At 36.7% G+C, this 72089-nt stretch overlaps 1 protein-coding gene and 1 non-coding gene across 2 annotated transcripts; one reads left to right on the forward strand and one right to left on the reverse strand.

The window, feature by feature from the left end:
* Positions 1-52597: 52597 nt before the first annotated feature.
* Positions 52598-52704, reverse strand: LOC145103531 (small nucleolar RNA R71). The gene has a single exon (XR_013706617.1). It is a non-coding gene; the product is annotated as a small nucleolar RNA R71 (small nucleolar RNA).
* A 1117-nt stretch (positions 52705-53821) lies between these two features.
* On the forward strand, positions 53822-56144 carry LOC145099621 (uncharacterized). The gene is made up of 2 exons (XM_079037163.1): positions 53822-54469; positions 56031-56144. Exons 1-2 carry the CDS (start codon positions 53822-53824, stop codon positions 56142-56144), a joined length of 762 nt encoding a protein of 253 aa, XP_078893289.1.
* The last annotated feature ends 15945 nt before the right edge of the window (positions 56145-72089 follow it).

Genomic DNA, 72089 nt, shown 5'->3' on the forward strand with positions numbered 1-72089 from the left:
TCCATCCTCTAAGAACACATAAGGTGAGTTCATACCCCTATCTTTCAGGTTTTTCTTAAGTTTTAAGGCGGGGGCGGGGGGGGGGGGGGGGGAGGGAATACAATATAAAACACCAAGAACACAACTAAATACATTTGATAGCCTTCATCAGAAAAGTTGAACTCCATTCACGAACTGTTTGGGTCAACTTAAAAATTTTAGTTTTCGAAACTGTACTAGGTTCAAATAGTTCATGTTCATACCTTTAAAATTACCATTTACACATCTCCATACGATTTTTCTACAATTTATGGTGATTTTTGCAAAATTGCCTATCATTTCAAGAACAAATTCGGACCAGTCTGTGATTAAGGACCTTTTTACACAAGTTGGAGGTCACTAAAAATCATAATAAAAATTATGAACAAACTAGACACATTTTCAAAACTCCCTGACTTTACGGATTTTGATTTGACCTTTGATAATTTTTCTATAAATTTTCTAATAACACCAATAGAAAATGTTAACAACAAAAAAATGCTATCAATTTCATTCCACCTTGTAACTTGTTGAGCAAGGTGTATATCTTTATGTGATCATATATTATTACATTATATGTCATTTTGTCTTGGTAATTAGACATACATCAGTAAACAAATGGATTTTTGCTACATTAGGCATGCTAAATGATAGATTGTTTTAAACAATGTTTACATCCATTATACACAAACAGTTAGTAAACTATGACAAATATAGTTTATGAACACTACTACTACCCTTGTTGTAATAAACTATAATAGCTATAGTTTATGATACATTTACAGAACGAACTCATTACTAAAGGGTACATTTATAAAAAAAGGGGTTTTCATTACATTACACGTAAATTCGTTAATGACTTCTGTGAGACATTCGCTTCACTTTACAAAGAAGTCTTGTATTGTAACCAGAGTCTCCTGGAAGGAGAGTGTGATAGTTGTATATAGATCTATGTTAGGTCTGACAAATCCACACCTTAGCTACATGCAACAGCTAGATCGGTAGGTCTGGGGTGACAAATGTCATAACATTTCCGACGCTTGAAGAACGTCGTTTCCGGCCAACTAGGTCATAGCATGGTCATAATAACTCACATTAAGTATTAACAAACATAGAATTTACAGGGATTTCATTGAAATCAAATGAGTTTATGTCGATTTAAGCTTGCATTGTTTTACTATAAGTATGACAAATTACTTGTACATTTCGGTCTTTAGGTTTTAATACTACATTTACATATTAAGGAAAATATTGGATTTTCTGGAATGAACACTACTTTTATAGGAAAAGATTTTCATAACTACATACAAAAGTTTATGAACTCACCAACCTCTGTGTTGACACTTTTTCAAAACTACTTGTATTCTCAGGAAATCCATAAACAGGTAACCAAGTGATTTTGAGGATAGGACGTAAGGCGTCAAACATTTCATTTTTGTCAACATAATGTAATTGATTTGGAAACATGTGAAATCATACTATGGTGTAACTTTTTCAATTATATTTATGTTGGTTGTGTTTACTTTGATCACTATTGTAATTGTTTTTATGATACTACACATGAAGTCCTCCACCCCCGGACGTTTCCGCCATCCTTGGTTTGGGGGTATGACAGATTGGTATCAGAGCCAGGTTTCTAGTGAATAAAGTATATCAAACCACATAAGATATACAAACTATAAACACATTTGGGACTAAAAGTCTCTGAATTAAAACATTTTATTTCAATTGCTTATACTTTTAGAAACTAAATAGTTTTCTTGTTTAAAGTATACATACATGCTCGCATAGTGTCATAACTAGGGAGAACATAAAGTAAAAGAAGATGAGTTGAACACTACGAGTATGCCTTGGTATGTGTAATTAGTTCTAGGAAGAATATAGCCTGATCATCTATATCCGTCCGAGAAGTGACTTGCACATACTGGGGGATAGTCGTGATGGGCAACAAATCTAACGACCTAACTTTACTCTACAAAGAATGCTCTAAAAACCAAATCTAAACACTTAAAGTACTATAGGAGTGTTTTATGTTGCTATAGCGCAATATCATTATTATTATCCGTACATGCTTCTTACACCCCTATTCTAATGCAGACGATATGGCCGGATTCCATCTACCTAGAGACCCTTACTTCGCTAATGAGGGAAACGCTGGATGGCACGAGGCAGAACCCAAGGAAATGATCGAGGAGGATCCTGAGGAGATTGACGAAGAAGAAGAACCCGAGGAGGAAGACGAAATGGAGGAAGAAGAAGAAGAAATTGAAGAGGAAGAAGAAGAAGAGGAAACAGAGGAGGAAGTCTTCAACCCTCCTTACATCACCAGGGTGCCTGCGAACCGTTTCGGCCACAACGGGCCTGAGCCCCGTTGGGCAACAGTGATCGAGAGGTGGAGCCGACAACAACGCCAATGATCACCATATGGCGACCAACATGGTTACTACGACCTCAGCTACAGGGGACCGGGTGACAGAGCCCTCCCCGTCATGGTCCAACATATCATGAATTTGGGGAACCAGATTAGGGAAATGACAGATCAAGTTCAGAATCTCAACGTTGTTACGGAAGCCAGCGATGCACGCACCAGGGAGTTTGAAAGGGACTTCTATCCAGTGGACCAACTTATCGAGGACCTTGCTACCGCTCGAGCAGAGGTAAGGGAGTACCAGGTGAGGAATACAGCTCTCGAGGAGAGAGTGATCGTGGCCGAACGTCAGATTGCAGAGCTTCAGGGAGCCTCGACCTCATCTCAGGGCCACCATGGACCAGATGCCACCCGCCGCGAGTAGTGTTTGCACTGCTCATGTTTTGTTATAAAACTAGGATTCCAAGTATGTGTTGGTGCTACTCTTTTTTGGGAATAGGTTGACCCCACAATTAATTGATTACACTAGTCAAAGGGATTTTTAGCTGCCAAAAATTATCTTTTACATTGATGTAATGTGGACCCCTATAAGGTCAAATTTTCCCCAAAACAATATGTACTAAAAGTTTAGAAATGAATTTGGCTTGCATTTTTTTTCATTGGATGTTTGGCAATAGATCTCACTACTTACTATTACAAACAACTTACAACTAATAACTCGAAGATTCTTAAGGTGTAACCCGAAGTCATGGAGAAGCAGTCAACGACCCCACGGTGGTTACCGGTATGTTCCTCCTCAATAACTGTTATGCATGCGTACTTTTCGATTGTGGGGCAGAAAGGAGTTTCGCGAGCCACCAATTCAAAATTTTACTTAAACAAAATCCCCAGTCATTAAAAGATTTATACGTCTTAGAAATGGAAATCATAAAGTTTGAGCGCACTAATGATATTTACATAGGGTGTACCCTCACTCTAGACAACCATTGGTTCTAAATCGATCTAATGTCGGTCACAATAAAATGTTTCGACATCATCATTGGTATGGATTGGTTAAGTTCAATTCGTGCCAACATTTTATGTTACGAAAGGGCCGTCTGCCTTCATTTTCCAAATGGCGAAACCTTTCTCGTCTACGGCGATAAACCCGGTACAAATCTACAAATCATTTCTTGCGTCAAGGCTCAAAATTAACACCGAAAGGAATACCACACCTTCTTAGCCCACGTCGTAGATAAGAAACAAGGGGTGAAGGATATCAATGACATTCCAGATGTGTGCAACTTCCCCGGCGTATTCCCAGAAGATCTGCCTGGTGTACCACTCGCATGACAAGTCGAATTCCGAATCGACTTGGTTCCCGGTGCTACCCCCGTAGCCAAAGCTGCATATCGCCTCACACTAGAAGAAATGCAAGAGTTGTTTAGTCAGTTGAATGAACTATTAGGCAAGGGGTTCATCAGACCGAGCTTTTCACCCAGGGGATCACCAGTCCTATTTGTGAAAAAGAAAGATGGATCCTTTCGCATGTGCATCGACTATCAAGAATTAAACAAACTTACTGTCAAGAATCGATATCCACTACCCCGAATCGACGACCTCTTTGACCAACTTTAGGGAGCAAGCTACTTTTCAAAAATCGACTTGAGGTCGGGTTACCATCAACTGCGAGTTCAAGAGGATGATATTCCCAAGACAACTTTGAGAACGCGCTACGGCCATTACGAATTTGTGGTGATGTCCTTTGGGCTAACAAACGCACCTGCGATATTCATTGATCTCATGAACCGAGTGTGTCGACCCTTCTTAGAAAAATCCGTGATCGTATTCATTGACAATATCTTGGTCTATTCGCGAAGCAAGGAAGAGCACAGCCAACATCTACGACTAGTATTTGAGACTCTAAGAACTGAGAAGCTTTATGCAAAATTTTCAAAGTGCAAATTTTGGCTCCGAGAAGTGGGATTCCTTGGCCACATGGTTGACAAGAAAGGGATACATGTGGATCCCTCAAAAATCAAATCGATTGAAAATTGGTCAGCACCTACAACGCCGACAGAAATCCGACAATTTTTAGGGCTCGCTGGATACTACCGAAGATTCATCCAAAACTTCTCCAAGATCGCTAAACCACTCACCACCTTGACTCAAAAAGGTGTGATGTTTAAGTGGGGAGATAAACAAGAAGTCACCTTCCAAACGTTAAAACAATCTCTATGCTGTTCGCCAGTCTTGTGTCTTCCAGAAGGAACCGATGACTTCGTGGTATATTGCGATGCTTCAAATCAAGGTCTCGGATGTGTACTCATGCAGAGAGAGAAGGTCATCGTTTATGCGTCAAGGAAACTTAAGACGCACAAGGTTAATTATACTACCCACGACCTTGAACTTGGAGCAGTAGTGTTCGCCGTAAAGATTTGAAGGCACTACCTCTACGACACAAAGTGCAGTATCTTCACCGATCACAAAAGGCTTCAGCATATCCTCAATCAAAAAGTGCTCAACATGTGGCAAAGAAGATGGGTAGAGATGCTGAACGACTACGAGTGTGAAATTTTCTATCATCCGGGCAAGGCAAATGTTGTAGTCGATACCCTAAGCAGAAAGGATTATTTGGGTCGCCGTGTGAAGTCATTAACGATGACGATCCATTCACACCTGTTCACACAAATCAAGGAAGCTCAAATTGAAGCCTTGAAACCAGAAAACGTGACAGGTGAGGCATTAAGAGGGATGGATAAAAACCTTGAAGTCAAGGAAGATGGAGCTCGTTACCTCATGAACCGGATCTGGAAACCGAAGTTTGGTGGGTTCCGAGACGTTGTCATGAACGAAGCACACAAGACTCGATATTCCATCCATCCAGGTTCGGCTAAGATGTATATAGACCTCAAGAAGTTATACTGGTGGCCGAACATGAAAGCTGAGATTGCTACTTATATGGGTAAGTGTCTGACTTATGCCAAGATCAAGGTGAAATACCAGAAACCCTCAGGACTACTACAATAGTCTGATATACCGGAATGGAAGTAGGAACAAATAAGCATGGACTTCATAACCAAGCTGCCTAAGACATCAGGCGGACTTGATACCATATGGGTAGTCGTCGACAGACTGACCAAGTCAGCACACTTTCTACCAATGAAAGAGACCGACAAGATGAAGAAACTGAGAAAGCTATACATCAAGGAAATCATGAGATTGCATGGAGTACCGAGGTCCATTATCTCAGATCGGGATAGTCGATTTACCTCGTGATTCTGGCAATCACTTCAGAAATCCTTGGGAACTAGTCAGGACATAAGTACAACTTATCACCCACAAACCGATGGACAAAACGGGTGAACATACAAACGCTAGAAGACATGTTGAGAGCCTGTGTGATAGATTTTGGTAAAGCATGGGATACCCATTTACCACTTATTGAATTCTCCTACAATAACAGCTATCACACTAGCGTCAAAGTCGCTCCATTTGAAGCTCTTTATGGTCGCAAGTGTCAATCACCCCTTTGTTGGGCAGAAGTGGGGGACACATAGCTAGCAAGGGGGCAAGTACCTAATAGCACCCTCACTGGTCCTGAGATCATAAGGGATACCACAAAAAAGATTGTTCAAATTCGGGAAAGACTGAAAGCATCCCGAGATCGGCAAAAGAGTTACACGGATAAGCGACACAAACCAATGGAATTCCATGTCGGTGATCGAGTACTACTAAAATTTTCCCCTTTGAAAGGAATGATACGTTTCGGTAAACGTGGGAAACTAAACCCAAGGTACATCGGACCGTTCGAAATCCCTGCAAGGATTGGCCCAGTGGCGTACAAACTCTGATTACCACAAGAACTAAATCAAGTACATCCTACCTTCCATGTATCAAACTTGAAAAAGTGTCTATCCGACGGGACCCTCGTAATACTACTTGAGGAAATCGAAGTTAATGAGAATCTCCACTTCGTGGAAGAACTGGTTGAGATCATGAATCGTGAGATCAAAAGAACAAAGTGAAGTCGTATTCTCATTGTGAAGGTTCGTTGGAATGCAAAACGAGAACCCGAGTTCACCTGGGAACGTGAGGACCAAATGAAACAAAAATACCCACATCTCTTCCCGAACTCGTGAAGTCCCGGCCAAAATGAAAATTTCGGGACGAAATTCCTTCTAAGGGGAGGATGATGTGACAACCGTCAAATTCTGGACAAGTCAAAGTCAAACAAAGTCAACAAGTCAAATCGGTCAACTCATTTAACCCTTTTATACTAGGGTTTACGCTATGTAATTACAATACAACTTTCTATTCTAACGAGAAATCATCAATTGAAAAGTTTGTATATCTAGATTTCCTTAACCTAAAACTGTGGTAAGTAATGAACCAAACCGATAAAACAATGTTGCATACTCATCGGGAGTGTGTAAGATCCTTAAACAGGGTTTAACGGGGCTTACGGATCTTGCGTTGTGAAGCCAAACACTAAAAAATGTCACAAATGAAGCCTCTCCTAAATCTCTCCAAGTATGTGCAATCTCTCCCAAATCTCTCTCTGTATGAGAAATCTCTCCAAGTATGTTAAATCTCTCCCAAATCTCTCCAAGTATGTGAAATCTCTCCCAAATCTCTCTCTGTACGAAAAATCTCTCTAAGTATGTCAAATCTCTCCTAAATCTCTCAAAGTATGTCAAATCTCTCTCAAAACCTCTTTTGGTTTTTCATAATCATTTGGGGCGTCCTGACACTTGACTTGGTGAAAAACCATTCGAAACGGGGTGATACCTTGGAAAATAGCCTTTTAGGGCTGAAGCCTCTCTATAGGGACCAAACCCTCCTTGAGCCGAGGTCCCAAGAAGCAAGACCGGAGTCCCCTTGAGTAGCTGCAACCATTTAGCCGTAGCCACCGAACCGAAGCCACCGAACCGCAGCCATCGAACCTGAAGCACCGCATCCGAACTTCGCCTTCGGTCCCCCCTGACGAGCCTCCTATGGTACCTCCTCGGACCGTAGTCCCCTCCCCCTCGAACCCAATTCAGCAATCAAGCCACTCCTGTTCTAAGGCTGCTGAGACCGGACCCTCGCCCTGACTTTAGATTTTTCGTTTTTCTACCCAGTTTTCGACCACGACTCCGTTTTAAGTCCGTTTTTAATTATTTTAACGATGGATTTTCACCCAAACTTATATTTTGACATATAAGGTTCCATATATTCATAAATTCAGCATATTTTTAAGGAGATCCTTATTTCAGAATAAGATCTACTAAGTAAGATCTTGTGGTGGAGTATTGACTTTGCCATAGTATTTGACACAAGCAACCACCCCATGCCCACTCTATGACCAAACCACACCCCTCCCCACCATACCTAGTCACTTCCTTGTACTTTTCCATCAATATCCAGCCATTCCCACGTCCTAAGAGTTGGACAACCCACCATCTCTCCTCACACTTCCTTCAGTCTTTCATTTTTCCTCCAAGGATCACACTCTAAATTCTCTCACCATTCTCTCTCAATTTCGAGACTTCCAAGGCTGATCATCAAGCTTTCTTCCACTCTTGGTAAGTATAATTCATTATTCTTATGATTATTACACATCCTTCTACTCAAAATCATAGGAATCGTAAACAAACATCGTCACATTCATGTTAGGTTCTCGATTCATAAAGGCATCTTCTATGTGTTGTTGAGTTAAACACTTCTCTTCTCCAACATCCATCCTCTAAGAACATATACGGTGACTTCATACAACTATCTTTCAGCTTTTTCTTAAGTTTTAAGGGGGGGGGGGGGGGGAGGGGGAATACAAGATAAAACACCAAGAACACAACTAAATACATTTGACAGCCTTCATTAGAAAAGCTTAACTCCATTCACGGACTATTTTTGGCAACTTAAAAATTTTAGTTTTAGAAATTGTCTTAGGTGCAAATAGTTCATGTTCATAACTTTAAAATGACTATTTGCACATCTCCATACTATTTTTCTACAATTTATGGTGATATTTTCAAAACTGCCTATCATTTCAAGAACAAATCCGGACCAGTCTTTAATTAAGGACCTTTTTACACAAGTTGGAGGTCACTAAAAATCATAGTAAAATTTATGAACAAACTAGACACATTTTTAAAACTCCTAGAATTTACGGATTTTGATTTGGACCTTTGATAATTTTTCTATAAATTTTCTAAGAACAGCAATAGAAAATGTTAACAACAGAAAAATGCTATCAATTTCATTCGACCTTGTAACTTGTTGAGCAAGGTGTATATCATTATGTGATCATATATTATTACATTATATGTCATTTTGTCTTGGTAATTAGACATACATCAGTAAACAAATGGATTTTTGCTACATTAGGCATGCTAAATGATAGATTGTTTTAAACAATGTTTACATCCATTATACACAAACAGTTAGTAAACTATGACAAATATAGTTTATGAACACTACTACTACCCTTGTTGTAATAAACTATAATAGCTATAGTTTATGATACATTTACAGAATGAACTCATTACTAAAGGGTACATTTATAAAAAAAGGGGTTTTCATTACATTACACGTAAATTCGTTAATGACTTCTGTGAGACATTCGCTTCACTTTACAAAGAAGTCTTGTATTGTAACCAGAGTCTCCTGGAAGGAGAGTGTGATAGTTGTATATAGATCTATATTGGGTCTGAAAAACTCACACCTTAGCTACATGCAACAGCTAGACCTGCAGGTCTGGGGTGACAAATGTCATAACATTTCTGACGCCTGAAGAACGTCGTTTCAGGCCAACTAGGTCATAGCATGGTTATAATAACTCACATTAAGTATTAACAAACATAGAATTTATGGGGATTTCATTGAAATCAAACGAGTTTATGACGATTTAAACTTTCCTTGGTTTACTATAAGTATGACAAATTACTTGTACATTTCGGTCTTTGGGTTTTAAGATTACATTTACACATTAAGGAAAATATTGGATTTTCTGGAATGAGCACTTCTTTTACAGGAAAAGATTTTCGTAACTACATACAAAAGTTTATGAACTCACCAACCTTTGTGTTCACACTTTTTCAAAACTACTTGTATTCTCAGGAAATCCATAAACAGGTAACCAAGTGCTTTTGAGGATGGGACGTAAGGCGTCAAACATTTCATTTTTGTCAACATAATGTAATTGATTTGGAAACATGTAAAATCATACTATGGTGTAACTTTTTCAATTATATTTACGTTGGTTGTGTTTACTTTGATCACTATTGTAATTGTTGTTATGATACTATACATGAAATCCTCCACCCCCGGACGTTTCCGCCATCCTTGGTTTGGGGGTGTGACAGTATTTCTCATAAGTCCAAGTTGGTATGCCCTACTAACGACTTTGAGAATGCAAAGATTTCTATCTACTTAAAATCTACTTGGTGGAAGTGTTTCCTCACCATCATTTTCATGAATCGGAGAGAAACCTTATGACCCTTAGATTTTGTGGTTTATGTGTTCTTATCCACATGAATTTATCAAAACCATAATCACAAGACTAGGTTAATAACAAATACTCATATGGATCGAACTTGTGCAATCTTAACTTCTCGCCACCTGGCAGCACAGGGGCCTGCCATTGCTTCCAAATTGTTATGCAACCAATTGAGAACTCTAAGAACTCATATGCAAAGCCAACTTTAACTGGAATGGGCACAGAAATAGAAATATGTCAACACGATAGGTTATAAACCTCAAGTCATGTGCTAGTGAAGAACTTCAGGTTTTTATTCTTGATTAGTTCTTGAGACTTTCAAGACCTTTAAGACTCGCACTGTCCTCTTGACATATAAGACTCCCTTGTCAAACATTCAAGAGATAGTGCAAATTCTTTATCTAGACTAACACTTCACACAATTGGCCTAAGTTGGTCTATGTTTTATCCAAAACATCACAACTTACCAAATTCAAATGTACAAAAGTTGAAAACCTTTTACTCTTACATTTGACTAGTGTTAATAAACCTTCCTTAAAATGTATCACTCAAATTACAATCTTGGAGTATGAATCTATGAATTGTTTTTGGAACGAACTACGAATCATCTTCTTGATTTAACCACTTCAACAATTCATAACTCCTCTTCTTGGCTATTAGAATGCACTTAGAGGATGAATTGTGATAAAGTCTCTTAATCATTAAGATGATCATATATCATGATACTAAAGTACTCTCCCATCTTTTCAGATTTGAGAGAATTTTATCTTTCTTCCATAATTTAATTCTTCTTATTCGCTCTGCCATACATTGGAACTTTTTCCAATGTCTCAGAATTATACTTAAACTTGTAAGTATAACCATATTTACTGAGCTTTATTAAATTATAACGAATAGCTTATATCGATCTTTTGTGGTGGACTTGACCAGTGCACAAGAATGTGTACTCGATCCCTTAGTCCTTTACTTGACTCACACATCCATGTGAACAAGTAGTTAGTCTTAATTTTCCAATGCTTGAAAGTTCTCATTCATCATGCTATTCAACTTGCATGATTCCAAGTTTCTATCCAACTAACACTTGGGTGATGAGAGTCTTTCCTTTTTTGGTAAATTTAGACACTACTACAAATGAAAGAATCAAATTCATATTTCCAATAGTGCTATCAATGGAATCATATAAGCAACAAAGTTTTTTTTTTCACAAATGCCATTGTAAGGATATTTTAAAATAAATAAAATAAAATTTTTTCCTTTTATTTTAAAAATTTTGCGGAAAAACTATCCTTACAGTGCAAAGCACATGAAAACTTTGTTGTTATCTATTCCTAAGCAATATATCATAACTCCTAAGAAGTAGATCAAGAATCTGTTCTTCAAACTATGCAATAGAAATCCATCTAGGCGATCAGATTCAACATATTCTTTCTTTAAGTTTCTTCACTTTTCTTTTATTCTTAAAACATCAACATGTGACCCGGTCACATCATGTATCAAGAATCTCAGAATAGAAACTTAACATGCTTAGATAGTGGACTTTACCTGAAGTAGAGTCAAACTTATTGACTTTATCATCCTTATGTAAAAATTGGCAGCTTTGCAATTACTGTCCCTTCCTTTGGCAAGAGAAACATATGGACTCTTTGGGAATGGTACATGAGACTATCGTAGACTTAACCTTTCTCTTTACCATTTGGTCAACGTAGTTGACTATGGTCAATCCCTTTCCTTAGGAAGAGAAGGCTTTTTCTAGATATCCAATGTTACCATTGTCAATGTCCATGGTAGTTTCGGGAAGTCAATCTTCTAATTAAATTTGCTTTACTAGCCCTCCAAATCATTGATGATTCAGTAGCACCAAGCAAATAGATAAGATCATTAAGGATCTTGTCGTAGTCTATTTCATAGGAGTCCCAAAGGAACTCACTATGTGACTTAGAAAGTGATTGGACATCAGACTTTGACACCTAACTCTCCCGGCTTGTAAATATGTGACTCCATCTCCAAGATGTGTGCATACATAGACCTTGCTTGCCAATAGGGTTAGAGTGACCTTGAACTTGTGGGATAGGGATAATAATTGTTGGAGGTGGAGGAACTGAAGTTCCAAGAGATTTGGGAGGATCATAGATGTCTGAACTAGACATCTTTTGGGAGATATTCAAGATTGTTGATCTAAAGTCCTTAATATAACACCCAATATGAGATATTAAGTCTAGGACCCTACAAACTATTTTATAACTTAGAATAGGGATGCCGTAATCCAAGCTATAAAATATTTAAAGGTAGGTGAATGACGATTCACCAATTTCCACCAAGATAAACGAAACGTATTATTAGGTTTTAATTGGTTTTTGAAACTCCTAGATTCTTTTGAGGTTCATTGAACTGTTCAATGGCATGTTTCAATCTTGAGTGTGCCCTTCAGGTTTTGTGACTGGGATGCCGAGGATCACAAAACAAGGTGTGAAGTAACCATGCTAATATACTTGGTACCCTTAATATTTACCCCTTAATCGATGTGTCGGTTAACCACACACGCTCCACCGATACTATGATAAATATTAAGTTACCCTTTGCCTACCTTGTTAAGTCCAGGTTAGTGTGCCGGTTAACCACACACGCTCCATTAACGACTTAAACAACGTGCAAAGTGTAATTTCATGGATTACCACCTAATTCACATTTTCCTAAGTAACTAATAATGGGTATTCATAAGAGTTTAGTTACTTAGTATTTATCATTAATACTTTTAATGAAGGGAGAATTCTAGTCCTAGTCCTACCTGTTCGGCTAACGACCGTCCACCAGTCAAGGAACCTTATACCCCCCTTATAGACCGGACACCCATTAAAATGCGGTTTTATAGGCAGTAACCTTATACCCCCCTTATAGACCGGCTTCGTGAATGAGGCCTACTAATGGTAAGACTGACTTTACTCTTATACATACATACATACATATATATATATATATATATATATATATATATATATATATATATATATATATATATATATATATATATATTATCTTATAATATTATAAAGTATAAGGGTTGAATTTTAACTTTTAAAATTCTAAGGGCTAACTTGGAATTAAAGTATTCATAAGTGAAAACTTTTCAAATTCCAAAACTTGAGGGCAAGTTTTGAAACTATTCAAAACTAATTAATTCCATAACTTATGAGTTTAAAGTAGTTTTAATTAAAAACTCTTCAAGTTCCATAACTTGAGGACAAGTTATGGAAGACTTTAAACTATTAAAGAATGTAACTTTTCTTCTTTTGTAACATATGGAACTAATTAAGGTTATACATTTTAATTAGTTAATGAAGTGACTCTTGAACCTCCATAACTTGAGGACAAGTTATGGAGTCATAAAACCATTCAATGAAGACAAGACTCTTCATTTTGTAACCTTTGCCAACTTTTATGAGTTTTAAGAAACTTTAATGTGACTTTTCATGTAACTTGAGGACAAGTTACAAAAACACATTTTAGAATAATCTCTTTGATTAAAATGGATTGAAAACTTTCAAAATCAATTAATTTTTCTATTAATTTAAGCAACTCATATGAACATGATATTTCAAATCAAACACTTTTTCATGAAATTAGCCTAACCATTAAACTAATACAAATCATGAATCTATTGACAAATATCTTTGAAATTGGATTAGCATGAACATTACCACATCAAAAACAAGTTTATTAGTCCAAAAACATCTTAGGGTAATGCTCCTAGTCCAATTCCTGCCAGAACAGTCGAATATATGCTGTCAGGGGGTCCAACTCGTCGAGTGCATGAACAAACTTGGAGAGTTGGATGCATTTTGACTTGGACTCGGCGAGTCCATCAGTGGATTCAGGGAGTCTGCTGTGGTGACAGCACCAAAATTCAATTTTTAAGCCAATTTTGCAAGTATAACAAGAAAACAAGCCTAGGCTCTGATACCACTGTTGGGTTTTGATTATTTTAACACTCCTAAGTGTACATGCAACCCTAAATACCTTGGATCTATGTTTTTTTTTCTATTATACATGCAATTATGAACTTTCCAAGGTATTACCCTATCTAGCATACAATAATTGATACTTGGATAATCAAATGGATTGGATACATACTTTTGCTTGATGTAGCCTGTCTTCATGAAGCTTGATTGCCTAGTGCCCCAAGTTTGACACCTCAAATGGTTCACACAACATCATGAACACTTGGAATAACCTTGAGAATCATGGATACTTTGGTTCTCTCTAGTAAAATCGGCTAGCCCTCTTAGTGTACCTACACTAGTGCCAATTTCACCAACCAAGGAACTCTTTATATAGTGTGGTGATTAGGGTTAAACCCTAATACCTATGACCTTTCATTTCTTATGATCCATGGGTTAAACACTCCATGGATTATCCATGAAAGCTTAGCCCAACTTGAATGAACTTGGCCCATCACACATATATATCTAAGAGTCCATATTTAAATAGCTCCTTTTGATCACTTAGTTAATTATAAATTAATTCTTGATCAATACTATTTAAATAATATGATTATATATTATTATATTAGAACTTACAATATATTAATATAAATCACTAGTATCCTTTTTCCTCATCTTTTCAATCCAATTGTCCCGATGCCATTCAACCCAAATGAACCATGTCGGGTCGGGTCAAGTCTTACCAATTATAGTTATGGACATAGACATTAATCCAACAGTACGTTGAGTGTACCAGCTGAATACGCGGGGCGTACTCAGCCAGGTTAGGTTCTCTTGAGTTGTTGACCTTTAGGACGCCATTGACCAGGAGTTGACTTGGGTTGACCATTGATTATTTTGAGCCTTTTGGATAATAGGCCTTCTTGGGTTAGGCCCAAGAGGGATTGAGGCCGAATTTGGATACTTGGGCCTTATTGGGGCATGTAGTGTCATTACGGGTTTGGGCCATTGTCTGGTCTTGTAATGCTTGGGGATTTGTTGGACAAGCTTTGAATATGTGTTTTGGATTACAAAAAGTTATTGGGCTTTAGGGTAAGCACCATGTAAGGTTTTGGGCCCAATTCGGAAAATTGGGCCAAAAGTGGGCTTTGGATGACTTTTGGTTTGTGGGCCTTTAAGATAAGGAGTTTGGGCCTTAGTCTTGGAGAAAACTAGATGAGGGGTAAAATAGTGTTTTTACCCGATATATGGATTATTGGATATTGGTTTGGAACCCAATTGTTAATTTAGTGTTATTTGTTTGATAGCATGGGGATTCTAGTGGATCTACAGTTAGAGATGTTTTTGTGGGTTCAGCTATTGAGGTGAGTCTCCTCAGTGTACTATGGGTCGAAGGCAACAATATCGGCCCATTTGGTTTATGTATTATAGGAAGACCTGTGAGTAGCCCTTGGCATTTGTATGAAAGACCAGGAGGTGGCTCCTGGCAATCTGTATGAAAGACCAGCGTCTAAACTCTGGTAGTTAATTAGTAAAGTAGCTATAAATCGTATGCTAGTTGTCTTGGTGATGCTTGCATGGAAGACCAGTAGGTGGCTCCTAGCACTTGCCTTTAATACCTAGGGTTTTATACCCCGATTTGACAAAAATACCGTAGAACCTCCTAGTGTATGTTAGATATGTATGGCTCGTATGGTATGTGGTATATGGGGAACTCACTAAGCTTTGTGCTTATAGTTGTGGTTTATGGTTTCAAGTACTTTCGGTTCGAAAGGGAAGGGCCCAACTTGCTTGCAGCGTATATACTCGTGTTTTCTGCAATTCAAGATTTTGGGAATGAATTATGATAATTGTTTTTATTTTGAAATACACCAAACGTTTGAATAAATTATAGATGAGTGTTTTGATTATGCTTTAAAAGCGAAATTTTTACCTTCGTATTTAGGGACGTTACAAGTTGGTATGAGAGCCTTAGTTCAATGGATTCGAGCATATTCTTGGGCATGCCTGGACTCAAACCAAGGGTTTGGTGAAAATTTTAATAAAATAAATTCTTTATTAAAAGGGTTTATAATCAAAGAAAGGGGTATGATGCGTGCAATCAGCTGAGCTCGAGTAAGTGGTTCCTAGAATACAAATACATGTTTATTATGATATATGATATGTGTATGCGAATTGCATGCCATATTAGGGCTAAGGATCTTATTAGTGTTTTTGCATGATAGAATGCTAGGAGAGATGCCTTTATATGCCTGATTCTATGAGCTTTAAGAACTGCATGCTAGTATGGATTTCAGATAAGTGGATAGAATGGCTTTATTAATGTATGCTGGTTAGATTTTCCGTTGCCTGAATGCTACTTGCTTTGTGCTTTGTGGGACTCTTAGTGATGTGAATCAGTTACTAAGTGAATGTGTTAAGTCACATGTGACACAGGTTAAATGATCTCATAGTGATAGATTTGACCCTATTGCGCAACTCTCGTTTGAGTCCAACTATTTTACGGTTGAGCCTTTTACTTGAAGGATTATCTGATATATGTTGCATGTGACTATGTTCATAAGGTAGCTATTTGAAATTGGTGGGAGTCATTCAGCAGCTGAGGGCTGGGTGGGGTCGGGAACCTAGGAAAGCCTAGGAAGTGCTTTAGTGGGTTTAGTGGCACTGCTTAGTGAATTTTGGTGCATCAGTTTGAGTAGGTGACTTAGAGGATTTAGGGGATTCTTGAGGAAGGTATGGATAGGTTTGGAAGGTAGTATTGGGCCTGTACTACTGAAAGCACAAGATCCATACTAGAATCGGGGAGACTCTTGGAGAATCTAAGAAGCTTGAGGGAGGAGGATTTTTGGGTATGATCTGATCTTTGGCATGTTGTATTTAGTTGGTGATGAGCACTCAGGGAGGAGGTTCTGGTTCCGGATCAGGTGCAGGTACTGAGCCGATTAGCAAGCAGATGCGGGAGTTCATCTCGTCGAAGATCACCATGGTAGTTTAGAGCAGACTCTTGTGATCTTTGGTTCGGTCAAGGAGGAGATTTTAGAGATCTTGGATGAGCGCTTGGGAGCGTTCCAGGCTAAGGTTATGGCTATTGTTGAAGTTTGCACTCTTTCTTTCTGTGAGTTCCGTGCGTGTAGAGCTCTTACGTTCCATGGGGAGTGGGACCCTATTCCCAATAGAAGGTGGTTAGAAGATATGGCTAACACTTTCAGGACGAGTTTCTACATCAAGGAGGCGAGGGTTATATATTCTTCCTGCCTATTGAAGGACATGGGACGAGATTGGTGGGAAGAGGTTGGTCATGAGGTGCGTGATGATGTTGTTGATTCTATTTCATGGTAGGATTTTTCAACTAGATTCCAGGATGAGTTTGCACCGGTAATTAAGGTGCATCAGTTGGCGCAAGAGTTTTAGGATCTCTGTCAGACTACTGAGACTGTGGCATAGATCACTGCCAAGTTCTAGGAGAAAGCTTTATTGGTTCCACAGTCTGCAACAGATGGAGAAATAAAGAAGGTGAGGTATCACGATATGTTGCAGGATGATATCCGGGAGTTTGTGAGTATTTCAGGGTGCAAGACCCTAAATGATATGATTTCTAGATCCCAAGAATGGGAGATCGATTTGGAGCACCTAGGGAAGAGGGGGGCAGATCAGGTGCATCTAGTGGAGGGTCCCGGGAAGAGACCCAAGACTTCTAATCAGCGTTTGAGAGGCTAGCAGGATCGGAGTCAGTGTAAAATGTGCAGGAAACTACATGATGGAGTTTGCCATCCCAGGGGTTTGGGTTGCTACAAGTGTGTCAGGATTGGTCATGTCAGCATGGATTGCCCACAGGGGTAAGCCCATGAGAAGGTTGACTGTTTGATGTTGAGGGGAAGAGCAGTGAGCGCACCTGCTCCGACTACTTTGAGGATTACTAATGGATGTGAGGGTAGGGATGGAGTCCCAGTAGAGAAGATCCAGGCATTGTAGTGCTAGAAATGGGAGGTCAGGACTCGAACAAGCGATATTGCAAGTATGTTATCTTTTTCTTTCCTTTTGGTTTTTATAAGTATTTATGTTGTTTGGAATCTTGCATCAGTTTTGGTAAGCCTTATCTTTGGTTTAATTCTCTGTTATGCTTGGGTTATATCTTCAATAATTGGTATATGTCATTTGCACGCCATGAATCATTGGTGGTTTAGAAGGGGTTGTATTTTGTTGAGCGGGTTTCAGTGAGATTGATGGTTGTTCCGGTTCTTTGTCGGGATCAGTTCGGGGGTATCGTTTGGAAGGTCTATGGTCAAGGTCAGCAGTTTGGTTTTACAGTTAAGTCAAGGTCAGAGGTTTTAGCATTCGATCTGGTGGCGATAGCCGCATGAGCTTGATTAGCCACAGGTAGTGGCAGGAAATTAGCCTATTGCTAAGGTGTTGGTCTTGTCATCGGTGTTAAGGACGTTTCAGATTTATGCTTTAGAATTTCCTACTAACTTCAGTTAACTAGTCAGCGAATATGCTAAGTTACATATTATGGGAACTAAATAATTTCAGAAGGCTAGGTTTTAACGCTATTGCGCAACTCTTGTTGAGTCCTAACCATTGTAGTGTGAGACCTCTCATGCGAAGAATTATCTGGTTTTTTTTAGTGATATGTAACTGTATTCGTGAACTAGTTAGAGGAAGTTAGCGGAAGATCCTTCTGTAGTTGATGGCAGAGAGTGGTGTGGAGATTGCCCTAGGAAAACCTAGGATGAAAATTAGTGTTGGGATTTCGGGGAAGGTTCATCTAGTCTTTAGGGCTGTGAAGTCTTTAGGATTAGCTAGTAATGGATCATTAGCATGAGTAAATGCAGTTTGTCAACGGTTCCAACATAAGGGGTAAGATGGATTGGGAATCCTTTAAACCTCGTGTGTTGGAAGAGTTTCTTCGGATCAAGTGGGGGAGAATTGTTCAGATTTTCGAGAGCGGAATCAGGTGTGAAAACTAGAATGAGTTTCACATTCCCATCGGAGAGGAAGGCGGCCGAAGTGGCCATCTGGATTGAGGATTGTACGAGTTGGGAGTTTGGGAAAACTTCCTAACAAATGGTTAGCGTCATCTTGGCGATAGATAGCAGGTTTTTGGTGGACCTAGGTTGGGATTCAGGCATGAACGGTTCCCCGATTTGGGTGCTTGGTCAGGTGCGTGTTCATCTCTGGATGTGTATGGATTGATAGACGAGCGGTAAGACCATGGGTGGTGGCCATGGAAAAGTAGGAGTGTTGTAAGACTGCGGGATGACCCGTAGCATTCACTAGGTTGGCAGATGGTGTAGGAGTGTTGTAATACTATGGGGTGACCCGTAGCATTCACTAGGTTGGCACATAGTGTGGGAGTGTTGTAAGACTGCGAGGATGGCCCGTAGCGTTCACTGGTCCCTGTGAAGCGGCGAGGGTTTTTCAAATCCATGTTGGTTGCGAGTTCGTTAGATGGATTGGACCAGGATGGGTCCATTATTGTGGGAGGGCCACAACATGTTGGAATTAGGAAATGGTAGGTCGTTGGAGACAAGATATGATATGATGCTATAGTTGGCCATGTAGCATTTATTTTAGCGTTGGCTTTTGGTGGCGAGATGGTTTGGGCAATTATCTCCACGTAAGGTTTCTCTCGGGAGTCGCATGGGGCGAGTGTGTATGTGTGTCTTTTGACTCAACAACCAGGTAGGAGTCTGGTGTTTTAGATAGTTAGTAGACAAGTTAGGACCAGGGAGGTCTTAGTTGCTTTTGGGTAGCATGATGATTCAGGCGGTATTAGTGATTTGGGATTCGGGTATGTGGAGTAGCTTGTTATTCGGGAAAATGCTAAGTCACTTGCAGTTTGGATTAAAAAATCTCAGAGTAATTGATTTAACCCTGTTGTGCAACTCTCGTTCGTGTCTAGCTGTTGCGGGGATGGATATTCTACTTGAAGGATTATCGGAGCCTTCTGTCAAGTATAAGTGTTCTACAGTTGTTTATGGTCAATAACTTTGTTCCCAATGGTAGCATCAAGATGATCAGGGTTGGAAGTGTTATGTTTAGTTTAGTATTCAATGTGAAATAGCCATGGTAATGGTTCAGTGTGGGTGGTCTATCAGTGAGTCAGGCTAACTGGAGACCATAGGTTCCGGAAAGGTAGAACTGGTTTTACATATGGGTTTATGGGTTCATCTTCGTCGGGTCGAATAATTCTTCCAGGGTTGGGTTCGGTTGCTTTGGGAAGGTCGTTGTATGTTCAGGGTTTTCGGTTGCATTCCCCGGGTTGTTTGGAATGATCTGAGTGTTAGTAAGGAGTGTTTTCAAGGACAAAATCTAATTTAAGTGGGGGATAGTTGTAACACCCGGTTTCTGATTGCTTCATTATTCGGGGATGTGACCCAATCATCAATTCTCATGAGTCTTAGGGCCTCCAGGAAGAATGGACTTGGCCCTTTTGGATGTAGGTGTTATAGTTTAAGTGATCCTAGTGTTCGATGGTATTTCGAAGGCCAAGGGTATAATGGTAATCTATTAGTTTGGACCTTTATGAACTTTGGGTTCTTGTTCGGGAAGTTTTAAGGCAATGATGCGTTGTTAGAAGTGTAGGGATTCTCGTCACCTTTCTGTGGATATAAAGTTCGTTGGAAACGGACTGAGGACGGAAGAGTTATGGCTGAATGAAGTGTGAGTATTTTGGAGGGCCATCTAGTACACGGGGCATACAAGATGTGTACACGGGCATACGAAGGAGATTGGTCGCGGGTGGTCTTTGAGTATGTCAAGCGTACCAAGGGGTACGCAGGGCGTACTCCCTTCAGCCTTGAAACCTAATTTTCGGTCCTTGACCCTATTTAAATGTCATTTATTTCATGAGCCTCATCTTTTATCAACCTCTAAGCCTCCTAAACCCTAGAAATTGTCCCTTAGCCTTATCTTGGAGCATTTAAGTCATTGTGAAGGATTTTAGAGTATTTTTGCGCACTTTGAAGTGCTTGGAGCTTGTTGAAGAATCACCACCTAGAAAGGAGGTTGTAGATCCAGAGGTTTTCCATATTTTGCAATTTATTGTTGGTAAAAAGCTTTGATCCTGTCTTCTCATTTAATAGATCTTCTCTTGTGGTTGTTTATGGCCATTTATAGCCTCTTTTGGTGGTCCTTGTGAGCTATAGTTGTTTCAAAGGTTGATCTTGTGGGTCTGGATGTTTTAGGTCTTTTGAGTTAAGACCTTTCATTAAGATCTTTTGAGCTCTAGAGTCCCACTAAGCAATGTATGCTAGTAAAGTTGCCATCTTTAGATGATAAGTCATCTATGGGAATCAGATATGAGAGTTCGGAGCAAAGGGCTTATGTGGTTAAGTGCTTTTTGGAGTGGTTGGGGTTCAGAGGAGTACGTTGGGCGTACCCATCTAGTACACTACACGTACTGGCCCCAAAAGGTGTACACTGGGCGTACCAACTGAGTCTGCGGGGCATACCCGACTAGGTTAGGTTCTTTTGAGTTGTTTACCTTTCAGACATTTGACCATTGACCAGTAGTTGAATTAGCTTAACCATTGATCATTTTGATCCTTTTGGATTATGAGCCTTCTCGGGTTAGGCCCAAGATGGGTTTAGGTCCACTTTGGATAATTGGGCCTTATTGGGGCATGTAGTGTCATTACGGGTTTGGGCTATTGTTTGGTCTTGTAATGCTTAGGGATTTGTTGGACAAGCTTTGAATATGTGTTTTGGATTACGAAAAGTTATTGGGCTTTAGGGTAAGCACCATGTAAGTTTTTGGGCCTAATTCGGAAAATTGGGCCAAAAGTGGGCTTTGGATGACTTTTGGTTTGTGGGCCTTTAAGATAAGGAGTTTGGGCCTTAGTCTTGGACCAAACTAGATGAGGGGTAAAATATTCTTTTTACCCCATATATGGATTATTGGATATTGGTTTGGAATCCAATTGTTAAATTAGTGTTATTTGTTTGATAGCGCGGGGATTCTAGTGGATCTGCAATCAGATATGTTTTTGTGGGTTCAGCTGTTGAGGTGAGTCTCCTCAGTGTACTATGGGTCGAAGGCACCAATATCGGCTCATTTGGTTTATGTTTATAGGAAGACCCGGGGGTGGTCCTTGGCATTTGTATGAAAGACCAGGAAGTGGCTCCTAGCAATCTGTATGCAAGACCAGAGTCTGAACTATGGCAGTTAATTAGTTAAGTTGTTGTAGATTGTATGCTAGTTGTCTTGGTGATGCTTTCGTGGAAGACCAGGAGGTGGCTCGTGAAACTTGTCTCTAAGATCCAGGGGTTTGGACCCCGACTTGGCAAGAAAGACCATGATACAGCTCGTGGCATAACGACAAGACTATGGTTGGCACATAGCACCTCCTTTTATATGTTTGATATGTATGGGGAGTATGGTATGTGGTATTTGGGGAACTCATTAAGATTTGTGCTTACAGTTGTGGTTTATGGTTTCAAGTATTTCCTGTTTGAAAGGGAAGGGCCTGACTTGATATCAGCGCATAGACCCGTGTTTTCCGCTATTCAAGAGTTTGGGAAGGAACTCTGATAATTGTTTTTATTTTGAAATACACTAAATGTTTGAAACAAGGATAATTGAGTGCTTTGATAATGCTTTAAAAAAGAAATTTTTACCTTCGTATTTTGGGACGTTATAGACTGTCTAAGTGCTAAAAAAATTAGGTACCAAACATGAAATTTTAACAAACCACATGGACCATTTCAGTAGTTTGTTCTTTAAGATATTGAGTAATAGCAAAGAATTAGTTGCAATAATGACGATGTTTTCTTTTCTACCGGATTAGACTTTGTTTGTTTCATCTCTTTTTTATTTCTAAAACAAAAAGGCAACTAAACTCTTATATGAATTGTTGTTTTTCTTTTAAAATCCACCAAATTTTGTTACGTTGGCAAGGCTATCAAGAATAATATGAAACGACAATCTTTCAAGTTAACCTATATGCAAAAATTAACTATGACTAGTAAATTATTTTTAACATTTTGTTACGAGAAGTCTATGTATTTCTTTCCCAATTTACAATCTTTTATCTTCTTTTATATTTATTTTTCTCGTGAAAATACCCAAATTTCTTTGTGTATTTAGATGACTTCCATGAAGATTCTCCAATCATTAATCATCGATATATAGGAATAATGCAATTTGACTTGCACTATAAGAAACAATGGGCCGATAACTACAAAACCAATTTACAAGATTTAATAATAAGAATATGTACTAACACCCCCTCTTGCTCATCCTTCCATGTTCGTAGCTTAGCTATCACTATTGAAAACCACAGTTGCAACAAGAGGTGGCTGTTGAATGTTAATAACGGACTAAAACACAAGAAATACTATACCCTCTAATAAAAATATCGTCATACTGAGAAAACAAGAAAACGTGAATCACACTCGAATATGCCACAATGAGACTTTATTCCAAACAAAGTGTATGTCAATCTCAATGTGTTTCGTACGCTGATGATAAATGAGGTTGTTTGAGGGATAGAAAACATTGAGATTGTCGCAATAAACGATCATAATGAAAGTGGTACTACTAGAAAACTGCCATTTATGACACACAATGCGTGTCATAAAAGGGTACAGATGTCAGGAAAATACGTGTCATTGAAGCCCTTGTCATAAAGGAAGATGACATGCATTTGCGTGTCGTAAACATATGACACACATTTACGAAGTTCATTTATAACATGCATTTACGATATGCAGTTTGTTGTCACGATTTTAAGTGTTCTAAAAATTTTTATATTTACTAATTTCTAAATTTAGTGACAATTAATATCGCATAATACAAAAATACACACACACACACACACACACACACACACATATATATATATATATATATATATATATATATATATATATATAAACAATCAATTCCATCCAATGATGTCATGTCAAACAAATTATCAAAAATATTGTAAAATACTAACTAACATTTCACAATTAACAAAAATATTGTTTATCGAAAAAAAAAATATCATCATTAAATAAAGTCTGCAACAAAAGATGACCAATATTCACGGATTTCATCAATATCAGAGTCCGTGGAGACATATGAATTTGTCGAAGTGGAACACAAATCCAAGTGGTCTCATCAACACCACCACAATCCTCGACTTCAACATTAGATCGAGAGATAATACCTTGTCATTCAGGAACAATACAATAAATTTTGACCAAGAAATACTTAATAATTGGACGTTGAACAACGAGAGGTTGGACAACTCTCCCAGTTAGCGTTAGTGGTATGCTACACGTGAAAGATCTATATGTTCAAGAGTCATTATAGAATGATATTAGCTAATGACATATGATCCTATAGGGTCACAACTTATAGTAAGTTACTAATTATTAATTATTTAGTAGAGTAATTTGATTATTAATAAATATTACCAACACTTGTATTTAAATTGGAAAAACATTATTTCATGAAAATAATATTTTTAACCAACATATTGGGAATTATTGTTTCTAAAAAATAATAACAAAGGAAAACAAAATTGGTTATATTCATAAGGTATGAATATATATACGTTGTGTACAAATTCAATTGGCAATTTGGGTAACCATTTAGTTATCTTTCAACTATATTGTTACACCTTAAGTGAAAGAATCCAAGGCCCCACAACCTCTCACCTAAACCCGTGGGTTTGTATAAGAGATGCGAGTTTGAGTGTTTGACTTCTTCTTTCACTTCTTACACTCTTACAAAGTTTGGTTCATACATTTAATGAAAGTATGGTCTTCTACTACATGTATGAAAGTATATAAAGGAGTGTTAGGATGCAAAACAATCTAGTGTTTCATCACAAATCCTCTCTAAAGTGCTTTTAAATTCCAAACTTTAGAGCTCTCTTTCCCAATCTTCTTTATTGCAAATTGTAGTTATATTTGAAAGTTTATAAGTTACTTCTCCTTAAGGCTTATTTGTTATAAATTTTAATGACTTAAGAACAACTTAATACTAGTGAATACTAGCATCTTGAAGTGGTTTACTCTTGCTTGGTGGATACTTCTAGAGAAACTCTCATTTGAGTCTTTTTCCATCTTCATCAACTTCCAACCTTCTGAGAGGAATCAAAGTATTGAATGGTTCTAACATTATTTCTTTCTATGGTGTTGTTACTCTTTCCATTCTTTGTAATTGATCATTGGTGGGTTACAAAGAGCTTTAAGTTTATTCTATTTTTAGACTTCCGTTGCTGTTTTTAGTGTTTTTGGGAAAAATATTTTGAATAAAACCCAACAATTGGTATTAATACCATTTTTGCAAGGTTGGTTAGATTATTAGATGATTTGTTATAATCTTTGTTTTTGCAAAACATGGATGGTTTTCTTTTTGTAAGAAAATCCATACATATTTTCAGTGACAACTTTATAATTGTTATTTTTATTGTCAAAATATTACATGTATTTTTTGTCATGAAAGTTGTCTTAGAAAAACAAAGTATTGTTTTATATAAATATGAGTACATATACATAAATAGATACATACTTATATATATATATATATATATATATATATATATATATATATATATATATATATATATATATATATATATATATATATATATGTACAGACACACACACATACACACAAACTAGCCACATACCTCTTATGACATGTTTTGTGTTGATTTGTTAAAGTGGGTGTAATATTTATTTATTCATATGGTATGTAATAATTAAATAGAGAGTTTTCCTTTTTCTGTAAGTAGTAGATTAATTTTAGAAATAGTTTATTTTTATAAAAATGTAACAAGAATGATAATGGTGGCCATTTTGAAGATCAAAAGTTTATAAGCTTGATTTTATTAAAGTTTTACAAACTTTATAAAATTATTTTTCTAAACTTGCTACAAGATGTTGAAGCAAGTGAGAGCATGGAGACATTACAAGATTTTTGGTTCTTTAATGTCCTTTAGGAATGAACTTGGCGTTTTTCTGATGACTCACAAAATGTCAGTACCTTATGGCTGGTTTTTACACATATGTTTTGCATATTTGTGTTGGTTTTAATGAAATTTATCTTTCAACATAAGATGATAAAATGGTATTAAATATAAAATGAGTTTTATTTTTTAAAATTAGCTACGGTAAATTTAAGGATTAAAAGTATATAAGTTTATAATTAAGATTTTTGAGACTTATCAAACTACAAACCTTATTTCATAAAAGAAAGTTTTCTTAAAAGGTTAATGAATGTTCTTTAGGCTCAAACATTCAAACATATTACTAAATATTAAATTTAAAATTGACCGCGTCAGTTATATAAAATTTGGATTTTATTTAAAATTGACCGCGTCAATTATATAAAATTTGAATTTTATAAAAGAACATTGTTAAAATGTCATTTTATATAAATAAAAAATATACAATCGCTTAATGGATGCATGCAATAACCATGGTATTATATGTTTTTTAAACTAGAATAATAAAAACTTTAATGACCCCTTATTTTGACTCAAATCTATGAAATCATAATTGAATAACAATCACTTGTCACTTGTATGCGTTAGTGAGATAAAGGATACCGAACCGCTAGTGTTATCTTTCGAATAACATGGGTGTATTCGCGATTTTAATAACCTAGTTATAGGCCGATCGCAAAAGTTTGTCAAACTGGTTTATTTGATTGTGAATCCGTTCTGATAAATGATACCTAAGCAATAGAGATCTGAGGCATATATGATATCAAGCATGTGTATTAAAATTTGTTATTAGTGATCCCATAGCGCTATGAATTATATAATAGAATACAACTGATACTCGATATCTACCTAGTTTGATTCAATGAATATGATAATGGATACCTGACCATTTTTTTGTTTTGCAACTTGGATCGTAGATTTTGATAATTAATGTTTTGGGAAACTTAAGGGTATTAATTATTAAAGATTTAAACATTGAAAATACTAAATGAATTTTGTTAAAATTTTGTAGATGAAAACAACATACAATCTTGTTACTGTGCATCATCTTTCTCTTGCTGACATGCAACAAACAATAACATCTAATGGATAAAATACAAACAAATGGATTCCTGTCTTGAGAGACAATCTCAAGATAGATAAATTTACATACTTAAAAGTCCTATTCTTGAACAACATGCTTTAAGCAAAAGACTTGAACTTGATACCTAGTGGAAGCATCACTGTCATGATGAAGATGTTTCAGAAATCATACCATGTACAGTTATTATTAAATTTTAGAAAGAACTGGAAAACTTAGAAGCATTTCATATGTTTCGTCAGGTGAAGCATATATACTTCTAAACACTAGAACCTGGTTCGAACTTCTTCAAGAATTAGAAGTATGCAAGGCTGAAAAGATTCATCTTGTGTGCTCTAAGAGGCCATTAGTTCATGGAAAGGACACTTTAGGCCCATGAAATCCAAGAGGGCCCACATAGAAGGATTTTGTTTCTTGTATAGAGAAACAAGACACTGGAAGAGGAACTCTCCCTCATATATGAAAAGAAAGTCTAAAGAGACTAGTACCTCAGGTATCTAATATATAGAACTTATGTTCTTTTATATAACACTCAAGTACTTGGTACTTAATGTTAGTCTAATATTTGTAAATGGTTTGCATATATTTCTAGAAGAGTAAGGAGTTGAGCACAAATAATTCGAAACTTCACTCCTAGAGTTTAATTTATTATTTATGTTTAGAAAATATAGTACTTTTATTGTAAAACAATATTTGTTTTGAAACAATGTACGTTTTTAATTTAGCATCTCTATATATATATATATATATATATATATATATATATATATATATATATATATATATATATAAAAGTTAATTTATTAGATAACTGGTCATTTAATTAAATTGTTTTTCATAACGATCACCTTCATATTCTGTAATGATTAAAATTTTGCTTTTGAGAACTAAATCTCTTAATACAATTATAAAGTAAATATAAATGTTTTCTAAATAAAAAGTTCTATAAACAAACACTTTTGACTTAAACTTGTTTTGAATCAAACTTATATAAGACATTGTTAACTTTATAAATAAATTATATACACATATTCTAACTTTAAAAAAATGAATTTTTTGAAGTAAAATAATGTAGTTTATTTGACATATTTGAATCTTCTTTATATATAAAATATTCCCTGTGTTATTTTCACTAAAGTGTAGAGAAAATAATTATTATGGAACTATACACTGTGATGTATGTCTTCCTTTCTAATGAATGTCTAGACTTAGCACAAGATAACTAATCAACTTTATTGATAACTATAGTTGTTATAATTATATTTTATATGTAAAAAGATAATTATGAAATCTTTGTTGATGTTTTCAATCATAAAGTTGAGATACATATCAGTTGAATAATCTAAAACCTTAGTGATAATAAAGGATGAATTAAACTTTACTAGATATGGTTTACTTTCTAATCAGTGGAAATTATCTTCGGTTATTCTTTTGGGATTATGTCTTAATAACTATTATTTGTATCTTGAATAAAAACACCAATTAATAAGTGGATTAAACACTTTATAAGATTTACTATGGAAATGCTCCATCATTATCTTAGTTAATATTTTGAGTATTTGAAGACTATGTTGGAATAAGGCTTCTAAACCCAAAATCTGCAAACTATATATATTTGTAAATACTCTAAAAGTTTCTTAGATTATTATATACAAACCCAAAAAGAATAAGTTCTGTTATACCTTTGAAATATGAGTTAATAGAAAGAAAGCTTCTAATGATAAAGCATGTGTGAGACATATGGAACTTGAAGCTCCTTAAGAACCATAACCTAACGTAGCAGAAGTTGACACTAGTTTCAACAAGGAATTGTTGAACATGAATAATAGCTATTCAATAAACACAAACTATTTGCAAATGTGGTAGAAATCATCTATAATATGAGAAATATGGAATCTCTCATTGATGAGATTTTATTAATAGTTTCTGGCCAATCCATCAATTACTAAAATCTATTATTTACCATAACTACATATTTTGATTATGAGATATGGATAAATAGATTTCAAGAAAAGAAACCACATTTTCTTAATAGACAGCTACTTGAAGATGTTTATATAGTTTAGCACAGATGTTAATCCACATTATCCCAACAAAATGTGAAACCCTTGAGATCCATTTTGTCAATATAAAGCAAACATCTTAAGTCTGAAATCGTCATTTTAATATGAAAACAAAATGTATGCTTTTATATGAAATTTTATATGAGATAACCAGTTTAGAAGAAGATCTTTATGTAAAGAGCTACACAATATATAATGCAAGTATGGTCTTCTAGTACGTACATGGAAGTATATAAAGGAGTATTAGGATGAAAAATAAGCTAGTTTTTCATCACAAAAATCCTCAATAAAGGAATGCCAAATTCTAAATTTAGATATCTCTTTCACTCTCTTATTTTTTGCAAATTGGTGATATATTTGAAGGTTCATACGGTACTTCTCCTTAAGGCGTATTTGGTATAAGTCTTATTGGCTTAAGAAAAACTTAATACAAGTGATAACTAGCATATTGAATTGGTTTACTCTTGCTTGGTGGATACTTCTAGAGAAGCTATCCTTTGAGTCTTTTGTTGGAATAAGTATCTATGGTCATAACTAAATGGGTTAAGGTCATGACGAAATTGATATAACTTTTTGGAATAAAAGTAAAGTTGTTTTTTGGTTGCCCTCAAAAGCTAGAAATAACTTGAAATGAATTTAGGAGAGAAAGAGAGAGAGAGAGAGAGAGAGAGAGAGAGAGAGAGAGAATGATTTGTTAATTTATTATATGATTAATAAATTAAATAGAACTAATTAGTTATTTATTAATCAAAATTAATTTGGAATAAACTCAGGATTAATTGGAATTAATTAAAGTTGCAATTGGTGAATTTTAATTGTTTAGTATTTAAACAAAAGAAGCAATTGTAGAACCATGCAAGGTATGGATGGTTTTGGAGGCTTTTTAAGGGTTTCTGGAAGGCTCCTGGTTGCTCATCTGGAAATGATTTGCATTGAGATTAAATCTAATATTTAATTATTTAAATCTAGATTTATATGCAAGTTACTTAAACTATAAATAGGAACCTTTAGCCTTGAATTTTCGTGTATAATAATACCTAGAAGGTTAAATCTGATTTTACTTATTTCTCCTCTCTCCTCTTGTCTTTCTAGTGTTCTAGGGTTTCGGGTGTGAACCATTGGAGGCATGCATACTTTTGGAGCTTGCTTTCCATAGAGCATTCGAAGAACTCAAGAGATTGACATAATTAATTATGTTAAAGGTATGTTGTTTTACTAGTAATTTCAATTATAGTAGAATACAAGTTTTTGTTTAATAAGTATGTTGATATTAATTGTGAAAAGCCATAGATCCATTTAGGTTGCATGTACCCTAAAATATTTGATGAAATTCTAGGTGTACAATGTTATCGCAACCTAAAAACCTCAACAGTGGTATCAGAGTCATCCCTTTTCAATTACTAGTGCATAAAAGATGAAACCTAAAAAATAAAAATAAAAATTATCGAAGGGTGCGACATGTCTTTCAAAAAAATAATTTTTTATAGATATGCTTGCCTAGTTCAATTAATAGGGTAATTATTAGTCATTATCTGTTACTTTATCTGATAAAAGCCAAACCGAATAGTGCTAGATAATTTAATAACCCTAGTTCCAATTTTAAGAAAGTAGATAAGGAAACAAAATATTTAATAGTATATGACTATATGAAAAAGTTTTAAAATACACCCTATACATATGTATAATAGTATATCACTATATATATATATATATATATATATATATATATATATATATATGACTAAAAATCAGTCGAATCAATAGTTGGACTCCTTCATGAAGCCACACTATAAGAGACTTATAATGAAATGACCTCAAGGATGTCATGGGGGTTTGCATGGTTATTCACATCTTGTTTGTGATCATCGGAATCTCAATCACAAACAGAAAAGAATAATCCAAGATTAATACACCATTGATTCTTCAATGAATCTCAAAAGATCTAGGAATTTCATTTTGACTGATATTGGTAAAGTGCTTTACCAACCTAAAATAGTTTCGTAATGTGACTACGTCATCCCTCTTCAAATTAAAAATTATATTTATGAATCCTAGCCTTTATTTAAAATTCGATTAATAATTAAGGAATGGATCAACCTCTTTAAAATTTCTCTCTTAGGTTAGATAGAAATCCTCTCCGACATCTACACTCAATTTCTAATTCTAACATCTATTTGTTCTTCCTCGAGAATGGCTCATTTGTTAAGGGATCTTCCTCGATTTTGATATTGGGAAAGATGTCCATAATTAGCATATCTCTAAAAGAAATATTATGTTAACTTTAAATAAGTCGTTAATCCCACAAATATGTAGATTTGTCAAATAAGGTTTTCTTGCATCATTATGTCTATGAACTCGTTGTTTCAAAATAACCTTTTGTGAATGTGTGAACATATGAAATGAATTTGCATTTGAGTGAAATCTTTCACCAAAAGAAAAGACAAGAGTGGTTTGAAAATCATCAAAAGTTCCTAATTGCATTCGAATTGAAGAAAAGAGTTTTGTATGTAATCAATGAGAGCTATATAGACAAACACGAGAATCTTAATTTTACCCTTGACAAGAGTCTTGCTATAGATCTTGTGCTCATATATTTTATTAGTTCGTATGATAATTTAAACCTGATTTATCATATGAATAATATAGAGAAGACATTGATGTGATTGTTAAAACTCTTCCAAACCGAGGAAAGTGGAAAGGAATTATATTTCATACCCAATTCTAGTTATTGCCTTTCTAAAGGTTCATGGAATGAATTAGAAATGTTCTAATTCTAAATGAAATGGAATTGGTGTGTAATCTATTCCATTCAAATTTGATTCAAAAGATGCAAATTCCAATTAATGCAATGACAAGGATCATAGGAAACGAAGTTGCCCTTAGTACTTAAAGATGGAAAAGTCAAATGTTTGAATCTACATCAAATATTTGAATGATCAAACTCCAAACACATCTAATTCACAGTTCCTTGATGCATGATGTGGTAATCACATTTGGATGACATTGTTTGGTCTATAGGAAATAAGAAAGCTAAGCATCAAAAGCTACACCTAATAATCGGAATGGACAAATGTCGCATGTCTTAATGATTAAGGATTTAGAGCTTATGCTTAGTAATGGAGTTAGAATAAATATAATCATTCACTATTACTCTTCGGATATGTCTAGGTACACAAATTTTCATTTTATGTGTTGTATAAACATGATTTTCAATTTTCATTTGATAATGGAAAGGTGAAGATTCTAGTTTATAAAGAAGGTTGTTTTATGTTTAAATCTTCTTCTTGCAATTGGAATTCATGAAATTGTAGTTTTTGTCTCTAATAATAGCAATGATGACTTAAGTATTGATTCCCATAACAGTTTACATATGATCACACTTGTGGCATAATCTCCTTAACCACAGAAGTAAGAATCGAATCACTAAGCTCCAATTGGACCAGACTTGGAATCATTAGAACTTGAGTTGGATGATGTATGTGAGTCTTGTATGTTGGAAATATGACGTAGTCACCATTCACATGGACATGTAATGGTTTTAAATGATTGTTGGATCTTGTATACACTAATTAGTATAGACCCATCCGATCCACCACAAGGGATGACATATACTATTATGTCGTATTTATTAATAATTTCAAGAGATGTGATTATACTTAAATAATTAGGCATGAGTATAAAACTTTAAAAATTTTCAAAGAGTATTAGAACAAATTAGGAAATCAATTGGGCATGAAGATAAAGGATCTCCAATCTAAAATGAAATGAGAATGCCAAAGTATCAGCTTCTACGATTATCTTAGAGATTGTGGAATAGTTTCCATAACTGGATTCTCCAAGGACACCATAATGTAATGATGTTACTAAAAGGAGAATCAAAAGCTATATGGTTTGATCTATGATGAGTCATGCTTCGCTACCATTCACAAATTTTTGGGAATATATAATTGAAATAGTTGAGCATATGTTGAACTATGTATACAAGTAAGTAGGTTTGAAAACACCTCATGAAATATGGAGTTGGAAAGTTCCCTGATATTCAGGTCTAGTGTTGTCAGGTCTTTTGTTAGATGAGAAACCAATGACCAACTTTAATCTAGATTTTAGAAATGTTACATCGTCGAATGTTCACTAAATACATTTGATATTTGTGATGCTTATATCTCAAAATGAGTGTTCGTTGAGAGAATGAAACACACACACATATACACCCACCCACCCACACACACATACATACACACACACACACACACACACATATATATATATATATATATATATATATATATATATATATATAAAGAAGTCACTCGGAGTTATATTGATCTTAGAGAAAATTCGAGATATGACCAACAATGGACCTATAATTGGCACTACTTCTCAACCCGAGGTTAGAAAACCAGTTGAGCCAAATGAAATTGCCTTAACTCTTTGCAAAATCTAGTATAGTTAGTGCACCTCTTAAGTTTTATGAGTTTATCTAACTATCGAGGGAGATACGTTGATTATTGATAAACCATTGATCAATTTGGATAATCCTAATAGCTACTAGGAAGAAATGGTGGGCCCTAGGGCTGCCAATGAGAAGAGTGTAAGGATAACAAAATTTAGTCCGTGAAGGATAACTAATTTTGAAATTGGTTGATCCTAAACCTAGTCTCGTGACAGTGGGTTGCGATTAGATCTTCAATGTGACGACTAACATGGATAGCAATATACACACATTAGAGCTTATATGGTGGAAAAGAGTTTCGATCAAACTTAAGAAATTGATTATGAGGAAACATTCTCATCAATAACTGAGAAAGGTCTATTTGGTTATTTGTTACCTTTGTTTCCTTCTTTGATATAAGATACAGTAAAGTGGATGTTTAAAGGACTTTCCTCAATATAAAACTTTCAAAGGATATATGAGATGTTTTGAAAGGATTTTAACATACAAAGGATCCAAACAAGGTGTGTAACCTTGAAAACTCTATTTGTAGATTTAAGTAAGCACCACATTGCAAGGAATATGTTCTTCCATAAGAAAGTCAAAGAATATTGTCATTTTAGAAGTTCAGATTAGTCTTGAGTACATGTCAAATCTAGTGGGAGTGTCGTTATCTTCCTAGTATTGCATGCTGATGAAAATACCGCTCATAGGAAACATTGTCTCTAAGTTGCAAAGTGTAAAAGCTTGGAAATTGTTTCGCTATGATGGACAATGGAAAACGACAATGATATTTGGTATTTGGATCTAAAAATATAGATAGAAATGTTTAATAAGATTCAGTCAAAGCATAATTTGTTGAAAGGTTTCAACATGAAAATTCCAAAAGGATTATACACATGCTTCATAACAAGGAGTTGAGTAAATCTCAAAAGTCATTTGTACTAGTCACAAAAATGATAGCATGAGTTAAGTCCTATGTGCTTCAAATATATGATCAATCATGAATGATATGAATTGTGCTTATTTTGATTTATCTAATGTTTTGAGCATCGTGAGATTGGATAAGAAATTGGGTCAGATGAATCACTAGACAACTGTCAAGAACATTCTGAGGTATTGAAAGATACCAAAGAATGGTTACTTCTGGACTGTAGAGAGCATGATTAAGAAGAGTTATAGTGACATGAACTTTAGAGATGACTTTGATTCATAGTCTGAATGGATATTCATTTTGAATTGTAGAATGAAAGGTTTCACAATAGGAGATGGTGGTATATTCGACAAGGTGGGTAAGACCACATTAGTGCAAGTGAAGTATCCAAGGAGCGTACGTGGACTAGAAAACTTCATAATGGACCTTTGATTTTTTTAGTAACAAATTTTCATTATAAATATTCTGTGAAAGTGCGGTTATATTGACTATAGATTCTTGATATCACACATGGTCAATGCATCAAAGGAGGAAATTCCACTACGTCCAAGAAATTGTTGATGATGGAGATATAAATTGTGAAGTGAATATATTTTTGTTGATTTGTTCACAATAGTGATGACCAATGGAAAACATCATATGCAAGCTAAAAGCATTGGCATGAAAAATGTTGACAAGTTTACTTGTTAAGTTGATTACCCCAAAGCTTTTATGCTATAGATAAATCCTTAATTGTTATGGTGATTAAAGAATAAAGAATTATTTATATTCAAAGATTATGATACCGTATAATAATTAGTTTATTATTGTGTTTCATTTTGCGTGTTACTTCTTGAATATTAATTTATTTAAAATGGCACAGTTGGTCATATTTCTGGGAGTAATTATTGATTTAAGATTGTCAGGAATTCTTTGTAGATTGTCCATAGTGATTGGACATGTCATAGGGTTTGCTGCAATATTCATGAGTACTTGGAAATAGGGATTTTAAATATAGCTGTAACATCCCAAAAATCAAGGCCAAAAATTTTATTTTAAATTTAGTGGTTTATAAAATAACTTGTCAAGACATTGCTAAAATCATATCAATACATACGACCGTAGTATCATGTCTCAAAACCATATCATCTGAATGTAATAAAATATCAGAGTACAATCCCAGAAAACTCTAATGGGAAATCATATGTGCATGTGTGATGCGTTGCTACACCGCCGACTCCTTCCCCTTGGACGAAGAGGTACCTGAAACCATAAATGAAACTGTAAGCACAAAGCTTACTGAGTTCCCCCATCATACCGTATACCATACAACACCTAACATACAAACTGCCAGACAATTATGGGCCGCCCGTCCTACCAATGTCAAGCCATTCTGGGGTGTTGACCTACCCATGTCGAGCTATTATGGGGTGCTGACCTACCCCTGTCAAGCCATTCTGGGATGCTGAACTACCCATGTCAAGCCGTTATGGGGTGATGACCTACCAATGTCAAGCTATTCTGGGGTGCTGACCTACCCATGTCAAGCTATTTTGGGGTGCTGACCTACCCTCTGGTCTATCTCAACTGAACACGAAGACTATTTCACCACCTACTACTAACACATAATATCATATCATAATCATGTTGTCAGACATATATGGGGTGTCCGACCTACCCATTGGTCCTAACGACCGGATCGGGGACTAGTCCCCTCCTACTAATACTATCTCACATAACATAGCAAACTAGCATAGTCACATATCAAGATAACTAGCATAGTCGCACGTCAAGCGTCAACAACCAGATAATTATCACAAAGACAATCATCACAACTATTCCTCTACTAGTGGTCTGGACTTGGTGCCTTAGACCCACTTCTACTGGAAGGTAACCCACCTCGATGCCGTGCAGCGTCTGAACTGTCCTCAGCGTGAAGGTCGGCTCTCCTCGACCCCTCAATCCCTACACGGCAATCCTCAAGACATCGAACAGAACATATGACCCTAACCAGGGTCAATACCATAACTAGACAAAGTCAAACTTGCTCAAAGTCAACACCTAGTTGACCTAACTCGCCGAGTTGGTCCACCAATTCGCCGAGTCCATACTCCACTAACCTGATCCAACCCCGACTCAACTCGTCGAGTCTAGTAAGAACTCGACGGGTTCTCCTTCATTCAAACCATCTGGACCATCTTCATCCTACTCACCGCGTTCCTTCTTGAACTCATCGAGTTCATCTCCCTCATATGAACACGTGCAGTCTGTGACTCGCCGAGTTGTATGAATAGCCTGTCGAGTCTATCTTCAAATATTGGGAGATTGGCTTGGACTCGCCGAGTCTTTACATACACTTGTCGAGTCCCATGATTCCCAGGTCCCTTTTCGCGTCTAAACATCTAAGGGACTTTCCTCCCTAACAACAGGTCCATCCACATAAAGGATTTGGTGGTCAATACACACCGGCTCACCGAGTCCCAGGAGCGACTCGTCAAGTCCATCCATGTCCATTACTATACAGTCGATTTAGATGGGTTGTAACTCCTCAAAAACATAGATCTTGCCTCCCAATGTCCATTTTACATGTAAAGCTACAATCTTGCTATACATGCATGGGGTATTTAGCTCAAATGGTCCTAAAAGAGGTTCTTAAGATGCTTGGGACTTCTCATGGCCATAAAGTTGACAACTTTATGCCATGTAGTCCCTTAAGGACCCTAGATCTGGAGTCTTAACCCCCTAACCATGCTTGCACTCATGATTGGCACCAAAATTGGTTCCTCAAAGCCCTAAATCACTCCAAAAAGGGATCTATAAGATGAATGGACAAGGTATAAGCTTTATACCTTAAATGAGCAGTAAATGTTGCACAAACTATGCATCTTCTGACATCCTCTTGGTTCTTCAAGCTCCTCCTTCCTTTTTCTGCTCCAAAATCACCAAAATGTACCACTAAGGCTATGAAACCCTCAAGATAGACTATGGTTTTGATACTGAGTTCTGGGGGAAAACGGAGGCTAAAGTTGGGCCATATAAAGTGTTTAAATAGGGTGGAAACCCTCAAATTTAGGGTTTCATCCAGACAGCTGCTACTTTCCGAGTCGGTATACCGACTCGCCGAGTAGGTCACCTAAATCCCGCATCCACGCCCAATCCTACTCGACAAGTTGGTCCTTCAACTAGTCGAGTCCCTTTGCTAGAATGATAAATCTTCATTTTAAAAAATGCTTATCAGGAACCGGGTGTTACAATAGCTTAAACCCGCTCTTAGAGATTACTTCATGGAATCAATCAAGAGTCATTCTAAGATGATAATATCTACTATTCTTCAAACATAGATTTATGAGTCATAATTTGCAAATTTGTTGTGCATTGGTTTACTCCAACACATCCGTAACTGGATTTCATAAAGTGTAATTCCATGTAAGACGTGCTGAGTAAAAGGTATGATTATATAGTCAAAGTTTATTTGTTCCATTTGTTTTAATAGGAAAAGTAATCTCTTTGGGACCTTTGATGATTTGTTGCCAACATCTGAAGTGCTTGGCCGAGCCCAGAGTAATTGATATTTTCAATTAATAGTCTGAATTTTGTCATCATAAGTCGTAATGCGAGAAACAAAATCTTGGACTATGAGATTAATTCTAATCCATGTCTTGTGTCCATACGATATGTTGTAGAACGAAGGAATAATTGATCACTTATCTTAGGGCCATTGTTTGAGTAAATTAAAGTTCGATAATGGATGTGGAAAACACTCTTTACTTGTTATTCAAAGTCTATATTGACGACTTGTCCAAGTGGGAGACTATTCTAATAAGTGTCCAAGGTCATAACTAAATTGGTCAAGGTCATGACTAAATTGATATAATTTTGTGGAATAAAAGTAAAGTCCTTTTTTGGGTTACCCTCAAAAGCTAGAAATAACTTGAAATGACTTTAGGAGAGAGAGATAAAATGATTTGTTAATTTATTATATGATTAATAAATTAATTAGAAATAACTATAATTAGTTAATTATCAATCAAAATTAATCTGGAATTAACTTGGGACTAATTGGAATTAATTAATGGTGCAAGGGTGAATTGCAATTGTTCAATAGTTGAACAAAAGAAACAATTCTAGAACCATCCATGGTATGGAAGGTTTGGAGGCTTTCTAAGGGTTTCTGGAAGGCTCCTAGTTGTTGATAAGGAAATGATTTGAATTAAGATTAAATTTGATATTTAATTATTCAAATATAGATTTATCTGCAAGTTACCTAAACTATAAATAACACCCTTTAGCCTTGAATTTTAGTGGATAAAATTTCTTAGAAGGTAAAATCCAATTTTACTTCTTTCTCCTCTCTCCTATTGTCTCTCTAGTGTTCTAGGGTTTTGGGTGTGAGTCATTAGAGGCTTGTATACTTTTGGCGCTTGCTTTCCACGGAGCATTCGAAGAATTCAAGAGATTGGCATAACCGATTACGTTAAAGGTTTATTTTATTACTAGTAATTTTGATTATAGTAGAATAGAAGTTTTTATTTCATAAGTATGTTGCTATTAATTATGAAAATCCATAGATCCATTTTGTTTGCATGCACCCTTAAATTTTAAGTGGAATTCCTCATGTACAATGTTATTGTAACCTGAAAACCCAAATATATTTTTCCATCTTAATCAACTTCCAACCTTCTCAAAGGAATCAAAATCTTTAAAGGTTGTAATACTTTTTCCTTCTATGGTTGTTGTTAATATTTCCACGCTTTGCAAAATGATCTTTGGTGGGTTACAACTTTTTTTAAGTTTATTCTATTTTTAGACTTCCGTTGTCGTTTTTAGCGTTTTTGGGAAAATGATTTTGATTAATACCAAACATTAAGATCTTTAGAGTATAATGGAAATATTTCTAAATCCAAATTGATAGTACGTTAGGTTATGCTATAAGACACTAAAAGTATGATAAAAATATTTGTAAACCCAAATCGATGGTACCACGAGCATATATGAGAATCCATTCGGGAGATATAAATGTGGTTCATGAGGATCATTCATGTAAAGGAAAACATGTTTAACCAAACAAGCAATATCCAATCAAGTAAATTTGAGATACTGGAGTGCATAGTAAGACTGTGTTATAAAGATAAATCATTATTCCATGTGCAAGAAGTCGTCGAGTTTTGCACTGGTATCGATAATAAAGAGAGTAGGCTTGTATTTAAGCATGTTGGATCTTCGAAGAACTTCCAATTAATACTTCTTTTGATACAAAAACATGTTGTAATCTGTGGGTAAGAATCGTCGAGTTTGGCGCTGTAATTGTCTCATGTGAAAACAATACTGAGGAAGTAGTTAAGTTGCCAAAGATCTGTCATATAAAATTTAGTGCCCGGTCTTAAAAGCTCAAAGTCAAAAGTCATCAACACACTATCATCAAGATATAAAAGTAAATAAGTTGCATGAGAAATCATAAACATATCTTAAAAGCTTTCTTGAAAACAACGCTTCTACAAAAACTCCGTACAAAATTCAAAATACCTTTCAATGAATTTCAAGCTTTATAACGGCATGGTGAAGATTGAAATTCTTTCAAACTCACACACACACACACACACACACACATATATATATATATATGTGTGTGTGTGTGTGTATATATATATATATATATATATATATATATATATATATATATATAAACACACTATATCGTGTTTTCTAACAACAAAATATTCGAAAAGGTCACATATGAAATATATATTTTCAACCTTTACATGAAAAAAACACGACATCGTTTCTATCTTTCCCTTGGAAAGTAATAATAAACCTCATAAATACGTCAACACGGAGCAACCATCATGTGGATCAAAGAGCTTCTACCTTGCTTTTTCATGTAATGCTTGAGTTCTAACATCATCAACATAAGGAATATTTTCTGTTATAGAGTGCTCATCTAAGAACTTAGATGTTGATATCATATTATAATGGTAAACCTACAATTAACCAAGTGTTACAGTTACTAGATCTAAGAACCAAGTATTTGACAAAGAATGCTGTTATTTTGGTGTTGTGTTTAAATCCTTTACATTACAAGATTGTCAAATTATCTTTTGACAATGTCTTGCAAACATATGATTTGTGTTACACCACATATCAAGGGAAAATATTCAACTAAAAACATGGTCATGGAAATTAATACATCTTGTAATGTTTCCTTTTCCATTGATATCCATTAAAATCTATTTTTCTAGCATCCATGGTGTAACGCCGGCAAATTCGGGCTATACATTTTTGATATAGTAAATAATCCTACCTAAACATTTAGTATACATAATGAATATATCATTGATATAAGGAATGCTTAAATCCGACTTTGTATGAAGAAGTTATGCTTCTTTAAGGTTTCACGATAAACCCGACACAACTATGCGCGTCATAAAAAGTGAATCAGAGATAGGTTACTTATTTGCCTAAGTAATCTAAATGTAACTAATCGTAAAAGCAAGAGTGTGCATATAAAGAATGCCTAAATTTGACTTCGTATGAGGAAGTTATGATTTTTCAAAGTTTCGGTATAGTAGTGTACAACATATAAATCGAAATTAAGATGGATTGAGTGTTAGCCAAAACAATTTAAACGAGAGTTTAAGATCTCATAAATATGAACCCGTCGATATGAAGATAGTCTAGAGTGGAGTTTATATGAAAGAGTTATGATTTTCACATGGAATTTGACAGTCTAATCTATAAAAAAAATAAGATTTTAAAATATATTGAGAATATCTATTGAAACCTAAAGGAAAGTTTTAGAGCTCGTCGAGAGGATTCCGTGGATATAAAGAACTTCGAAAACATAGCTCATATGCAAAAGTTATGGCCATTCGAAGAATCTAGAAAATAATTGCTAATGATGATGTGGCAGCACCAGAGTGTGCCACATTGCAAAAAAGTGTCATGCTTTTCCACCAACTAGTCGACATGGAAACACGAGAGCGTGGCATGTGGTATCACAAGATTTTGACACGTGGAAGGTTCTAGAAGGGGGTGATGTGGGAAATCGTAACCTAACATATGGCAAAAATCAGATGAGCCAACAATCTCCATATGTGTGGCACACCTCAGTCGGTGGGTGCGATGTGTCCCTTGTATCCCTATATATAAAAGAAAATTTTCAGGTCATTTCCTCCCATTCAAGCCCAAATCCTCTATAAACCTTACCACACCCATAGCCTTGAAACTCCCTAGTTCTTGAATACTTTAGCGAGACTCTAGCGCATCTGAGAGCTCGGAGCAATATATCATTCGGTTTTGGAGTTCTGCCTATCAGTTACTAGGTTTTGCTAAAATTCTTGTAAGTTAAGCTGCTTTTACTATGCTTCAAGTGTAACTTATATGTATATTCATGTTCGTTATTATGTATCTATAAATAAGATTTATTAGTGATTCCAAGTCATAATACTAATGGATTTCCTTACGAGAATGATGTCTAGGCTAAATTTAATGAGTTGTTTAAAGTGGTATTTCCAAATAGTATACTTTATATACTAAACGGACCCTACCTCCGATATGAACTTACATAGTTGTTCTTTATTATTTATAGATCAATATTACAGTAACAAGGAATATAAGTATAATACATAGTGATATTCGTACCTAGGTCATATCAAAGGAAAAGCTAAGGTGTTAGGCAAAGCGTTTTCCAAATTACAAGTCATCAACTTTAACAAGTGAATGCATAGTTACTTTCATCTTACACATAGATATGAAGATTTCAAATAATTAAATGATATATGTGCTTATTATCTGTGATTAAAGATATTATGTGTTAGATGAAACAATATGAGATGCTTTTTATATGATTTAAATGTATATTTATTTTCATACTTATAATATATTGGGTAGCAATGGGTGATGAGAGATGAAAAATAATGAGGAGAGGCCATGACTGTACTAGGGATGTGCATTGTAGTTATATAATAGAGTATAGATAACAACCAAAACCTATTCTAGACAGTCCAATGGAAGACTAGTAGATTGACAACCTATAGGAGATGAACTACGTGTTCATGCAATGTACTCTATTCCCCCATGGTTGCCTTATTTACATGTATTACGGAGGAATCCCCGAAGCAGTATTTTCTACCAGATGCTCGCGATGATCCTTAAGACATGTCCCTAGAGAAATATTGAAGATAACGGCGATTGGTAATCGGGTTAATTATTGATGTGAAATATATATATATATATATATATATATATATATATATATGTGTGTGTGTGTGTGTCTATATATATATATATATATATATATATATATATATATATATATATATATATATATATATATATATAACTAGAAGAATTAAGTATATTTTTTGGGTAGAAAACTCTATGTACTCACCAGGTTTCCTAGCCTAACCCACTCTATTTCCTTGTATCACAAGTAGCGATATGAAGGTACATGTATAGTAATGTTTGGATCTGATGAGAGATTTGAGGAGCTATAGGCCATTAGTATAAAAAGATGTTTGTAAGGCTTCTTAAGACAAGTTTATACTTATATTTTGTATCAATTATGATATCCTATTTTTTATATATTAATGAAAAATGTTTCTTTGGAAATGCTTTGATTAAAATAATGTTTTAGGAACAAATTCTATAATAAAAGAATACTCTATTTTAAATAAGCATTAAGAAAAAATATTTAATTGGCTATAAAATTAGGGATGTCACACATAGGCCTACAAATATGGCTACCAAGTAGGAAATATATGAAGAATAAGTAGATATGAAAAGTACAATAATGAAACACATACTCAATAACCTTCCCGATGACATGCAAATATGTATTCTATCTTCTCTTGATGCGAAATACGTTTTTCATACATCAATGTTGTGGAGAAGGTGGGTTACTTTGTAGACGTTGATCCCAATTCCTAAATTCAACTACTATGTTGTGGGTATAATCAATTTATTCTACGAGTTCATCAATAACGTGTTTGTCTTTGTGATGATTCTGCTAAGTTTGTTAAGTTTCACTGGTGTGACTTGTCAAAAGTTTATAATTAAGGTTGTTGATTACGGATTTATAAATTTTGTTGACGAGTTATAAATAGACATCCATCAAATTAGATTCATGATATACACATAATAATAACATATGATAACACTTCATACATGTTATATTCCAAGATGACTCAAAACAGTTTAGATCATGACTTAAAACCATTATCAACTAGATATAATCATAACCCCTAAGGTCTGATGGAGTACCCCCATCGTATGGTGTAGTGGGTGAGCTAGTAATTTCACCATGCATGTAACACCTATTTTTCATATGTGCTTAGTTAGGAATCTTGAGAAAATAAGTTCGAGGGCTTTTAGGAAAAACCGTTGTTCGCGACATGCTTAATGTATAAGCATGCTACGTGCCATGATATGTGTAGCGTCAAAACACGAAGACGCTTACACCCCAATCCCTAATCTTGGACCTTGAGACCTATATGAGGGTACTAACTTCTAGTGTTAGTCATTTTTTTACAGCCTTCATTCCCAAAAAACCATAAATCGTGAAACCCTAGCCTCCATTTCCTTATTTTGCCTTAAGGTTGACATTTTGGTACATTTGGTGATTCTTTGAGAAGGTGCTAGTCATTTGGTGCGTTCTAAAGCTAGATCCATCCAACTTCTTACCTTTCCAATAATCTTTAAGACTTTATGACGTATAAAGTCCCAACCTTTATGTACCTTGCTTCATAGATATAGGTTTTGAATCAGGTTTTAGTCTCTTTCATAACATGTGATGGAGTTGAAGAAGTTCTAGGTCCCAAAGGTTATATTACATGGTTTTCTGGACCCATGGCAGTGACAAGAATTTGATGTCACCTTGCCTTTTGGTCCACCCATGAATTTAGTATAATTCTAACCTTCTTTTAGGTTTATGGTTTAAGATAAGTCTTGGGATGTTCTTGAGAATGTATAAAGTTAGAAACTTTATCCATTAAAACCCTTGTTTGATTTATATTTAAGAAAGTTGGCCTCTGTCTTTAAGTATTAATGTAATATCCGGTTTAACATGTAAATTGTCTTAATTATTTAATTTAAGGATTTTGGAGAGACTTGGCGAGTGGGTTACTCAACTCGTCGAGTAGGGTCGCATCTTGGTGACGTGTTAAATGGAAGGACTCGACGAGTCGGGTATCTGACTCGCCTAGTCAGCGCTGCTGAGGAAAACCCTAATTGTTCGGGTTTGTGACGTATTTAAAGGCTCTTATGGCCTTCAATTGTGGCCACACTTTCCCCTTGAGAGACCCTATTTGATCTAGAGAGCATAGAGAGAAGGAGGGGGCTAATTTCATCATCTTGGTGCATTCTTGCATGGAAGAAGGAGGCTGTTCAAGCAAGATCAACTTGAGGGGTTCAGATCTGCTGCTATTCCATTCAAGGCTGTTGTTTATGGTATAAATCTATACCTATTTTCGTATGGTTAGTAGATCTCATGAATTTAGGGTTTCTTCACCCTCTATTAAGTTGAGTTATGAAGTATATGAAGTCCCTTTGAGGCTTAGACAGCAGATCTAGACCTTGAGAGGTCCGGAGAGTCCCATGATCCCATCTTTATGCAGTCACATAAGAGTATTGAGCCTAAAACACTATTAAAAGGGTCATTTTGTCAAACAGAGCTAGATACGTGATACATGAACATAAAGGTTGGACCTTTATGTGACTTTTGATGCTAGGAGGTTGGACCTATAAGCTAGAGTCACAGATCCAACCTCAGGTGGCTGAATGAGAAATCCGATGGAGCCCACTCGCCGAGTCCATGGGATGACTCGAAGAGTCGTAGCAGGTATGACCTAGTAGCCTGGACCAAGTGTTAACTCATCGAGTTGGGAGTCAACTCAGTGAGGTGAGTGAACCTTAGGAAGAACGTGGAGAGAACGAGTGAACTCGGCGAGTCACAAGTGTGCACTCGGTGAGTCAGGTCATTCTTGGCTGTTGACTCGGTCTGGCTCATGGAGGGGTAAAATAGAGCTTTACCCATACCGAGAGTAAAAACGGGAAAAGAGCACTTAAGGAGTAAATGAGTAATAAGGCGAATAATGATTGAGATGCTTGTCTAACGTGTAGGTGGAGGCTAGTCCAGGATTTTCTTGTGCTGTCTATTACCTACTTGCCACCAGGTGAGTCTTCTCACTATACTTTATCTAGGGGTGACAATTATGTGTGACCATAGGGTCTTATGTGCTTCCTTGAGTTATGCATTTTGTTTGCGTGATTTTATGCTATGTGCTATATAGACCGGACCGGAGGGTCCAACAAGCTAGACCGGACCGAAGGGTCCAAAAAGCTATGAACAGACCAGAGGGTCCAACGAGCTATGGGATTAGAGGGTTCCACTGATACACATTGGCCGGAAGGTCTTACAGAGCTATAGCCTCGAGTGGCTAATTACTTGTGCGTGGTATTTTGGAGAACTCACTAAGCTTCGTGCTTACTGTGTTGTGTGTTATGTGTTTCAGGTTTTCTCAGGATCGCGGGACGACACCAACTTGATTTTACATACCAGAGAAAGAATTATGTTTCGAGGATCCTGGATTATCAACTGATTAAACCCAGAGTTATGTTATTTAAACTAAATAACTGATGTTTTATGAAGATTATATGATTAAAAATGAAAATTTGGTTTTGAAAATTCACGTCGTTACAATTAAGCACATGATGTATTAAGTGTCCTGACTAGAAAAACACGACACAACCAAAGTATGAGTACAAGTATGACGGATAACTTATAAATATCATTTAAAGGATAACTTATAAATATCATTTAGGAATTGATGGATAACTTATAAATATCATTTAAAGGATATTAACTAATTGAACTAGGATGGATTAAATACAAGTATGAGTACCTTTAGGTTATGTTATCTAAACATTTAGTCGTTGTTGATAAGATTAGTTATTATTTGATTATTTATTTGCTAGATTATTTGAGTGACATTTGTAATCTATTTATTATGTTTTCTTTTAAGATTGATTAATAAGAAAATACAAATATGATAATACACTTCTTTTCCCCATGTGTTCGATACCCTTACTTACCTAAGTTATGCCGTCATTGATCAGGTCTACTGCCTAGTGTAGATAGTCCGTTTGGTTTCTTAGGAAAATCGACAAAACAACAAAACTTCTTTTTCTAATAAGGGTGTTTATCTTTTTTTATCTTTTGTTTGGTTTATTTATTTTTAAAGAGTTTTTTACTTTCTAGTTATTCTACCGAACCACCTAATTTGGTATAATACAAGTAATTCTACTTACGAGACCGGTGTCAGAATATTCAGATTTGACTTGGTTGTTGGATTTTCTAAAATGTTTTATCTTTAAAGTATCCTACCTCTCGACCGTCTTTCCTAAGTGTTCTTTATTTGATAGTCAACGTATTGTATTGAAATTTGATTTAAGTGATTGCCGAAAGGTTTTTAAAGCTTTGTTTTGTTTTATTTTATTTATTTTATTTTTATTTTCAAGATGATTCTTTTGGTCTTTTAGATTGTTGAAGAATATATTTTGAGCCTTGGTCGGAAACTGAGACTAAATTTAAAGATTTGAATGCATTTGGAAAAACTCACAAAAGCATGGAGCTTATGGCAAAATTTTGAGAAAAATGACGAAGGAGTAGGCATCACATAATTGTGGGGTTATCTTATAAGGAGCATAAGAAAGAGTTTACAAAATAAGGAAGACTAGTTCCTAATAAATACAAGACAAATAGAAGATTTTTTTTTTGAAAAAAAGAGAAGTTACTATACTAATCAAGTCGCAATTGGATACTCTGAGTCATGAAAAAAAATGGTCGCAAAAAACATAAAATATATTTAATGCAAAATCGCGTTGTGATTCACAACTATCTCATCCTGATTCTTCTATGATGTTGGAGCACATGAATTTCAAGTACAAATCTATGGTTCCACATGTTGATAATACCCCTTGAAGAGCGGAAATACATAAGGAAAATCAAAGATGGAGTGGGAAGCTTAAACGAAGGAGAAGAAATGAATGTTTAGCGCGAACACAAGTTGAATCCTTATTATTCACACAAGAAATGATAGTAATTAGAAACGAAGATGAATCTAAAAGAATAAGATGCAACTTGCTTTTTCATATCTCGAGTCAAGTATATCATTTATTCGCAAAGGAAATATGTGCAGTTCACTTCATTCAACAAGAATTAAATAAAGAAGATGCCACTTCTCACGTACACATATGGGATGCCAATGTTTAGCCTAAGAATCCGTCCAAATTACTCAACTTTGAGCAGCTACCAAAAATGAATACAAATTCTAGAGAAACAAACAAGTTCCAAAATTTAAGAAGAAGTTTCCATCAACAACATGATTGCCTCAAGTCAAATATCGATCTCGTCACCACTATCCCAGGGGAGTCTGTTCTGTTTTTTTCTTTCTTATTTGTTCTTTAATTTATAAAGTATATAACGAGGGCTTTGTATAGTGTGGGGTAGAAAGTTAAATGTGAAATAAATGATTAAAGATGTCAAAAAAACTATATATATGAAATTAAGTCCAAATAAAAAGTTATTTAAATGAAGTTAATAAAATTATGTAGGATATTATGAAAAGAATCCTAAAATGTTTATTTAGTAGATATGTGATAGTATATTTGTGGCTTTCTAGTTTTAATGAAATCATGAACAAAAATGTGAACTTGTGTGGTTTGAGGGATACTATATATTTTGCATTGTTTACTAGAATGTACCCCCACCTAAAAATATATTTAAACCAATAAGGTTTGATGTCAAGTGTCCAAGTAGGAAATAAAGGAAGGAAAGAAAGTTCCAAATATGGAATACATGAAATGTGGAAAAATTAAACATTTATAGTTGAGCTAAAGAGGAGAAATGAATATGTGACCTTTACAATTCAAGATAGTAAACTCTCAGGGAAATTTAATCTCTGGTGTCCATGAGCCATTTGGTAAAGGATCAACAGGTAGAATGCTCATTACGTGGATTGTATCGAAAGTCATGGACTTCTTTTAGTGGCCTTTGGGAGGAGCAATAACATGTATCCAAAAATCTCCCATAGAAAGTCATGAGCTAAATCTAGTAAATTTATTACTACATGCAATAAAGTTGTATCAAGGAGAGAGTTATTTACCAAGGAAATGTGGAAAGTGGTATCTCAAGTAGAAGCATAATTCTGGGATAGTATCTAAACGATGAGAATTTGATAAAAATACCTTGCTTTTAAGGAGTTTTTAATAAGGGTATATACAAAGGGATTCAAAGTGCGTATTGTTTATACAAAGTGGGGAACATTCATGAAGATTATGATTATTTAAAACTGTGAATGTTACTAGGATTTAGACACAGATATGTGTATTGAAGTAAGATATAATTGTTGGGTTTAGAATAGGGTTATCTTTTGGAAAGAAGAATATAAATTTGACTTAAGTTATTCTATACTTTTTTTGGGGTCAAGCAAAATCCAGGTGTGAGGTATATTCATATGTCCTAAATTATACATATTTTTAGGGGCATTTCAGATACATTTAGATACATTTTTATGGACAAAATGTGCTTTATTAATTTATGTTTATATTTGTAAGTAAGAAGTCCATGTTAATGAAAATGAACAAAAATGGGCTAAAATGGAGCTAAACTGATGAGCTGGAGCGAAACAGAAAAAGGCTTGCTACAGTACAAATTGGTTGATAGACCCCTTTGCAGTGTTTAACCGTATCCAATGATTCCTAACTCCAATTAATGTTCTTAAATATTTTCTGGAAAATAGAAAAAAATTCCCTATGACTTATCTATGATGACCTTTTTGAAAATTTGGCTTGTATCATGTACAAAATCGACCCTGGAGATCAAAACTTGACCAGTTGAGGCATAGACAAATCTAAGATTATGTTCAAATTATGTATCTTGAATCAATTGCTCACCTAACAACTGAGAGATCAAAACTTGACTAGTTGATGCATAGAAAAATCTAGTTACTATAGTCATCCCTAGGTTAAAGATGATCGAATTGAGTTAATGTTCATGATTAATATGATAACTCAGACAATTTGAGAAATTCCCACTAACCCTATGACTAATCATACCAATTGAGTCTTTCATAATAGGACATAATAGACTGAGTCTAGGGGACCTATTATTGCTATTAAAACAATTAGAATCATATGATTAGTGACTTAACCATCCGATCTAATCAATCTAGAAATCGGTGGATAACTTATAAATATCATTTAAAGGATATTTATTAATTGAAATAGGATGAATTAAATACAAGTATGAGTACCTTCAAATTATGTTATCTATATAGTTAATCATGATCGATAATATTGGTTGTTATTTTATTATTTATTTTCTTATCTATGTGCTAGATTATTTGAGTGACATTTATATTCACTTTATTATATTTTCTTTTAAGATTGATTAAAAATAAAATAACAATATGGTAGTACACTTATTTGCCTCGTGGTTCGACACTATTACTTACCTAAGCTATATTGTCATTGATCAGAACTACTGCCCGATGTATATAGTCAATTTGGTTTGTTAGGAATTATAAGTGTAAAAATAGATTTGTATTTTCAAGTCTATGTCTTTTATGTCATAAGTTTTTGGTGCCATTATTGGATGGAATGGTTATCATGTTATCTTAAGTTTACAAACTATCATTTAAACATCAGTTTTGAAAAGAAGTGGATGTTACCTTAGCTTTTGGTCTATGCAGGAATTTAGTAGCATTCTAGACCCTTTTACGTTTAGGGTTCAAGATAAGGCTTGTTATCAACATATGATATGGGCATATTTAGTCATATAATTCATGCATTATCTTAATATTTTATGTTGTTGTTGTCTCATTTAATGAATAAAAGGTGCTTAATTAGTTTATAATTTCATTTTTCAGCAAAAATGACATGCTCGGATGGAAAAGGAAGCGGAACTAGTGATTGGAAGCTTGGATCTTGGATTTTGAAGAAAGAAGGATGTTGTTGGACAGCTTGACCCCTCGTCATTGTTTTGGCCATATCTTATGAACCGTAACTCCGATTGACGAGATTCAAAATGTTCTGAAAACTAGACATAATTTCGGACGACTTTCGTGTTTTGAAGAAAATGTTGATTCCAAACGGACTCAGCGAGTAGGCCATCAACTCGACGAGTTGGTCAGAAGTTTTGCAATTCTTGACTTTGCTTTGCCGTACACTGGATTTTAAGTGATGAACTCGGCGAGTAGGTCACTGGACTCGCCGAGTAGCCCCTGTTTTCATAATATATATATATATATATATATATATATATATATATATATATATATATATATATATATATATATATATATATATATATATATAGAAACGCTACTCATTCGAACCCTAACGAATAGGGGAAGTTTAGGATGATTTTTGGAGGCCAGAAGGGTTCTTAGAAGCTGTGGTTTTCGAGATTTCAACTTAGATATCAAATTGGAAGAAGATCAAAGGCAATAACACACTACTTTTGCATAAACCGTGTTTCAATCATTAGATTATGTTTTTAGTTTGTTATTTGCTGTAGACATGAGCTAAAACCTTTAAACTTCCGTTTGGGGAGACAATATTGATACTAAGGTTTGATTTATGGTAGGTTTAATTTGATATTGGTGATTTTGTTGATTCTAGCTTGTTAAAGAACCTTAAGTGTGAATGATAACTATTTTTCTGTTAATAGGAAGATAATTAAGCTGCATGAACATCTCTTAGTTGTTAACCTCATATGTTTATGTGACCACTTTATCATATGTCTAGGATTAATGAACATGAAACTAGAATTAATAAGAAAAATAGGAAAATTCATGTGTGAGCTTGTGTGATGACCATCAACAAGTGGTTAACTGAAGGACCAAATTAGTTAACTATTACAAGTCTAAATTAAACCGAATAAATAACCTAGTGAATTAAATTAAATTAGGCAACTGGCCACTGTTTGAGTTAGTTTGTTCTCTAAGGATTAGTGCAGAGAACGTGAATCAAATCACTTGAATCGGTAGCCAATAGAAGAATTAATCCATTGCACTATTACCATAATATCAACCATAGGATCAATTGAGTTGAACTAAACAGAAGTTCCATTCGTCATTGAATTTAGTTGAATCTTTGCTTTTCTAGTTCTTAGTCTAAATAATAGTTAGTAAGTTTCTAGTCTTGTAAAACTAGAGAAAGCCCATTTTCTATTACTTGTTTTATTTAGATAATATTAGCATTTATTTTAATTGTTTACCGTTCCCTGTGTTCGATACTCTACTTACCTGAACTAAACTGCTAATCGATAGGTACACTGCCTTTCGTGTGTTTGTCTTTGTGTTTAAGTTAGTAGGATTAAAACTAGTTGGTTTCACACACATCAAGTTTTTGGCGCCATTGCCGGGGAACAGTTCTAAATAATTAATCTAATCCCTAATTTTTTCGATCCTTTGTGTGAGTTTAGTGGCACAAAGTTAATTTATTGCAATTTAGTAGTTAGTAATTAGGTTTTAGCATCTGTTTTAATTTTAATATTCAGTTTAGAATTTCTTCAAAATTGCACTGATACTCGCCGAGTGCATTCACACCTACTCGGCGAGTACAAGTGAATTTTGCATTTAATTTGCGTTTTTTTTAGTTGCATTTTTTTGTTCTTTTTACGTTTTTATCTTGTTTATTTCAGGACTTTCATGACCAGAGGATCAAACACCCCGCTGGTACCCCCGTTTGAAGATCCCGAATCCGAATTGAAAAGGAACAAAGGAAAGGACGTGGAGAGCTCGAGTACACCCAAGAAGTCACCTTTTTCTAACTTGAAGACTGTTTTTGGGAAGAAAAAGAGCAGCAAATCAGGAGCATCCAACGCCTCTTTAGTAATCGACGAACCGGTTAAGGAAGATATTGAGTACGAGACCGAGGAAGAAGAGGAGCCTACATAAGAGCAGGAATCTGATTTCGAGGAAGAATTAGCTATCACTATGGCTAACATTGATGAAATCCCCATGGGGGAATGGAAGAAGAGGATGCGCGACGACACTGGCCCGGGACTTGTGCAACCCGCAATTCCCGCGACTACTACTTTCGAGCTCAAGGGTCAAATCCTAGATTTACTTCAAGAAATACCTTTTTATGGAAAAGACCATGAAGATGCCTACAAGAATTTGGATGAAGTCAATGATGTAGCTGATTTCTTCAATGTTCCAAATGTGCCTCGTGAGACTCAGCTACTTCGCATGCTTCCAATGACATTCAAAGGCGCAGCAAAAGACTGGCTCAAAGCACTTCCCCCCGATTCAGTCACCACTTGGGCCAAGATGAAGGAAGAATTCATTGATCACTTTTGCCCACCCTCCAAGATAGCCAAGTTGAAGAAGGCCATTGCTAACTTTGAACAACAAGCTGGAGAGTCGCTATATGAAGCTTGGGAGAGGTATAAAAGTTTGCTAAGAAATTGCCCACACCATGACCTCAACAGCCAGCAAGAAGTCTCCATCTTATATGATGGATTTAATGTCACAACCAGACAGTTACTAGACTCGCAAGGCCCGCTCACAAAGAAGCCGCCCCCGGTGATCAAGGAATTGATTGAAGAATTCTCTAAACACTCTAGAGAATACCACAACCCTAGAAATGATGTTACTAGGGGAGCCACATATGCAACTACTGAAGATTTATCCACGGTCATGGCTATGCTAAAAACCATGGATAGGAGGATGGATAAAATGGATCAAACGATCCATGCTATTCAGGTGGGTTGTGAAAACTGCAATGGGCCTCACCTCACTAGAGACTGTGATTTAGATGAGAATGGCAACAAGAAGGTGCAAGTTTGTTACTCAAGCGAGACCGATATGATGAAGACTGGCGTAAACAAAAGAAAGAGTGGCTTCCTTATGAAGAGTACAAGAAGGCCAAGGAAGAGAAGTTCAGGCAAAAAGCGAGAGGTTTCTACCAAACGGAGGAGTCGGTACAAGAGAGAAAGCCAAGCTTGGAAGAAATGCTCACCAAATTTGTAGCTGCTTCAGAAAAAAATACATAGTGATCATGATGTTGCAATTCAAGAAACAAGGACCATGCTAAGGAACCAGCAAGCATCTATCCACAATATAGAAATGCAGCTTGGGCAACTTGCTCAACAAATCAACTAAAGGTCACCGGGCGAACTTCCTAGCAAAACTGAAAATAACCCATGAGGCGTGCACATAAACATAGTCACAACAAGAAGTGGGAAAATAATCACTCCCCTGGAACCTATTCAGATTGAAGAATCCAAGGAATCCCAGAAGGAGGAGGCAGAAAATCAAGCAGAAAAGCAAAATCTTCAATCTGACAGCTCTACTCGCCGAGTACCACATATGGACTCGGCGGGTACACTACCAAATCCGAAGGAACAGGCCCCTGAAAAGTTGTATCAGCCTCCAATGCCATACCCAGCCCGAGCTAAGAAGGAGAAGCAGGAAGAGGAGTACCAGAAGTTTCTAGATCATATCAAGGCTCTGCAAATCAACTTACCCTTCATTGAAGCTGTCATGAAAATGCCCAAATATGCAAAGTTCCTTAAGGAACTTCTCACTAATAGAAGGAAGATGGAAGAAGTGAAGAAGGTAGTCCTCAATGAAAACTGCTCAGCTGCTATGCTAAATAAGCTACCAAAGAAGAAGGGTGACCCGGGGAGTTTGACTTTACCTTGCCAATTTGGCAACATGGCTACCATTCATGCCTTAGCCGATTCGGGAGCAAGTGTGAACCTAATGTCATACTCATTCTTTAAGAAGCTGGACCTCCCGGAACCAAGGCCAATTCGCATGGCAATTCACTTAGCAAACAAGACAGTCCCTTTCCCAAGAGGCATATGCGAAGACTTACTAGTCAAGCTGGACAAATTCGTCTTTCCCGCTGATTTCATCATTCTAGACATGGAGGCGGATCCACAAGTTCCAATCATCCTTAGAAGACCCTTCCTCAACACGACAAGTGCTATAGTAGACATGAGGGACTCGAAGCTCACCTTGAGGGTAGGAGAAGATTCAGTCACATTTGGGGTAGATCAAGCTATGAAGTATGCAATGAACAGTGACGACACGACGTTCTCAATTGATATGCTTGATGAATTATTGGAGGAATGCATAAGTGAAGATTCCAGCAAGTTCACAACTTATGATGAAGAATTTGATCCAGAAAAAGACTTAATGGAGATTGAAAGGCTACTGGAAGAAGCTGAGTTTGAAGAATTGGTGAAGCAAACTGACAACCCTACTCGCCGACTAGGGCCGATCTACTCGCCGAGTTCTTCCTTAGAAAAGGCAGAATTTGTGAATGCATCCACAAGTCGCCGAGTACCTTACCTGCACTCGGCGAGTCCAACATTTAGAACCAAAAATTTGAGCTCAAAACTTTACCAGAACATTTGGAGTATGCTTTCCTTGAAGAGGGAAACCAAAAGCCAGTAATCATAGCCTCTGACCTCTCCAAATCAGAAAAGGAAGAGCTAGTGCAAGTGTTGAAGAAGCGGAAGCGGGCCATAGCATGGAGCATCACTGACATCAAGGGAATAAGCCCATCTTATTGCTCTCACAAGATCAATCTGGAAGAAGGAGAAAAGCCGGTTGTACAACACCAAAGAAGATTAAACCCGAATATGCAAGAAGTAGTCAAGAAGGAAGTGGTTAAACTCTTAGATGCAGGAATTATCTATTCCATTTCCGACAGTCCATGGGTGAGTCCGGTCCAAGTGGTGCCCAAGAAAGGAGGGATGATGCTCATAACCAACGAAAAGAACGAGCTAATTCTGACACGAACGGTAACCGGTTGGAGAGTGTGCATCGATTATCGAAAGCTAAACGATGCCACTCGTAAAGACCATTTTCCCTTACCTTTTATTGATCAAATGTTACAAAGATTATCGGGCCATAGTTACTAATTATTTCTAGACAGATTCTCGGGTTATTTCCAAATACCCATAGACCCAATGGACCAAGAAAAGACCACATTTACTTGAACAAGTGGGACTTTTGCTTATAGGCGCATGCCCTTTGGGCTATGCAATGCACCCGCGACTTTTCAAAGGTGTATGACAGCCATATTCCACGATATGGTGGAAAATTCATCGAAGTTTTTATGGACGACTTTTCTGTCTTTGGATCTTCTTTCCAAGATTGTCTCACAAATCTTGACTTAATGCTTGCTAGGTGTGAAAAAACCGACTTGGTCCTTAATTGGGAGAAATGTCACTTTATGGTCAAGGAGGGTATAGTTTTAGGCCACAAGGTTTCCAAAATGGGAATTGAGGTGGATCAGGCAAAGATTGACACCATTTCCAAACTACCCCCACCAACTAATGTGAAGGGCATTAGAAGTTTTCTAGGACACGCGGGTTTTTACCGGCGTTTCATAAAAGATTTTTCCAAAATAACTAGGCCTCTAACACAATTACTATTAAAAGATGCACCATTTAATTTTACTAAAGAGTGTTTAGAGGCATTTGAATTTTTAAAGGAAAAATTAACTAATGCCCCAATCATTGTTGCACCAAATTGGAGTTTACCCTTTGAGATTATGTGTGATGCTAGTGACTTTGCATTAGGAGTTGTCCTTGGTCAAAGGGTTGATAAACACTTTCGACCCATATATTATGCTAGCAAGACTCTAAATCCAGCCCAAGAAAATTACACCACCACGGAAAAAGAATTATTAGCTGTGGTGTATGCTTTTGATAAGTTTCGTCCGTATTTAGTTTTATCTAAAATAACCGTTTTTACTGACCACTCTGCTATCAAGTATTTATTTGCCAAACAGGATGCCAAACCAAGACTAATACGATGGGTGCTAATTCTTCAAGAGTTTGACATAGAGATACAAGACAAAAAGGGAATGGAGAATTTAGCAGCTGACCACTTGTCAAGGCTTTAAAAACCTGCAGTTGCACGAAGATAGAGTTGGCGATGATTTTCCGGACGAGTATATTATGGTAACCGTGGGAGAAGAACCATGGTTTGCAAATATAGCTAACTACTTAGCTACCAATTACATCCCAAAAGATCTCACAAGTCAACAAAAGAAGAAATTATTTTCCGAGATAAAATATTACTTTTGGGATGAACCATATTTTTTCCGAAGCTGCGCGGATGGGATCATACGAAGATGCGTGTTCGGGAATGAAAGCCAGAAAATATTAGAGCATTGTCATAGTGGGCCCACGGGTGGACATCATGGAGCACATTACACTGCAAAGAAGATCTTTGACATTGGGTTCTATTGGCCCACAATTTTTAAAGATGCAGCCCAATTTGTCAAAGAGTGTGATGCTTGTCAAAGAGTGGGAAACATTTCATCTCGAAATGAAATGCCACAACATCGTATCCAATTGTGCGAGGTCTTTGATGTGTGGGGTATTGACTTCATGGGACCATTTTTCATGTCTAAAGGAAACAAATACATATTGGTGGCGGTGGATTATGTATCCAAATGGGTGGAGGCACAAGCGTTACCAACTAATGACGGTTGGGTAGTGGTGCGGTTTTTAAAGAAGTTATTTTCACGATTTGGAGTCCCGAAAGCTCTTATAAGTGACCGAGGCACGCATTTTGCCAATGATCAACTAGAGAAGGTGCTAAGAAAGTATGGGGTAACCCATAAATTTTCTACATCCTACCATCAACAAACTAGTGGACAAACCGAAGTGACGAATCGAGCTTTAAAGCGTATCTTGGAGAAATCGGTGGGGAGCAATCGCAAAGCATGGTCGGATAAGCTAGACGATGCACTTTGGGCCTTCCGTACAGATTTCAAAACTCCTATTGGTACTACACCATATAGGCTTGTTTATGGAAAGCAATGTCATTTGCCGGTGGAGATAGAGCATAAAGCATTTTGGGCTTTAAAGATGTGCAACTTCAACATGGAGGAACTCAAGAGCAACCGGTTAATGCAAATGAACGCTATTGAGGAGCTTAGAAATGATGCATACTCTAGTTCGTTGATCTATAAAGAGAAGATCAAGATGTGGCATGACAAGAGGATAAAAGAAAATAAAGAATTTCATGAAGGACAAAAAGTGTTGCTCTTTAATTCACGACTAAAGCTTTTCTCGGGAAAACTCAAGTCAAGATGGGATGGTCCTTTTCTGGTGAAGACGGTGTTTCCACATGGTGCTATAGAGCTATTGTCAAGAGATGGAACACCTTTCAAGGTCAATGGACATCGGGTCAAAAAGTATGAAGAAGGAGTCCCCAAGAATGAAGGTATGGAAGAATTGTTGTTGCTGGAAGGGATAGTGGAGAAGTTTGGTGATTCCTTCTCCATTCCACATGCGGATGAGCCAGCAGTCCCTGAGGAGCCGGGAAGGCGGGTAAGGCACCATAGCGACCGGGTACGAGAAGACCCACCGGTTATTCCGGTGGAGGAGGACAACGATGGATGGAATCAAATGGAGTACCGGCGCTATTTGGACGACATTGGAAGAGGAGTAAACTATAATAATCAATCTTTCGAATACCTTTTCCAACAAATGAACATTGCAGCAAGACCCGGACCCGGCTATCCGTACATCATGAGTTGGGAAGAAAGAATGGGGAGAAGAAATGAAGAAGGAGTAAACGGAGCTGGAGGAGCCTATATGGAAGAAGAAGATTGAAGACTTTATTTTTATGTTTTGTGTTTTTATGGTTTTGTTTGGGATAATTGTTAAAACTTGGATGATTTTTGTTTTTAGGATTTTTATTGCTTTCACTTTTAGTTGCTTATTTTTTTAGGGATGGAAGGTTAGGAAGCTTAATAAAGTGTCAAGGGTCAAGTAAGGAATGAGATACGTTCAAGAAAAAGTACGAAGTCTTGTCCTTAGGATTGAGTCTGTTAGAGTCGAGAGTAATGGAGGCTGTTGCTGCTGAAGGGTTTAGAGAAAGGGTCAGTGAAATTTGCAATTTCAAGACCTGAGTCAAAAGGAACACGAGCTGGATCAGTTTTGGCAATACAGTGCCTACTCGCCGAGTGCACAATTTATACTCAACGAGTACATGGGTAAAAACACGATCACTGCAATTTGGCAGTAAACTCGCCGATTAATCGACTATAATAGCCGAGTAGACTTGCAATTTTCGAGTTCCAGAGCTGTTTTGAGCACTTTCACTACAACATTTATCCACTTTTCGTGAAGACTTGTTGCTGGAGAATTCTAAGAAGCTTTTCCCTTGATATTTTCGAGTTGTTAACCACACGAGACGCATGACACCCAAGGCATGGATGAGCTGTTCCCATGTCTAAAGTCAAATGAAGTTGGAGCTGAAAAGGAGAGTTATCAACCTATCAACTGCTACCCCAGGGGAGTTTGTTCCAATTCTCTCTATAGTTTGCATTTTTATTTTTGCATGATATGCAATGAGGGCATTGCATAAAATAAGTGTGGGGTAGGGGGTTGGTCACATATTAGTAAATCTAGAATCTTAATTTGTGCTAATTTTAAAAATTTTTGCATACCAAAAGTATTACTTACGATTTAATTTAGAAAATTTTGGTAAAAATAATAATTAGGATTCCATGATTAGAATTGTGTTGATAATTGCATGAAGACCCAAATGTTTAGTTGAGCCAATATACGTTATAATGCATTTGTGGCCTCCCTTATTCTAGTGAAATCATTGGACAAAAACACGACCTTGCTTAGCCCGAGGGATGCAATATGTTTAGCATCGTGTACTTGAAATGTATCCAGGAAAATTGTTATCATTAGCAAATAAAGATTGAAGTTGAGCGCCCCTGCTTAAGCATGTAGGGATTTGAGTGAAAAAAAAAGTGAGATACATGTAAAAAAATAGAAAAGAGAGAGAAATTACAAGAAAAGTTTGAAGAATTTTTGGACCATCAAAGTCACATATGAAATTAGAAGATCAAAAATTCCAAAAAATTGAAGATACCAAAAAATTAAAGAAGAAAGTGAATTCAAAGAGATCAAAGATCAAATGTCAAGAAATGAAGAATTCCAAGAACTCTAGTGTGGTATCATGAATTGTAATTATCTAGATTATGTATGCTTGGGTTGCTCAAACAAAAATACCTTGAGGTTAAGAGGTTTTTTGGTGATGGATTCGGAGGGATGCATAAAATGAGCATTGTTCGGGAAAAGTGGGCGAATGTTTATGAGGATTGTGAGTATTTGGAGTTTGGGGGTATTTAGAATAATTTTAGACACAAATGCATGTGTTGTGGTTTTGGCATAATGGTTGGGTTCGATTGGGATTATCGTATGTGATATTGGTGTGCTAAAATTCAGTTTTGCTTGAGGGCAAGCAAAGGTCAAGTGTGGGGTATTTTGATATGGGCATATTTAGTCATATAATTCATGCATTATCTTAATATTTTATGTTGTTGTTGTCTCATTTAATGAAAACAAGGTGCTTAATTAGTTTATAATTTCATTTTTCAGCAAAAATGACATGCTCGGATGGAAAAGGAAGCGGAACTAGCGATTGGAAGCTTGGATCTTGGATTTTGAAGAAAGAAGGATGTTGCTGGACAGCTTGACCCCTCGTCAGTGTTTTGGCCATATCTCATGAACCGTAACTCCGACTGACGAGATTCAAAATGTTCTGAAAACTAGACACAATTTCGAACGACTTTCGTGTTTTGAAGAAAATGTTGATTCCAAACGGACTCGGTGAGTAGGCCATCAACTCAACGAGTTGGTCAGAAGTTTCGCGATTCTTGACTTTGCCTTGCCGTACATGGGATTTTAAGTGATGAACTCGGCGAATAGATCACTGGACTCGCCGAGTAGCCCCTGTTTTCATAATATATGTATATATATATATATATATATATATATATATATATATATAAATGCTTCTCATTCGAACCCTAACGAATGGGGGAAGTTTAGGATGATTTTTTGAGGCCAGAAGGGTTCTTAGAAGTTGTGGTTTTCGAGATTTCAACCTAGATATCAAATTGAAAGAAGATCAAAGGCAATAACACACTACTTTTATCTTAATCTTTTGCATAAACCATGTTTCAATCATTAGATTATATTTTTAGTTTGTTATTTGTTGTAGACATGAGCTAAAACCTTTAAACTTCTGTTTGGGGAGACAATATTGATACTAAGGTTTGATTTATGGTTGGATTAATTTAATATTGGTGAATTTGTTGATTGTAGCTTGTTAAAGAACCTTATGTGTGAATGATAACTATTTTTCTGTTAATAGGAAGATAATTAAGCTGCATGAACATCTCTTAGTTGTTAACCTCATATGTTTATGTGACCACTTTATCATATGTCTAGGATTATAGAACATGAAACTAGAATTAATAAGAAAAATAGGTAAATTCATGTGTGAGCTTGTGTGATGACCATCAACAAGAGGTTAACTAAAGAACCAAAATAGTTAACTATTACAAGTCTAAATTAACCCGAATAAATAACCTAGTGAATTAAATTAAATTAGAAAACTGGCCACTGTTTGAGTTAGTTTGTTCTCTAAGGATTAGTGCAGCGAACGTGAATCTAATCACTTGAATCGGTAGCCAATAGAAGAATTAATCCATTGCACTTTTACCACAATATCAACCATAGGATCAATTGAGTTGAACTAAACAGAAGTTCCCTTCGTCATTGAATTTAGTTGAATCTTTGCTTTTCTAGTTCTTAGTCTAAATAATAGTTAGTAAGTTTCTAGTCTTGTAAAGCTAGAGAAAGCCCATTTTCTATTACTTGTTTTATTTAGATAATATTAGCATTTATTTTAATTGTTTACCGTTCCCTGTGTTCGATACTCTACTTACCTGAACTAAACTGCTAATCGATAGGTACACTGCCTTTCGTGTGTTTGTCTTTGTGTTTAAGTTAGTAGGATTAAAACTAGTTGGTTTCACACACATCAACATATTAATGTATTAAGTTGCAAACTTTATCCATTAAGACCTTTGTTAGATTCAGATATAAGAATGTTGGCCTTTGTCATTATGGATTAAGCACTTGATGGATTAGGTGTTCTAAGCTCCAAAAATGACGCAACAAAGGCATGGTCGCGACACGAAGTGTGGCTGAGGGTCGCTACTATCTTGTCGTCTAGTAGACGTGGCGTGACCATGTCTGAGTCGCGGCATGTTGATCATTGAGTTTGACTAAGTTGACATTGACCTCGAACGTCGACTTTTGGTCAAAATTTTATGGATATGAGTTTTGAGGACTAAGGATCAGTCTCTGTTTGGTATTAGGTGGTCGGTGCTATTAGATTCGTCAGTGTTGGCTATGTGCGAGGCTTGTGGTTGATTAGCTAGATCCTGCTGAGTTTTCTAACTATACTTCGTATGGTACTAGATATTATTTATATGTGTAACTTCCTGAAAATCACAAGGAGATTTTTCATTTTTAAAATAGAATAACCAATTAAACCCTTGTTTCAAAAACCATTGAATAACATTTGAATGATTGAAAATCTTACATTATCAGAGTTAAATTTACAAAACCATGGAAACGAATATCTTTGATGTGTGTGTATAGTCTCGTTGAACTCTTCTCACAAACGACCTGCACAATGTTCAATCAACAACTGGAAGCATAAATCTTAGTGAGTTCTCTAGTATACCAAATATTCCACCATACATACAATGCATCCACATATAATCCTCGACTCTAGCTTCGAACAACCAAAACTCCTATCCACACACATATATCATACATAACGGGCCCAACCAACCTCGCATAATGGGCCTCACCCAAACATAATGGGCACTGCCCAACCATACATAAGGTGCCCCTCCCAACCATACGTTACGGGCTCCACCCAACCATACATAATGGGCCCTGCTCAAGGAGCAAATGGGCCCAACCTAAACTCCATTCCAGGAACCATATATTGGTCTTCCATAAAATTCATAAAGTCGTGTGTAGTCATGGATCAAATGGACAGTCGAATAGATGATCCACCTAAAAGAAAATGATCACACAATAATATTGCAATAAGGCATTATACCAAGAATTCTCAGATTATCCAACATAAACTACATAGAACCCAAGATATCACTATCACATAATCATGTACCATAAACACGTGACATACACTAGCATATTACATACCCATAGGATCTAGCCTTACCTAGTTACCCTGCCCAAACATAACTCTTAAACGTATCATACCATCATCAGGCAAAACCCTATCGGTCTAACTTACAGTGATACCAACTTTCCTACACTATACATGCATAACAAGGAGTTATCTTAGTTAACTAGAATACCTGTAGTCTCGCACTACCTCTATCCTACCATGCAAATGATATACAAAGGGATACATGGCATATGGAGAAATTCACATGAATTGAAGAACCAGAGAAGCACAATAACACTCTAACACCTTAGTCTTGCGAACAGACTAACACCAAAGAGCTAAATCCTCCATCAACAATCCATTTCCTCCAAGTTTGACCCTAAGTCAAACTGGTCAAAATTCAACGGTCAGGAAAAGTCAATGGCCAACACTAGGGATGAGCATTTGGACTGGGGAACCGGTCGGAACCGGTACCGGAACCGGAACCGATACTGAAACCAGAACTGGATAGACCGTTCGGGCCGGGGTCGGGACGATATTCTTTTGGATTTTTGGAACCAGGAACCGGTACAACCAGAAGAAACTAGTAGAATCGGCAAAAACTGGAACTGTTTCTTGCTATTTCTTGAGGACATGTTCCAGCATTGAAGACACGGCAAGAACCATTTGGAACTGGGAACTGATAGAACCGGCGATCCGGTTCGGTTCTTAATTTCAGCCGACTTCAGTTCCCGATCCAGGTCTGGTTCAGGCCGGTTCCAGCCGGGTCGGTTCCTTTTCTCATCCCTAGCCAACACAACGTAGATACCACTTGGCCATGTGGTGTCCCAAAACCGATCAATAGCTCATAATGAAGATGGTCACCACACCGTGGTCTGAGTTTGGCCACAATTGTGATGTGCAATCCCACCAAATCGTGGGATGCCTGACAGCCCTAAACTACTTCCTGGATCTTAGTATATTAAGACAACTTATGGTACTTTACAAAGGTATTCCTTGCACCACAATAAGTCATAAAAATAATTACTTTATTGTAACAACCCGAAATTTCATATCACACCTTGTAACCCAAATTGTAATCCAATTCGATCAACCAAACGCAGTTTCCAAATCCGTTTCCGATTTCATCATTAAATTAAGTCATTAACATATTTCGATCTAAAATGACTTAATGGGTGTCTTAATGTCATTAGGAATCATTCTAACACTCCATTATCGTTATCGGAATAATTCTAGAATCGACCATATCGGGTTACGACAAATTGGTCGGGTATGACCAAAAGCCCCGCCTAACGCCGGTATCGGGTAGAATTCCGTCGTGTCCTATTCCCGAGCACTATATAAGTGATTCAAAGCTTTCATTTGAAGCTTTTGGCCATTTCTTCCATAAACACTTCCAACCTCTCTCCTCATCCATAATCAAAGGTCCAAAAACAAAGATTTAAGGCTCCAAATCAAAGAGGTAACATCCCTAACTTGTTATCTAACCTCTTTAGCCTTCAATTTGATGTTTAAATTGAGTTTTAGGACCTAGAACATGTGTTTATGGCCAAGGATCAAGCTTGGGCTGTAAACACCTAAAAATGGGGTTTTTAAGCCAATTAACCCTTCCAAATCATTGTTGGGACTTACATACGACCTTAAGGCTTGCAAATTGGGACTTGAAACATTTAAATCATGAATTTTGAAGGATAAAAGAGAGTTTACGGCCAAGGCTTGTTCTTGGGCCGTAAACTCCTCAAACATGGGGATTTAACACCTTAAAACATGTCAAAATGCCTTGTAACTCAACCAATAGCTTTGTGATAAATCCTAGATCCATCTAAAACTAGTTTAGGGGTTTGTAACATATCAAAATGCCACATATAGGAGTTTACAGCCTAGGAACATACCCTTGGCCGTAAACTCATGAAACTATGTCAAAAGATGCATCTAATTCACAGGCTTGCTTAAATTTCTAGAATCACATGTGATTGTTTTAAGTGTCAAAAACTAATTTTTCATGAGCATAGAAGAGTTTACGGCCATAGAACATGCCTCTAGGCCGTAAACTCCTAAAAATATGTTAAATTGTGCCCTAAATTCATGACAAGGCTTGGAAAATTAACTAGAATCACATGTGATTGTTCTTTGTACCTCAAATGAATTATTCTTGACCATAGTAGAGTTTACGGCCGTAAACTCCAAGTTTAAGGCCGTAAACTCCCTTTTAAACGGTATAAATCCAAACAAGTTAATCCAAGGCATTTTAGAAGTCCATTCCAACAATCCCCATGTCCTTTCAAGCCATTAAACCCTCAAAATCACACCAACATGAGTTTATGGCCGTAAACTCATGTGTGTGTGTGTGTGTGTTTTGTGGCTGTAAACTCCCTAATATGTTTACTCTTGGGGAGTAAACTCAAGTCCTAAGTCCCTAGTGTCAATATACGTCCGTAGATGTCACCCGGGTCACTCCAAACGCTCGTTTTGAGGTGTTTAACCTCGTTGGAGTGTAATGTTCCATATGATTAGTAATTGTAAATCTAATTAGTTATATATGGACATTATTACATTTTACATAGGGTCATCGCGAGTAAACAAGCCCCGAACCAACGTCTAGTATCCAAAACCATCGCATTTCCGAGTCCGGTGAGTTCATACCCCTACCCTTTTTCACTGTTTTTCACTGTTTTCAGGGGGGGGGGGGGGGAACACAAGCAAAGTACAAGGGTTTTCTTGTACTCAAAACTTATTTTTGTGTGTGTGTGTTTCACATTTCATATGCTTTTAATACTGATATACACAATTGATAACCAGTAGAACATGCAGATCACGTAAACATTTATTTATGAAATGGGTTTTATAAACTGTTATGTTTTATATATTTCACAAATGGTTTCCACATTTTATCAGTTAAAAGCATGACATTAGAACACATGAACATTATAATTTGTACACTGTCTTGTCCTCAGTAACATTCCACAGAGATACGCGAATGGAGGATTATCATATTATTACTAGTAAATTTGTTATTCCTGTATGATTGGAGACACGTCCTCGGCGAACACTCCACAGAGATACGCGAGTGGAGGACTACACCCGTAACCAGAATCTCTGGGATTTAGAGAGCGTGACTTGAGTGTATAGATCTATACGGGGCTGACTACCCCACACCTGGCTGCTAGCTACAGCCGAACCGAAATGGTTTAAGGGTGACGAAAGTCATAAGGTTGTGGACTACTTATTGCCACAGGTTCAGTCTTTAGTATGGTTATGGAACTCGCAATTAGGATAACAGAGATTTACTTATATTAATAAGGAATAACTTATACATCTTACATTGATAACCAACATTCAGGAAAGCATGGGGCCTTCCTGGGGAACATATACTTAACTAGAAAAGTGTAACAAAACAGATAACATTACATCTTTTACAAATGATAACTCACAATCAAGAAAGTATAGGACTTTCCTGGGGATACATTGGAACTCATGCAGAATAGTTTAACACACCGGATAATCAAACTATACATTTTTCACATGAGTAACATGTATTCAGTGTACAAACCTACTATACTTTGTAATTGTGAAACAACAACCAATTTTTAAGAAAATGTGGGATTTTCTTAGCATGTGTTACATTTTTCAGAAATAGAAAGGAAGCATGAACATTTTCACAAAACAAAACTACTTATGAACTCACCAGCGTTATGCTGATTTTCAAAACCGCTTGTGTTCTCAGGTCAACATTAGAACAGGTACTGAAGATCCTTTTTGCTCGAAGTTGGAGTGCTCAGAAGACCCATTTTATTTTGTTTATATATATATATATATATACACTATGTATCACAACTGTAAAACTTTACTTTTGAAAACAATTGTTAAACTTTTATATGTAATGTAATGGTTGTTCTACTTTACTTACTATGTACATTGGATTTGATACTTAACATGGAGTCAACCCCGGAAATGTTTCCGCCTTCAGTTTTCGGGGGGTGACATTTATGGACATGCATGCCTCCTCCAAGACCTTTAACTCATGCATGGCTCCAAACCATAGAAAACATCAAGACATACAAGGTAGAACACTCTAAGGAAATCCAAGGTAGCTAAAGTTGAAAGGTTTATTTGGAGTTCTTCCATAAACTGCAACTAACACTATTAAAGGGACATGAAAATCCATTAAACTCTAGATCTAGAACGCTAAAGCCACAAAGCTAGGAGCTTGAATACTTACAGAGGTCTAAATGATGCAGAATATGCTAGATCTCTTCTAGAGATACACACTCAAGCTTCAAGAGAAGATGGCCTTCCGTCAAAGCACCCAAAAATGGTATACATTTAGAAAATATGTCAATGAGGAGAGGGGAAAGAGAGAAAGGGGCTAGGGTTTATCAAAAGGGAAGATGGAGGCTAAAAGGAATATCCTAAACCTGGACTTAGAGCCCTTAAATATGGAAGAAACCCTAATATTCATGGGCATGGGCTGCAACAGTTGCCACGCCGTGGCCAACACTCTGTCATGCCATGCAAAACAAGGCAAACATATTTTTTTAACTTGCCATGCCATGCCGTGGTCATGAACCCACCATGCTATGACATGTGGTTTTCTCCGAAAACCATAACTTTGACCCATTGAGTCTTTAGCTGATCCACTCTTGAAAATGGGTGTTATAACTGTCCCCCAGCTAAATCAGATTTCGTCCTTGAGATATGTCCTTAAAAATTACTCTTAAAACTACCTCCAAACCCTATGTGGGTTTCGAAGACAATTGATTTTCACAAATGAATATTTAGAAAGAGGTGAAAAAGTCATACTCGAACAAACAACCACCTTCCAATGCCGATTATGATTCAATCCTTAGCGAGAAATATGTAACCCGTAGAAGATATAGACACCAATACTTCACATCCAACTGAATCCAAGAGGAATTAACTTCCTTACCCATGACTTGAAGACTCCAAGATCGTGTATTACTTCAAGAAAGACAACACCACCCCTATAACTCAACCATGCTGACCAAAACCTCATAGGTGTGGCCCAACCATGATCTCTCTGGCCTCACGTCGCCTACTTATAAACTGAAGAATGGAAATCCACGATCAACTACTGGAGCCAACAACCTCTCACACGGACCCAAAAACAAACTCCTATCAAGAGCCTAATAAACAAGTAAACGGAACACACCCAAAAACCTCACCTACGATAACTTATACAAACAGGCCTGGCTCACAGGTCTCACCCAAGATAACAAATACAAAATACGCCTCGTCCATGGGTCTCACTCAACATAAAATATACAAATGGGCCTTGCCCATGGGTCTCACTAATGATAACATATACAAACGGGCCTCACCCCATAAGCAAAAGCTACATCATCCTAAACATCGACATCCCTCTAAAAGCCCCAAATCCTGCAAAAGGAGCAACTAAACAACAACAACAATTCAAATCAACCCAAGAGAATGTTGAGGTACTCCCATAGTATTCCAATCACCCCTACAACAGCCTATTTCAACCAAGTGAATGTTACGAGCCAAAGCACAGTCTTACAACACTTGTGTGACTTCCATGGGCTCCCCCATGGTCTTTCAAACAAACCTGCAAGGATAGAAAGCAAAACTGGCATGAAATGGACCCCTAGTCTGCTAGATCCTATCAGGTGTTCGGGTCGTGTTTCTAAACCCAAAGCCTTCATTAACAAGAACATGTAGAGAGGCCCACACACAAGCCTCAACCTTAGAGAAGTCGCTAACAAAAGCTTGCGTCGTTGTCGACGCTTCAAGTTTTTAGATGAGAGAGCCTTGAATCCTTAACATCTACTTCCCTAATCACAGCTGACTGCTAAACACCATTCCTAGCATAACCTTTAGTCCTAGATAAAACCCAAACCCACTATTCTCTTATCCTTGGATTTGAAACTCTGGGATGACCTGCACTCTGCACTCTTTCCATCTAACAAGACTATTCTCCCCCACTTGGAATTAAATAAACTCCACTGACTTCATAACCATTCAAATTTCCCAGCCAACCCAATAATTTCACGACATCGTTTCTAACAACCATGCTGAACATCACCAAAAATCGGGGAAGTCGAATTCTTCAGACAAAACTCATGAGCTCCAACATATGACTACAACCCATAACGACAAAATCCAGAGAGTTCCAACATAATCCACAACCTCACAATAACAACAATCCAACAATACAAAATCACTAAAAATGGAACCAAAGTTTATTAAAACAATACCATTCATAAAGATCACCCAAGGTTACAACTAGGATAACAAAACATAATAGAAAAATATTGATGACACCAGCGAATGCTGCGCCCGACTGAACTGAGGAAAGCTGATGACTTAGACTCCAACACTTGGGACTCTAGCCGTACCATCCTCCCATCCGGTAACTGCCAAGCCAAAGGCATTGGATCCAGAACCATCACATCCTCTCTCTGAGGACAATTAGCCTTAACATGTCCTAACTGACTGCAAATGAAACATATCCTCGACTCCCTCTGACTATAGTCCTGGTTGTAGTGACCCTCTTGAATACATCTGAAACTTCCAAAAACTAGCGTGCGACAAATACACCAATAATCTAGACTGTACCTGACGAAAAACCCACAAGTCTCTCGATTTCGTGACTGAAAATCATTCACCCTAACCTTCTTGACTGCGGATGCTGATGTACAAATCTAATCCTACTATCTCTTCCGCTACATGGTCTCCTACTCTAGGTCTCTTTCCCTGGCTGCCTCCACCAAACCAGAAAAGTCTTATGACTCGAGATATTCACATGCTCCCGGATCTCCATTATCAACATGTCATGGTAGCGAGTCATCTTCATCTCCTTTGTATTTGTATACTGAGGGTAAAGCAATACTCTCTCTTAACATGGCAGTGATCTTAGCCACCATCTCTATAGTCTTCTCCAGTGCCATATACTCTCAAGTTAATTGTTGAACATCTATCACCATCACAAACTCTCCGTTAAATACGGGGGAAAAATCCTCCCATGAGATAGACTCGATTGCATCAGATTCGAGGCCCTAAACAACCTTGCACCACCAATCCCTAACTCTTTCACGTAGAATACACAGTCAAAAGTTGGCGTGGAAAGAACTCTCCACATCGGCAATATAATGCATACTAATGATATGCTCCTTTCCCCTTAAGAAATGAGGAGCTCCACAAACATCAAACTTCCTGAAGGACACCTCCTGAGTTCTGAGTCAACCGTCCTCAAAATCAATCCGAAGAACCCTAAGGCTCTCATCCATCATAAAAATTAACTCCTACCTAATAGAGCTGATCAAACCTGGCAAATCCTCTCTCACAAATATCAAAATCTCTACAACTATAATGTCACAGGCATCCTTCTTACTCAGACTAGAATCTCCAATATGAAAGATTGTTATCTTGAATCTAAAAGACAAGGGGAACACATCAAAATATATGTAAAACGCAAACCCACAATATGCCTACCCATGTACAAGCTCCTCGGTAGTCCTGAAACACCATGATACCCAAGTAAGGATCTTGTGCTTTCAGTAGTATGGGCCCAAAACTACCTTCCACACCTATACATACTTGTTCCAAGCACTGTTCCAAGACTCCCAAGTCACTTCACTACACTCCACTAAACTCCTCACGTGCATGAACATGTATAGCCATATGCATAATACTACACTTTCTAGACTCTCTCTCTAGGATTGTTTCCTTCCCAGTCACTCGCATATTACTAGAAGTCTCAGCCAGCACTGCTGATTGCTTTGTGCACATAAGTTATACACAATACTTGTAACGTCCTAAAACTTTAAACCAAAATTTTACAAATTTAAAACACATTTATCTCATTTTATAAATCCCAAGAGTGCACAAAATTCAAATCACCAAACACATATCCAAAAACTGTATATCACAAATCTAGGATCATCTCAAATCATAACTCAAACTCTATGTGTGTACAATCATGTCGGCGCCTTCCCATGAGCCTGAGAAGTACCTGAAACACATAACACATAACACGGTAAGCATGAAGTGTAACGACCCAATTTTCACGTCCAAAATTTTCATTTTTGATTAAGTGATTTGCAAAACATTTGTAACAAAATATCAACCGATCATATCGTTTCATAAAAACATGTCTCATGTCAAAAAATCGAATCGTAAAAACATAATAATGTCAGAGTACAAATCTCAGAATAACTCATAGTGCGGAAAACAATGTGTGTGCCTGATGTGTCGCTACCGAGCCAGCTCCTTCCCCTTCGCTGAAGAGGTACCTGAAACCAAAACTGTAACAATTAGCACAAAGCTTAGTGAGTTCCCCCATCGTACCACATACCATACAATCACATAGCATACATACTGTCGGGCAATTTTGGGGTGCCCGACCTACCGGGTACGGCTATTCTGGGGTGCCAACGTACCCGTATGGCCATTCTGGGGTGCCGACCTACCCGTGTCAAGCCATTCTGGGGTGCTAACCTACCTATTTCAAGCCATTCTGGGGTGTTGACCTACCCGTCGGTCCTAACAACCGACCCTCAGGGACTATTCCACCCCCTACTGCTACTGTCACATATATCATAACATAAACATACGATCAGACATATCTGGGGTGTCCGAACTACCCTTCGGTCCTAACAACCAAACTTGGGGACTATTCCCCTCCTACTACCGCTATCACATTTAACATACCATGTCAACATATAAACATATAATCATATACTGTTAGACATATCTGGGGTGCCTGACGTACCCTTCGGTCCTAACAACCGAACTCTACCACTATTACATATATCAGATCATGCCAACATATAACATATCAGGTAGTAGCAAACCTAGATGATATCACGAAGACAATCATCTAACATACAAATCCTACTGGTGGGCCGGCATTGTGGCCGTAGACTAACCGCTACTGGAAGGTAACTCACCTCGTAGTAGCTGCTGATTTGTGCGGGAATCCTCTGACTACTGCCGCTGCTGCTCTGGAAATCCTCCGGCTATAATTCCCACAAAAAACTTAGTCATACATTGCTAACTGTTCTTAGGGTACAGTCACCATTTTACCCCTGACCAAGTCAAAGTCAAAGTCAAAGTCAACTTCTAGTTGACCGGACTCACCGAGTTGGTTCGCCAACTCGCCGATTCCCTATCCTTCCATTTGTCCTTATACCCGTCTCTACTCGTCGAGTTAGGTGATGACTCGACGAGTTTTCCTTTTAATTGAACATTGACTGAATCTTCATCCGACTCACCGAGTGGTATGAACAACTCGTCGAGTTAATCTTCAACTAATACACAGGTCCTGTCCTTCACTCGCCGAGCTGTATGAAAAACTCGTCGAGTTCATCTTCATCATTAAGAAGATTGCCTTGGACTCACCGAGTCTATTCATGCACTCACCAAGTCCCATGAATTTCCAGAATAATGGCCTAGTCCTGAACGTTGGGTCACTCCCCGGAAATCCCTAAAACGTTTTCACACTCAACTGGGTCCTTTTGACCCTCAACTGATATGGGATAGAAACCTTGGACTTGCCAAGTCCAAGAAAGGACTCGTTGATTCGGTCACTTCCTCTCACTAAATCTTCGATTTCTGATGCACAACCCTTGATCAAAAGATAGATCTATGCTTCTACAATCGATCTAGCACGTAAAGTTACAACCTTTACGTGCTTGCATGGGACTTTGAGCTAAAAAGGTCCTAAAACAAGCTCTTACAATGCATGGGGCCTTCTTTGAGTGCAAAAGCCACTCCTTTCTGCCTTGTAACCCCTCTAAGGACCTAGATCTGAAACATCAACCCCTAACCATACTTGCAA

Source organism: Lactuca serriola, chromosome 4 (genome assembly GCF_051521515.1).
Source record: "Lactuca serriola cultivar US96UC23 chromosome 4, Lser_US96UC23_V15, whole genome shotgun sequence".
Classification (NCBI taxonomy): domain Eukaryota; kingdom Viridiplantae; phylum Streptophyta; class Magnoliopsida; order Asterales; family Asteraceae; genus Lactuca; species Lactuca serriola.

Coding starts and splice junctions, on each gene's coding strand:
- LOC145099621 (XM_079037163.1), top strand. CDS start 53,822: ATGGAAGAAGTGAAGAAGGTAGTCCTCAATGAAAACTGCTCAGCTGCT. Junction 54,470..56,030: donor AAGCTGAGTTTGAAGAATTG/GTGAAGCAAACT, acceptor TTTGCCAAACAG/GATGCCAAACCAAGACTAAT.